We start from the raw sequence: 69,014 nt of genomic DNA, 5'->3' as shown, positions 1-69,014 counted from the left end.
CTCAAACTCTCCCTATTCTAATTCTAGCATTACAACTTTAAAGGGAACCTAAACAGAGGGATATGGATTTTTCCTTTTAAACAATACCAGTTGCCTGGCAGCCCTGCTGATCTCTTTAGCTGCAATAGCAGCTGATTCACACACCTGAAGCAAGCATGCAGCTAATCCAGTCCGACTTTAATCAGAGCACCTGACCTGCATGCTTGTTCAGGGGCTGTGGCTGAAAGTATTAGATACACAGGATCAGCAGGAGAGTCAGGCAACTGGTATTATTTTAAAAGGAAAAATCCATATGCTTCTCAGTTTAGGTTCCCTTTAAAGGACAAAAGAAGAGAGAGGGATATGGAGGCTGCCATATTTATTTCCTTTTAAGCAATACCAGTTGCCTGGCTGTCCTGCTGATCCTGTAATAATTTTAGCCATAGCCCCTGAACAAGCATGCAGCACATCAGGTGTTTCTGACATTATTGTCAGATCTGACAAGATTAGCTGCATGCTCGTTTCTGGTGTCATTAAGACACAACTGCAGCCAAATAGACCAGCTGGGCTGCCAGGCAACTGGTATTGTTTAAAAGGAAATCAATATAGCTGGGAGCCTTCATAGCCCTCTTGCTATAGATGTCCTTGAAACCTCTCCTTATTCTAATTGTGGCTTTGAATGGTCACAAATGCCACACTCCCAGAGTCCACTGATTCTAAGTTTCTATATGCCTGTACTATATTTGTGCTGGATGCCACATCCTGCGGCCGTTGTACACATGGTGGATTGACTCAGATTCTTGGCCGAGGCGGTCCTTATCATCCACCACAGCAGATTTCATACCAGCTTGTACATAGCTTAACGGTGGAGGAAGAAATAATATTTTGTAGGCTAATATATTGATCTTAGTATTGTACAGAGTAGTAACACGTCTAATTAGTTTTTTTTTTTATTATTATAACTTTAGTAGCGCCTAAAAGAGATTATGTATAACAGAATCTCTGCTGTACAGATTTAGGCTTGCATGCGAATATGCATTTTATATATAAATGAGAAGTGTTGTGCACAGCTACCCACTGAGTTCAAAGCCCATCAAACCCAGGACAGGCTGCCTTTACAAAAACAATGCAAAAAAAAGGTCAAAAGCAAAATTACCAAATCACCCACAACCCAAAAGACACACTGCTGCACAGAGCACCGCGGCAGTGGACAGCCAGAGTGGCAGGATTGAAGGGTGCCTTAACACAAAGAAAAACCTACATACTGTACATTTAAAAGTGCCTATAAAACTGGGCGCAAGATGTTGCCGACAGTAGTATAGATCACCACCTGTTCCCGATAGAAGCATATCAGTAATTTTACTGATATTGTACTATCACTTAACCTCATACCGACACCAGCCCCCTGTATATCCAACATAAACCTAGCCCCTATCACCGACAACACCTGGATTTTCGGCTAAACCGCAGCCTATCTCCAGTGCTACTGCAGCTTTCACCGCAAGGCCAAATTACCCTTCATAGTCAATATTATCGTGTCTTCCTTCTAGCACCTATGGCGTTGCCCAATTTATTAGCGGCACATTGCACCAAAATTACCTGTCACATCATGTAGTTCCTCTTAGAAGTCTACATGGGTTCGGCATAAAGAAATAACATATGCAAAGTGCTGCGGAAAATGTTGATGCTATATAAAAAAAAAAAAGATAACTTGTCAAGTGGCCAAACATGGATCAATTTTATTTTCCTGATTCTTTCAAGGCGAGTTGAATTGTGGATGTCAAGAATATTTGTATGTTCTATTGATCAAGAATATACACGTCCTTTTATTTTGTGTCTGGGATGTGTAACTCCCACGATATCCTGGCTTCCTGTATACTGGAGTGCAGCTCAGTCAAGAGCACCTGCTAGCTTCCTGCACTGCCCCCCATCCTGTAATGTAAACAGTTATCTTAGGGCCCTTTCACACCAGCTGCGTTCTGTTTTTGTTTTTGGAAATGCTTGCAATCTTCCAAATGCAAGTACAGTAAAGTCACAATTGGAATCGCAGGAATGCATTCCCAATTATCTAAAAAGGGAATTTTAGCTCTGCTGCACTCCTACGTTTTGATTGAGGCCAACATTGTGGGGGAAAAAAAAAAAAAAAATCAAAAAAAAAAAATCAAAAAAAATAAATAAATCACAAAACTTGTTTAAAATGGCGTTTTGAGTTTCACGATTTTTGGTGTGGAAGACCCTAGACAAAAACTATTTCCGGAATTGGTCTATATCGTACACCATGGCACCATTCACACTGACGCTTTCAGGCAGCGTTTAGCTCATTGCTGATCACCAGCGATCAGCAAGGTGCTGTGATACATGTAATCCTATGGGATTACTCCCAGTGCATCGATTGCGGCGTGATTGCTTACAAGCTGCATGTATCATTTTCCGAGCAATCATGATGCGATTCTGCTTCACTGAATTGAAAATCGCAAAATCGCAATCACCGGGTGATTGCGTTTTGCGGTTTCCAGTGTGAATAGGGCCTTTCTAGTTAACAGCTTCATACAAGGTACAGCAGGTGGGTCACTCACAACTGTCAGAATATGATATGGCATAGCTAGTCCAGAGGAGAGTTCTTCCACGATGTGCATAGCTGTGTTCTCACCAGGATTCCCCTGTGCTAATGATAATCCTCAAAATGCCAGGTGTGTTTGGAGTGCATCCTGCTCTATTTTACTTCTGCAGCACTGCACTCTACTTTGCATCAAGTAGGTAAATGCTCTGTAGAGAGATTATGAAAGTGGTCAAGAAAGAAATAACTCATATGACATGCCTGTCCTTGAAGCGTCAACTTAAAATCATCATTCAAGACAGGCTATAAAAGCCGTCACAAATGTAGCACAGACTTTGTAAAGATCCTTCCATTCTAATCACAACAAGCAAGGTAAATTGGTTTTTTTTTAGTGAAATTCCAACTCTTGCTAAAGTATTAGTACAGTATAAACATGTAGCAGTGCTGTGCACATATTTTGTGTTATTAAAGGATACCTAAACTTAGAGGGATATGGAGGTTGACATTTATTTCCTTTTGAACAATGCAGATTGCCTGGCTTTCCTGCAGATGCCGTCTCTATTTTAGCCATAGCCCCTGAACAAGCATGCAGATAGGATATTTCTGATTTTTTATTTCAGTCCCCTCTCCTCCTCTCTTGCCTCTGAAATCAATGGCTACTAACCTCCTTCTCCTTCTCCTGCCCAGACTGAGCTCCCATAAGCCCTTGCTACAGTGCCAAGGCACAAAAGGAGCCGTGGGCAAGGCTTGTTTAGTTTATAGGGAATTAGAGTATTAAAACAAAACAAAATTATTTGGCTTGAGGGATGCCCTATAAACTATATGAAAGGAATACAATTATGCAAGGAGCTAAAGTTTATCTCGGATCCACTTTAATGCAGAACTGAAAGGTAAAAAAAAAAAACAAAAAAAAAAAGAAAACAAAAAAAAAAAGTGTTTCACTTACCTGGGGCTTCTGCCAACCCCTTGCAGCCTTCCTGTCCTGGGCAGGTCCACAACGTTCCTCCATTCTCCCCCCCGCCAGCTACTTTCGGTTCGGTTGAAGCGGCAACTGCACCTGCATGCCCCAGGCCTTGCATAGCTTTCTTCGTGTTCCCACCCGCTATTTCGGGCTCGGGGCACGCAGGCGCAGTTGCCGTCAACTTACAAGTCGACTGTATGACCGAACCGAAAGTAGCTGGCAGTAGCCCTAGGTAAGTAAAACACTTTTTTTTTTTTTTTTTTTTACCTTTCAACTACACTTTAAGAAGCAAGAGTGTTTTGAGCTGTCAGTTTTGGCTGGAAAAGATAAATAATTATAACTTTACATTTCAAAAAAGACTTGAAGAAACGTGTATGGCAAAAAGTGGAATTTCCTTTACACAAAACAAACATCTGGCTAGACAGCTGTGATGACAGACTTCCCGTGTCCAGCAACCTGATCGTCCAACCATAATACAGCCATGGGCAAAGATTTATTATGCCACAACAATCAAAGCCAGAGCTTCTACCACACGGCCCGGGCTCCCCGTCCCATAACTAGATGTGCCAGCCTGCCATCCCCACACCTGTGTGCAGCGCCAGTCAGAGCTCCGATCACTCAGCGCACACACGTTATCGCGCGATCCCCCCGCAGCCCCCTACAGGTCTCACTGAGAACAGCGCCGCCTCAGCTCACGCGGCGGAATACAGAAGTACAGACAGCGCGTTTAGTTACCGGGCAATACGCTGCAGCTCTGCGGCCTGAACTCCCCACCGGTGCCGGCTCCCTCCTACGTTCTCCACAGTCCTCTTTCTCGATGCACAGACCCTCCTTCTCCTCACCCTTTCCGCTTCCGGGTTGCCACACCTCCTCCTCTTCCCCTCCGGCGGTGACACAATGTAAAGTGTCCGCCTCTCTACTCACTCAAGCAGCGGCCACCAGGGCGGGAGCGCGGCCCCGATTGACTCCGAACGCGAGAGCGCGCCCCTGACTCATCGCACGGATTTTGCTGCATACCATATGCTAAATATTTTTCTACATTTTGATTAACCCCATGTGGTTCTGCAAGAGTTTGGTAAAGTGAGGCACTGATACTTTTTTCTAGGGGCAGGATCAGCCTTTTACCTAGTTAACCAGTAAGGGTGTTTTTCCCCCTTATGGACCAAAACAATGTTCACCTTTCATTTGCCAATAACTTTATCACTACTTATCACAATCAAATGATCTATATTTTTTTTTCTGCCACCAATTAGACTTTCTTTGGGTGGTACATTTTGCTAACAATTATTTTAGTCTAACTGCATTTTAACTGGAATAATAAGAAAGAAATTGGAAAAAAAATCATTATTTCACAGTTTTCTGACATAGTTTTAAAGAGAATGGGCTCTATTCATAAACCGTTACCGCAAGTTTTCCGCTCAAAACAGCGCCCTTTCCCGACCATTTAGCAAAGTAAGCATTCATAAAAGCTGTTCCCGCATGAAAATCTACAATCCCCCAGCAGAGCGAGAAATTTCCGCCTTCTGCAGTGTTTTTCTAGATTTATCTAGAAAAAAGTAACAAAATGGCCATTCATAAAGATTAGAGGAAGCGGTATGTGGACGGGAAATACCGCTTCTTCGAAGCCTGAGGATTACATACAAGTGAATGGGACAGACCTCCCAGAGAGAGCAGTGCACGGAGGGACTCTGCTGGCGTAAGTGTTTCCGCATGCCTTCCGACAGCTTACCGCCAGCCTTCAGCGGGAGATCTCCGCACTTGCATCGCAGCTGCCAACATTTTTTATGAATGACCACCCAGAAGTCTAAAATACCGCTGCGGTATTTTCCCTCCAGGAGTTTTTTCGCCACAAATTTTTTATGAATAGAGCCCATTCTGTATTAAAAAAAAATATGCCCCTGGGGAGTACTCGCCTCGGGAGGGGGAAGCCTCTGGATTCTATCAAGGCTTCCCCCATCCTCCTCTGCCCCACGGTGCTCTTGCTGCGGGTCCAGGAACGGCGAGCATGTAAATTTTTACCTTTCCGGCTCCAGCGCAGGCGCAGTTGCTGCTCTGGTCTCGGAAATAGACGGAAGTAGCCAGTTCCAGTCAGGTCCACTCTACTGCGCCGGCGTAAAAAGCCTGCGCCGTAGAGCTGACCCGACTGGAATCGGCAATCTTTTGTCTATTTCCGTGTTGAGAGCCACAACAGCGCCACCCGCTGGAGCCAGGGAAGGTAAATATATCAAGCCTTGTCAGGCTTGTCGAGGGAGGCTTGCGGAAGACTTCGGGGGAGCCAGCGCTGGACTGCCTGCAGCTATAGGGATGGGGGAAGCCTCATTAGGACCCTGAGGCTTCCCCCTCCTGAGGTAAGTACCCCCCAGCTGACTTTTTTTTTTTTATACAGTCTCTTTAAAATAAAATGTACTTTTGTTTGCCCATTTGTCCCGTTATTACGTTTAAAGTGGTATAAAACTCTGACATAATATTCAATAAAAATATGTTTTGCTACATTTTATATCTCATACAGTTATCCCTGAATCATGTAGTGCAATTGCTCGTACTCCAATACACTTGGCTTTATAGTGCTTTATGTGCTGCCTCCTTGTTCTTTGTTGGGGCATTTTGCTGATCGAGTACATTGTCTTCAAGCTGCCACTAGTTTAATCCCTCTCAACTGAGTGGAGTTGAATTGAGACATTTTGCTTGGAGACATACTTGCTGGAAATTTGATCTTCAGTTGTCCATCATTGATACCCATTTGACTTTGTCCATTTTAATGTAAAGTTGCCCACCTCCACTACCCTATGATCTTTGCTTAGTCTTCAGTAGCAAATTTCTCCTAGTAAGTGAAGATGCCTTGGCGGCCAATCCCTACCTGTTGTCAGATCTGCTGTTTTTGGCCAGACCTCCCCAGCCTTGCTCTGGATCCGAATGAGGGCGCACAACTGAGCACCTCTCAGCAGCACTACAGATTTGCCATTCTTGCTTTGGAGAGGTCCTGATAGGTATTTAGGTTCTGCAGCCCAATTCACAAAGCAACAAATAAAACAGGTTAGTGCTTGCCCAATCTTCTAGGTGAGTCTTCCATTGCCAAGCTCATATCAGGGCTATGTGTCCGGAAAATAAATCCTCCAGCTCCTCAGTTTCTGACAATTCCGACTCCTTGACTTCGACTCCTCTGTAGGGATGGTCAGTGAAATGCAAATTAGTTCAAGTTCATGGAGAATTATGAAAATGTTTATGCAAATTTCTACAGCCTGAAAATGAACCAATCAAGTCCTGAAGTGGCTCCATTTGATTGGTCTATTTTCAAGCTGCATACATTTGCATAAACAATTGCATAATTTTGCATGAACTTAAACTAGTTTGCACCTAACTGACCATCCCTAATTCTCTTTATTAAAAGGACACCTGTAACTTTACTGTATTGGTCAGACAAAGAAATGAAAACAAAAAAGGTTTTATATAAAGGATACGTTAGAGTAAACCTGAGACGAAAGGAGGCAAAAGTTTTATACTGGCTCCGACTGGCTGAAGATAATGGACTGCTACCGGAGGATTCAGGAGGCTTTGGCTTTTTTTCATTACAATTAAGAGTTGGTACATTTTTTGTCTTCTCAGACTCCAGGATCCAAAAATGACTTCAGACCCGGCTACTGACAGACAGTGGGAACTGTCACTGACCATGTTCCTGGAGCAGGGGTCAGTGCTAATTCACACTACAGCCGAGTGCACACCGGAGCGGTTCTGCTGCGGTTTGCGATCCGCTTGCGGGTGCGGATCCGCTAGGGTAATGTATTTCAATGGGCTGGTGCACACCAGAGCGGGAGGCGTTTTGCAGAAACGCATACTCCCGGGTAGGGATGGTCGGAAAATTCCGCGGAATTATTAATTCCGTGATTCCGGCCGGAATTACCTAATTCCGATTCCAGTGGTCGGAACGGAATTCCTATACCTCTTAAACGGAATTTCGCGGAAATTTTATAATTCCGACAGAATTTTCCGGAATGACACCTCTCTCTCTCTCTCTCCTCCCATCCATCCATCCTCTTATCATCAAGTAGGGAATTGCAGATTTTCAAAACAGCTTATATACCATAGCTGGGATTTGAACCCAGGACACAGTGTGTAGTAGGTATCTGTCTTACCCTCTAGACCATGAACCAAACTACATGCTAAAGCTGGCCTAGCATAAACCATACTACCATTATGATCAATTCAATAGAAAAAGTAGCATGAATAAGGATAATGAACTACCCACTGCATCCTGGGTTCAAATCCCAGCTATGGTATATAAGCATGCTTTTCAAAAAGTACAAATCCTTAATCATGCTACTTTTTCTATTGAATTGATCATAATGGTAGTATGGTTTATGCTAGGCCAGCTTTAGCATGTAGTGTGGTTCATGGTCTAGAGGGTAAGACAGATACCTACTACACACTGTGTCCTGGGTTCAAATCCCAGCTATGGTATATAAGCTGTTTTGAAAATCTGCAATTCCCTACTTGATGATATAAGAGGATGGGAGGAGGAAGATTTTAAAATTTTTCCGACGGAATTCCGTATACGTCGGAATTCTGCGGAACAGCTCCGGAATACCGTCAGAATGAAACGGTGGCGGAATTTCGGTATGACGGTATGCGGAATTGTCCCGGAAACGGAAATGGGCTCTTCCGACACTGCCTGCTCCCGGGCTGCTGCAGATTTTGGAATGCGGATGCGTTTCTGCCTCAATGTTAAGTATAGGAAAAACACAAACCGCTCTGAAAAACGGCACTTCAGAGCGGTTTGCCAGGCGTTTTTTGTTACAGTAGCTGTTCAGTAACAGCTTTACTGTAACAATACATGAAATCTACTACACCAAAAACGCTTCACAAAACCGCAAAACGCTAGCTGAAACGCTACAGAAAAAGAAGAAAAAGCGTTTCAAAATCTGCTAGCATTTTGCGGATCTGCTAGCGGTTTTTGGTGTGCACCAGGCCTACAAGAGCTTTTCTAAGCATTTTGTGATTTTAAAAGCTCTTGCTAATTTTATCCTATGTGCGTGTTCACACTGGAGCGATGTGATTTTGTTAAAATCCCCCATAGCATTGCATTAGTAAGAGCTTTTTAAAATCACTTGCGCTTAGAAAGCTTTTGTATTGTGAATCAGCCCTCAGAGAGTAGAATATTCCTTACTGAGAAACCATGGAGTTGCATGGAAATACCAAAAGAATTCATTTAAATGTGTGACACTCTGGTGGGGCTATTTCTGCTACAAGTGATTCAGTTTAAAGAGGCACTTTAGCAAAAAGGGGAAAAAATAAATCAATACATTGCAAAGTAAGAATTTAAAAAAATCGAAGAGAGATCAAGACATGATTGATATTGTCCATGTAATTTATTCATCTTGTTTGATCCACAATCAGCCTGCACATCATCATCTTTACTACTGGTAGACAGGAAAAAAATAAATACAGCCCCGACTGCCATTATGTATAACCACACCCCCTAACAATGTGATAGGCTAAAAGGTTTCTTGGCAGTTGGAAAAAGCCGTTATTTCCCACAATGCAACAAGGGTCACAGATAGGAAACTGTCAGGACTCCTGTGGGAGGGGTTTCACCACAATATCAGACGTCCCTGATAATCTATTCGAGAAAAGATGAAGATTTCTCATGGGAAAGGGGGTATCAGCTACTGACCGGGATGAAGTTCAATCCTTGGTTACAGTTCCTTTTTAACAGTAAACATATTTATCTCATTAACTGGAATAATTATAAGCACAATTTATATTTTATAGTGCAGCCCATTTGTCTGTTGTCAGTTACTGAGACGTTTACAATCTAACGTCCAATTAATAAAATACCCAGAGTGTGTGGAATGTTATTTTGTTTTTAAATGCTTCTACATTCTGATATTCAGTAAATCACAGCATCTCCCAACATGATAAACCTTTAGGGCCCTTTCACACTGAATGAGTTGGTATGCGTTAGTACGCGTTGGTATGTGTTTTTTCCATAGCGGTGCATTATGAAAAAACAGACATTACTTTGAAAATCATTTTTCTTTCAATTATAACTGAGAGCAACTGATTAAGTGTAGAAAGGGCCTGACAGAAAGTAAAATCAATGAACTGTCTCCTCAGCAGGAACATAAACTAATATATTTCAAAGGTATATATTTTAAAGTGTACCTGTAGGGAAACAGAATACCCCCACCGTGTAATCACCTCAGGAGAGGAATGCTCCTCGGGAGGGGGATCCTCCAGAGGCCTTCATTGGCCCGTTCCAGCACTGGGATCGCCAGAAAACAAAAACGTGCTTTGTCGTCAGCTTGCGCATGCGCACTGGCACGGACCAGCTCAACTTTCCTAAAACAAAAACCAGCAAGAGCAGGTCCATGCTACAGCTCAGACGTAGTGCAGCCTCGCTTCAGGGGCTCAGCACTGGATTGAGCCGATGAAGGAGGACAGAGGAAGCATTACAGGATCCAGAGGCTTCCACCTCCCAAGTATCCATTTTGGGGCATTACAAACCTTGTATTTCAGCACCTTCTGCAGAGGGGTGAGGTCACACTGAACTGCCCTCAGCCAATCAGTGAGGAGCAGGAATGTTGGAGGAGAGATAACAAGCTTCCCTCTCCTCAGCAATGTACCAAATAGAGCTAGGCTGACTGAGATAAGATTTATTACAGCAGATTTATGATTATTTTGGAATGCTTGCAATGCAGGGTCAGGTTGTAAATTGCATAATAAAGAGAATAGTGGGTAAATGCAATTTGACTTTATGGCTGACAATCCAGCTTTAAAGGGGAACTGAAGAGAGAGGTATATGGAGGCTGCTATGTTTATTTCCTTTTTGAGCAATACCAGTTGCTTGGCAGCCCTGCTGATCCTCTGTCTCTAATACTATTAGCCATAGCCCCTGAACAAGCATGCAGCAGATCAGGTGTTTCAGACTTTAAAGTCAGATCTGACGAGACTAGCTGCCTGCTTGTTTCTGGTGTTATTCAGATACTACTGCAGAGAAATAGACCAGCAGGGCTGCCAGGCAACTGGTATTGATTAAAAGGAAATAAATATGGCAGCCTCCGTATACCTCTTACTTCAGTTCCCCTTTAAGATGGTGATACAGGCCCTGTACAAGCTCTCTGGTGTTTAGTTGCTGGCTATAGATACCGGACTCCACAGTTTTCAAAAAGGGCTTGTTCACACTAGGGGCGTTTTTGACATTTTTTTAAGCGCTGGCAATTTTCAAAATCGCCCTGAAAGCACTTGTGCAATGATTCTCTATGAGAAACTTCACATCTGAGCGGTTCATTTCCGATCTGCTCAGAAAAGGGGTGCATGGGCCATTTTTGAGGTGATTTCGCCTCAATGGAAGGGATAGGAAAACGCAAAACGCTCACAAAATTGCTTTGTGCAGCAATTGCGTGAGTGTTTTTAAGAATAAATACATTGGCCTTGATTCACGAAGACAAATAGCATGCCTTATCAGAGTTAACACGTCTTATCAGAGTAGCATAGCGAGCGCTACAAACTTATGCCTGCTAATTGGCAGTGACGAGAGCTCCACTCGTCCTGCCCTGAACCCCTGCGGGTTCATATGCTACTCTGATAAGGCGTCTTAACTTTGATCATGTGTTTTTACTTTAATAAGGCATGCTATTTGTCTTAGTGAATCAAGCCCATTGCATTTATTCTTTTTCGGATAGAATAGTTCATTTCCTGACTGACGTCAGGAAGTGAAATAACGCAATTGCTCTGCAAAAGTGCTTAACTACTTTGGCCTCCTGGACGTACTAGCTACGCCCAGGAGGCCATGTGCGCTGCCGTGCGCCCCCGCGGCCCATCGCGCGCGTGCACGCGCACTCCCGGCCCGCGGTTCGCTAGCCAGGCAATCAGTGAATCGGGCTATGGAGCCCGATCACTGATTGCTCTCCTCCCGAGAAAAACAGACAGCTTCGCACGGAAGCTGAGGTTTTTCTGTTCCTATTTCCCCCACGTCACTCTAAGCGTCCGTGTTATGCTTAGAGTGACGTCATTGTAAACAAACTCATGGCTGCCATCTTGTGGCCAAAAAGCTAACTGCAGGAAAATGCAAAAAAAAAAAAATTAAAAAATAGACCAATATGTCCTAAAAAAAATTGATTTGCATCCCACCCTCCCAAAAATACCCACATAAAATGTTTAATAATAAAAAAAAACAAAAAACATTACAATTAAAAAAAAACAAAAAAAACAAAAACACATAAATATTTACCTAAGGGTCTAAACTTTTTAAATATCTATGTAAACATGAAATATTTATATATATTTTATTTCCAAGTAAAATATTGTCGCCATACATTGTGATAGAGACATAATTTAAACGGTGTAATAACCGGGAGAAATGGGCACATACAATACGTGAGTTTTAATTGTGGAGGCATGTATTATTTTAAAACTATAATGGCCAAAAACTGAGAAATAATGCATTTTTTCTGTTTTTTTCCTTATTCTTCCTGTTAAAATGCATTTACAGTAAAGTGGCTCTTAGCAAAATGTACCCCCCAAAGAAAGCCCAATTGGTGGCGGAAAAAACGAGACATAGATCAGTTCATTGTGATAAGTAGTGATAAAGTTATAGGCTAATGAATGGGAGATGAACATTGCTCGGAAGCATAAAGTGAAAACGACTGAAGGCTGAAGTGGTTAAAGAGACTCTGTAACAAAATTTTCAGCCTTATTTCTGCTATCCTATAAGTTTCTATACCTGTTCTAATGTGGTCTGTCTTACTGCAACCTTTCCTAGTTGCACAGTCGCTGTAATATCTCTGTTATCTAATCTAATCTTCTTTCCTTTGTCGGCTCAGGCAATAATGTGCTGCTCTGCTTGTGATAGGGAGAAACTATACACACCCTCTCTCCACGCCCCCAGCAGGCTCTGTATGAGTCACAGACTGAGCTTATCTGAGCCTATCACAAGCTTGTTAGCAGCCGTGTCTTTTGTTTGTAAACACTGCCTAAAACTGGCAATTACAAGCCAGGGATGCAGCAGGGAGTGGCAGAAACAGCACAGAGGGGCCCAGGAGAACATAATGTATAGAATGGTATGCTTTTTATTGTAAGACTTTTAGAGTACAGATTCTGTTTAACAAAGCGTCCAACGCACAGAAATCGAAAAATAAAACTTGTCAAAAAACGGCCAGCGCGAGCGGAACGTAATGGGAACAAAGCCAAAATGAGGGAAAATGAACTATCCATATGTTGATATTTGATACATTTCTGAAGCATTGCTGTACTTTCCTCATCTCATTGCACTTTGTAGCTCTATACACAGTAAAAGTCAGTTTGTTTCTAAATTTGACTTCCTTTTTGCCACTGGTATAAATGTCATTTGTCAATGCTGGTTCCTTCTTTTCAAGCTTTACAAACACTTTTGCTTGTGCTTGGAAATTGCTGTAAGAAGCATCCCAGTGCAAATCAGAGTAACTGCAACTGTCACAATACACACCGCTGGGCTGTGCTGCGCTATCCCCACTGGCACTTGTACAACTGGGTTCTCTTTAACCTGGGAGAGACGAAGAAGAAATAATGGTCATTCAAGATATGATTCTTCTCATTGCTATGGTCATTAAAGATATCCTTCTCATCACTGAAATATACCGTAGATAGATCACCAGACAAAATATTAAAGTGTACCTGAAATGAAGGAAAAAGTTTGATACATACCTGGGGCTTCCTCCAACCCCCATCGGTCTGATCGCTCCCTCGTCGCATTTCTCTGCCGCCTGCAGCCTCCGCAATCTGGCCTGGTAAATCGTCAAGTCTGGGCCAGTCAATGCAGGCACAGTGCAGCCAAGAGCGCTCTCCTGTCTCGCTCTTGTGGGTGGGAGCTTTCTGCGCCTGCGCAAGCACAGAACTCTCCCGGCGACGGGAGCGTGATGGGGGAGCGCGCGCAGCCCAGGCCACTCGTGCGCAGTAAGCCCCCGACTCCGGAAGTTACCGGGCCAGATTGCGGAGGCTGCAGGCAGCAGAGGAGGACGGCGAGGGGCTAATCAGTACAAAAGGGGCTGGAGGAAGCCCCAGGCATGTATCAAACTTTTTTATTTGATTTTCACAGGCTTCTTTTAAATAACTATTTGTTCAGGTCTGCTTGCCTCCATTTAGATCTAGTGCGCCCACCTCCACCCCTTTTCATATGTTTCCCTGGTAGTCTAGTAGTTCCCTTGAAATACTGTAGTTAAGTATAATAAATTGAGAGTTTTAGTAAATGATAAATAAAATAAATCCTATATGAGCAACAACACCAAACTATCCCAATCAAAATGGTTTCTGACCGGTGTTGGGCGATGATCTGAGTCACTGAGGAAAAACCATGACCTTGATGGGTCTAAGTACCATAAGTTAACTAAGATGTTATAAATAAACTAGTAAAAAGGCCCGCCCATTAAAAAACGGGCGCTAGGTCACAGCCGCTACCCCCGCAATGCGCGAACATACGCGCCCCGCTTGCTCGTTCCCCACCACTGTCTGAACTATATGCACACAGGGAGCTGCTTGCTTGGCAGTTGGAAAAAGCTGTTATTTCCCACAATGCAATGAGAACCTCTGTGAACCACACACAGCAAACTGATCCGACCCTGTGCCCTAACTGCCCTGGCTGTAGGTCATGCAGATATCAGTTAAACATTGAAGATATTATTAACTCAAATCCTAAGTACTACTTCAGTACTATTCCTGGCTTAGTAAGTGGTGCAAAATGTATGCTAATATCCATGAAAAGATTAATCAAAAAAGGCCTGCACACCTGATGCACACGAATTGCATTATATAGCGTTTAAGCGTAGAAAAATTCGCATGGGTGCTGGGTCGTAATAGGACACCAGTCCTGAACTTGTAAATCAAAGTAGAGTAACCCGCACACCACGTATTGATTTGATCATAAATTTATATATTCAAAAGAGTAGAGCACAAGACAAAAATGACAGGCATACATAGCTGTGATAGCCCATAAACATCAAGGGCTACAAACACTGGATATATACAAATTACATTGGAATGCAACTGGTTCACAAAAGCATGATAAATGGTAAATGCATAAAGTGCTTAAGACCACCGCAGTATGTGCATGTGGAGCACAATAGTTCAATGAATAAACAGCATACAAATGAACCAAGCTTAAGAGTCCAAAAACATGCTTTTGTGAACCAGTTGCATTCCAATGTAATTTGTATATATCCAGTGTTTGTAGCCCTTGATGTTTATGGGCTATCACAGCTATGTATGCCTGTCATTTTTGTCTTGTGCTCTACTCTTTTGAATATATAAATTTATGATCAAATCAATACGTGGTGTGCGGGTTACTCTACTTTGATTTACAATATCCATGAAAAGCAAATCAAGAGTATAACGTCCTCAACAAGGCCTCATTTAAGGGGAAAGACTGTCCCATGTATTTAAATACTATTAGTAGTGTTTGCATAGCTGCATTTACATGGGTCCCAGCTTTTGCTATCCTGACTAGGAGTCTGACAGCATGGCCTGGACCAAGGTCTCTTCGGTGCATTCTACTATGTACAGTACTACTATTAATATAGCTGGCTGCTGTGGTGCTAGATGGAAGGGAGCAACAATTGCCCATGGAACAGGAGAAGTGAGAGCCATTCCCTCAGTAACTTCCTTCATTGATCCCAGTAATCACATAATCAGAAGCCAGTTAGCATGGTTCCTAACCAGTGTTGGGAGATGTTAGCTGAATCTCCAGCATCGGGTAAGCACAATTGCGGCAGGAACGCGCAGAACCGGTCCATACATCCAACATAATTTCAGGTTTAAACAACCATGAATGTAAGACTTACTATGTGTCGTCGTTCCCCTCCCTGGAATTGAAAATTAATGTTAAATTTTTTCCAATTTTTTGTGACAGATGCCCTTTGATTTTTCAGTACAGTATACAGTTTACAAGGCATGCCATGATCAAAATTTGACAGTAACCCCTCAGTCTCCCATCGCAGAGAGGCCGTCATGTGGCCTTACTGATTCAATGTTTAACAGTCCAGTTAACATGAATACACACCATTGTATATGGCACATCCAGCCACTGGAATTGTTTTCCATTGAAAGTCCCACAGGGAGCTTCTACTAACAGATGATTAGGACAACCACTTTGAAGAAATTCTGTAATAAGACAAATACATAACAATGAATGAAAATAATATTTCAAGGCTTAAGCCACTCCCAGCATTTAAAGCTGTAATCTGAACCTCAGGCTGGTTTCACACTGCTAACCGGTGTTCTTAAATCAGTGCAATGCAGTCTTGCTAAAAAATAGCCTTCGGGAATTACCGTGGCAATGCACGGTAATCCCCCTTCTGGCTGCAAGCCAAGCAAGCCTGTGGCCGAAATTCAAATTGTGCGTACGTTTATTGAAAAAATACGCTTCTACGCATGCGCGCCGCAACGCCAACACCAAAAAGTATAAAAGAAGCTGCGTTGCCATAGATTTATATTGCTTCTGGTTCACCGCACATGTGGCCCACCAACACGCTGTTGCTTTTGTGGCGATTCGGGGTGCTTCCAGCGGATTGCAGGTATGAAATGCCACATAGACTTTTATTGCCGTAGCGTTACCCTGCAGAAAAACAGGGTAATGCTGCCTGCCAGTGTAAAAGAGGGCTCAGTGATAAAAGGGGACCTGTGAATAAAATCTGCATGGAGAAGACCTATTCTCTTCCCCGTTGGTTCACATAATTTTATTCTTCAAATCACAGATCTCTTTTTTTCTCCTAGTGCTTCAGTAAATGTGTAGCAAGTCACCTCTAATGCCCCTTTCTATGGCCATTCCTGCTAACACATCTAGTCTGGAACTATAGGAGGTGCAAGAGGGTAGCATGGCTGTCAAACAAAGCCTCCCCTTCTTACCCTCCCACAGGACCTATAAACAGAAGGAGCTCAATGCAGAGGCCATCTTGGAAGAGGAGCCAGAGTATTGTCACTAGCATCACAGTGGCACATGGGGGAGAAGAAACGCGCTGTGTAGAGAAGGAAGCGGTTCATAGATCGTCAAGATCAGGAATCTAATAGCTAGTCTTAGGCCAAATTGTTTATTATAATGTAACATTTATTGAGCAGTCTCAAACTAAGTGGCAAAGTTATAGTGAACAATGGGAAGGAGGGGGGGGGGGGGCGGGGGGTTGAGCAGCTCCTCACCCTTACTAGTAACTAGTGTGATACATAAAGAGCTGCTGCTGTTATTATTATTATCCAGAGTTGTAACTTAGTGAGCAGTTTTGTAAAAGATTCCTCCATAAACAGCTTTGTAGGGGTTTCTTCCGCACACTGAGCCTGTGCTTCCTTCTGAATATATTGGGAGAATGTAGTTTTGTCCCACCTAGTGCTAAGTTTTGTGTTTTTACAAGGCATGCATATACTGTACATCACTGCTGGCAGTGGTCTCCATCCACAGATGTGTAATGGTGCTGCTCCTAGAATGGACTGCATGGTTCGAACGTCTATCTGAGGTCCTGGAGAGGATTGTTTAAGATATTTGTGTTATTTTGTAGTACAGAGATTAAGTGTTTATTAGGCTGCCCTAAAATAACACAGCAGATGAATGCAAAATTACTAAGTGGATCTACGATCATGCTGGAATTTGGCATGTGGTATGGCTGCTCTTCTAGCTAATTTCCAAATTTGGCAGCAACCTCATCTTCTGGATGGTCCTACGTTTTAAACCTGATGGGTGTTAAATCAGCACCAGCTATGTGATATTCCCCAAGTGCTCAGCTACAAAGAGCCCATCACAGTGAAGCAGGTTTTATTCCAAGAAAACATCATGCTGAAAGACTTTTTTCCTTTTCAGATAACCAAATGATCATGCCTAATTGTAATTTCACGAGGCACTTTCCTATTATTCAATAATATTCATTAAAATCTCCCAGCAAGTATTGGAGAGAAAGCTTGTTAAACACCTTATCCATGCTAATAAACTGTTGATAGGGGCCTAGTTGCCTCTCACACCTGACCCAAGACAAAGCAACCACAGGTAAGCACAGAGGTATGTTCATGCTGGATCCACATATACAGTATTTGTGGGTTGTCTGTTCCTCTCCTTGTTCCGCCCAGGCTCCGTAATCCCGCCTTAAAAAATTTGACTTTTGGCTAAGGTCAAATTTTCAGACAGGAAGAGGCAGACCTATTCCTCCCATTTCACTCCCCTAAGGGGAGTGAATTGGAGAGGAAGACGAGGGACTATGAGTGTGATCATCACAGCAAGCCTGTGTCTGCCTCTTCCTGTCTGAAAATTTGACTTTAGCCAAAAGTAACATTTTTCAAGGAGGTATTATGGCGACCGGGGGAAAGTGAGGAAGGGATCGGACAGCACACTGAGGTATGTGGATCAGCATGAACGTACCTCTGTGCTTACCTTAGGCAGCTTTTCCCCAGGTCAGGTATCCTTTAAATTCATGCAGTCAGCTAGCGCTTCCTTTTATAAAATCAAATCAGATCCTCCACCAAGGGAAAAGACTGCCCCAATTGAAAAAGGACTCACAGATTGGTCAGTCTACGATCACACTATGTTCTGTGCATAATTGCAGATATACTTTAAGCTTAATTATGAATGTACTGCAAGGGCCATTAATGGCGTGCACACTACTTTTCCCCGCAATCAGATTTCAGATTGTCATATAATTACAAGCGTTTGCACTGTACTGAAATGCAAATATATCATTGAGTCACCTTTGCTGCACCGAATGAGCAGCTGTGGATTTTGGAGATGGACCGACACTTGATGGGTGTGAGAAGATGGGCGGTGGTATCGGGCATGGACTGGCACAGTGGAGATATAACAGTTGCTGCAGGTGTCATCTGGTCTCATATACACCAGAGCAGTGTGCGCTGTGGAGAGGTATTCTGGGGCTTCCACATCCACTGATGTCAGCAGGACTGCCTGATAAAACAAACAGACACAGATCTATAGAATGCATTCATGTGTAACTATATCGCTGCCTTCCTCAACCAACAAACAGTTCTAAACAAACTAATCCAAGTATAAAACTGCAAATAATGCCACTTTTTTCAGTGTACCACTATAATATTTAAAGGACACCTAAACTGAGAGGGATACGGAGGATGCCATATTTATTTCCTTTTAAACAATACCAGTTGCCTAGCATCCTGCTGATCTCTTTGGCTGCACCAGTGTCTGAATCACACACCTGAAACAAGCATGCAGCTAATCTTATCAAACATCTGATCTGCATGCTTGTTCAAGGTCTATGGGTAAAAGTATTGGAGTAAGAGGAGCAAGAATCAGGAGGATAGCCAGACAATGTGCATTGTTTAATAGTAAAAGGAAATAGATATGTCAGCTTCCAAAGCCCTCTCAGTTCAGGTGTCCTTTAACGCTAATGGGATCCCATATTTAAATAAAAAAAAGCCAGATACTCACCTAAGGAGAGGGAAGGCTCGATCCAAATGAGCCTTCCCTCTCCTCTCCCAGTGCCCCCGGTGCTGCGCTGGCTCCTCCGTTCGTATCCCGCGCCGAGGGGACTTTGGAAGTCTTCGAGAGCCGAGTCCTCCCGAAGACAGGCGGCGCACACGCGAGTGCATCATAGAGGGCGCGCGCACACTTGCTGTTGTGGACCAAATGGTATGCAGTTAAAGAGAACCCAAGGTGGGTTTGTGACATCAATATTAAAACACAGAGGCACATTCTGCAGCCAGCCAGCCTCTGCGTCCTCACCGTGTGCCCCCAGGCTCCCCCCGTGCTCAGTGCTGTCCCCCCATTATAAAAACCGCCAGGCTAGTCTGCTGTATACCTTCTGGCTACCACTCACCAAGCAGCTTACAGAGGCGAGGAGGGAAGGGACACAGGCGGGGAGCCGCGCTATACAGGAGGCGGGGGAGTGGAGGTGAGTGGCAGCCAGAAGGTAAATGCTTTCACTGGAAGATCTGATTACCCCAATGACATACAGTATTAGATTTTCATAATAATTAGTATAATTCTGTATCATAATAATTAGCATTATTCTCAATTATCTCAAATGTATTTTCCCCTCAATGACATCCCTGCTGACTAATAAGGACTTTTGTACATATAGATTTGGGCAAGACATTTAATAAAAACACAATACAAATATAGCTGCAACTGGCGTGTAGCTGTTTAAACAAATAGCTGACAATCAAAGGGTTAAGGTAGCCATACATGTGAAACTTAGCTTGCTGAGAATAGACTGGCCTACTATCTCCAGATTCGCCCAAAGGCATTAACCCTTTTTCTGCCATCACACTTCGGTAGCACTTATTCCAATGCAAGAGTCAATGGAGTTCACTGCGGTGAGTTACCGTGATTACGAAGCACTTCCTCATTGCTTTGCTGAAAGAATCTATCCTGGTGGATCAGGTTTTGTCTTTCAGGGTTTGTTCATTACAAGAGCTTTTTAAACACTAGTGATTTTGAAAAGCTCTTGCTAATGCAATGCTATGGGGGATTTTTACAAAATCACATCACTCCAGTGATAGGATAACATTAGCAAGAGCTTTTAAAATCACTAGTGTTTAAAAAGCTCTTGTAATGAACAAACAAAGCGCTTAGAAAATCTCTTGTAGTGTGAACCAGCCCTCATTCTGATAATGACACAAGGGGGAAAGAGGAGCCCAAGAGAGGCATCCCTTACACAGGCTGAGATTTTCTTTGGTACTGTATTTGGCCTGAGGAAGTGGGCAAGGGCCCACAAAACGCGTTGCCTAGTGCTTAAGAAAATTTGTGAATTTTATATACGAATTTGTCGTCATTTGAGGTAAGCCACCTCAACCTTTTTTTTAGCTGTTTTTAACATAGTTTTATCACCGTTTGGGCGCCTCTTTCCCCCTTGCGTTATCCACCCTCCTTTGGGAGGGTTGTTCTACTTTGGTTAGCTGTCCCCCCACCCTTACAACCAAGTTGGAATCCTTTGCTAAGAGTGCGGCCGCATCCAGTGCTTCTGGACATCCGAGTGGAGTCGGGGTTGTTGATCTCCACCTGCATTCAGTGGTTGGTTGGCCACCTGCAACCTTCATTTGTGAGTACCGCTCAGTGGCGTAACAATAGGGGATTTAGCCCCTGCACCCGCGGGGGGCCCAGGGCCCCTCTGGGGCGTGCTCAGGGCCGTTTTGGAGGGCAGCATGGGTTGCAGCATGAGGGGAAAGCATGGTCACACATTGGCGGGGAGGGCGGACAGTCCCCCCTCCTCACCTCAGGCTCTCCCCTCAGCGCTCCCCTCCTGCATCAATCAGTGGCAGCAGGCGGCGGGAAGGAACACATACCTCCATCCACGTGCCAGAGGTTACAATCTCTAAGTGTCTGAAGCTACTTCCAGTTTGAACAGAAAGTAGTGTGAGGCACTTAGAGATTGGACCTCCGCCGCCTGCTGCCACTGATTGATGCAGGAGGAGAGCGCGCTGAGGGGAGAGCCCGAGGTGAGGGGGGGGGGGCTGTCCCTCCTCCCCACCGATGTGTGGCCATGCTTTCCCATCATGCTGCGACCCTTCCTACCCCCCAAAACGGCCCTGGTACCACTCTCTACCTAAATCAGCAGACTCTTTGTTGTGATTTACTACACCATTGGGGCTCCCTTGTTCTCTGTGCTTTTTTTTTTCTCTCTCAGGGTGTCCCTCTTTGATCACCCTACACAGCCGTATTCTGATAATGACATCTGTCTCTGCAGAGGTTGGACAGCAGTTTTAGCCACTCATCATATCATGTCTGTGAGTATCTTTAAGCCTCGTACACATGCTAGATGAAACTGTATACAGTGGACCCCGATGCCTCGGCCAGCAATCAGCCTTGCAGATTTCTTTGACCGAGTACCGATCAAAAGCATTGTCCTCCCACCACAGCATCCACCAGGTGATGTCACTTCCTCACCGCTCTGTCAGCCCTTCCCTCCCCTGCATAACAACAGAACATATCACTAGCCTCTGTACAGCCTCCGTCCTGCAATGTCACTGAGGGGATCGGGTCCCTATCGAGCAGCATGCCTCGTATGTGTGTACAATGCTTTAACTGATGCTCCAAATATAAATTAAAAGAGCTAGGTAATGGTACCCACATAAATGATACATTGGGCAGCTTAAATCAGCAAGCGCTATATAAATATTATTGTTATTGTTATTATTTCAGTCGACCAGCTGTTGTAGGAAGCAAGACAAAGGATTTTTCTTTGCTGAAAACCTTAAAACTACTTCTGCATTGGGACACCACGCACCAAAGTCTAGGCTGTTTTAGCAGTCATTGTCCTGCAGACTGGCCTGTGGATGGCAGGTTGGAGAGACATTTGATGCTCACCAGCTCAAACAATCATCTGTGATTATTTTGGCAAACAGTCTGCTGGCAGCCAGTAACAGGTCATGCACTTTTGGCTTTGCTGTACTGTATGTTCTGTCCTATAGAGACAATGCAAAGATATCAGTGGGGATTATCCAGATCTCTGTAAAAAACGTCAGTAACCAGGAGACGGCAGGCAGGTCCATGAGCAGGGCATAAATGACTGCAATTGTCACTTTACCCCAGACTTTTATCTGCATCAATTTTAACACAACCATATCAGGGATTTTACTATACGATGGATTGCCTTCTTCAAAAATAAATAAATAAATAAATAAAGATGACCGAAAAGCATACCTCTGTGAGATTCTGCTGCTGTAGAGAGGAAAGCTGATATGGATCCACAAATAGTCCAGAAGGGATGGACTCTCTGAGCACAATCCTGCAGCTGTTCACCTGCTCAGCAAAGCCCTGAATGCTCACTCTGGTTATCAAGTCCCTATTAGCAGGAACAGAAATGCAGATTGAAGTGTGCTGAACATTTGTATGCTATATGATTACAGAGGGGGATAATAAACCTTGATGTTATATCCTTAAAATTAGTTTGAGCATGAGGTTGGTAACAGACTACCGGCTGGCGTTATCGGTGCGGTCTGTCATCCGGCCAAGAAGGAAGTGATGCTCACTTCCTGTGCCCGAAGCGACCACGTGTGCGGAAGCGTATTGTGGAAAGTACACTTCCGCGCATGCGCGATGCGTAAAACCTGTGGCGGGTTTTCACATACGCGTCGCCATAGACTTACATGATTTCCGGTCTGCCGCAGAACTGCGCAGTAACATAAATCTATCCTTGCGTCGGGGATGCGGCAGAAACGTCACTTCTTTCGTATCGTACCGCACCGGGTCGGTATGAATGGCTCCATAGACTTTCATTGGGCTGCGATGGGGTGTGGTAAAATTACCACACCAGTGTGAAAGGCCCTCCATCATATACACTTAAAGGAAACATATCTACAGTCCCTGCTGTGACAACAAAGGCAAGCAAGTGCTCCCAGACAGAACTCAGAGGGAACTCTATTGTTCCCCAAAGTAATAGCAAGGGAAGGATTCCACTAATAATCACAAATCACCCTCGTATAGTGCATTTCTTTCTTGCTGTGTGCTTGCTATGTGTTTTTCTGTGAGGCTGAGAAGTCCAATTCAACTGCATTGAATGGGATAGAAATACAGATTGCAGGGAAATGCAGCATGCAGGGTGTATGCTCATCAATGAAAATCAGATTGTGCTTCTGAATGGAGAGTGTACTGGTTAAGGGCTCTGCCTGTGACTCAGGGGACCAGAGTTCAAATCTCAGCTACAAAGCCAGCACCTACTAAGTAAGGAGACCTTGGGCAAGATTCCCTAACATTGCTAATGCCTATAGAGTGCACCCTAGTGGCTGTTACTCTGGCGCTTTGAATCCACCAGGAGAAAGGCCTGGTATAAATGTTCTGTATCTGTGTGTCTTGAAACGATGTACCGGGATTTAAATTACTACGTGGGGATTCTTGTGTTCAGAAAAAAAGCTTGTGGTCGCAGGAAAGGCTTGATGCGTCTACATAGTAAACAAGCGTGGCAAGATCCAGGACTGGCCATAGATTCGTCACAACACCATCATCATGTGATGTCTTTCAAGCTGCTGATGTTTCATCAGCTATATACTGTAGCACCCCCCTCTAGATTTAAATTGCCCATATGGCTGCACAGTGGTTGTATAAGCAACAACTAAGGATTGTGAGTACACATATATAATTACAGGTAGTCCCCGGTTAACGAACGAGATAGGAACTGTAGGTTCGTTCTTAACCTGAATCTGTTCTTGAGTCGGAGTACTGTGCCATCTCTGTCCCCTGTACCTCCTCTGTGCCCCCCTGTGCCTCCAGTGTCCCCCTCTGTGTCACCTCTGCCCTATGTACATGCTTATACAAGTTTAAAAACCATTTTTCCTTTAAATTTTTTAAAATCAATTTTCTCAAAAACTACAGGTCCAATTTAAATTTTTTTTATGGCTTGTCCCCATGGAAACACTGAATCCATGCCATTTGTATTGGCGGGTCATTTATAAGTCGGGCGTTCGTAAGTCGGAAACTACCTGTATACAATAATTATATTATTTTTTTAAATAGTTGTTTTTCAAAAAACGATTGGCCTTTGGTCTTGGCTCCTCCGGTGTTCTCTGAGAGGCAGCTAGTAACATGACTATAAAGTCTGTAAAGCACAGCAGATGATGTCAAAGCTATATACCGTAAGTACATAGTATTACTGATAAGAAACTCAAAGAGGAACTGTAGTGAAAATAACATAATTAATAAAACTGCTTATTTATCATTATCAATGTTAAAATCATTTAATCAGTGTTTGTAAAATCTTTCCTCACCCCAATTTACATTCTGAAATGTATCACAGGTGGCAACATCTTTAGTTCTGCAAGGTGATCTGTACAGAATGTTTGTTTACTAAAAGTTCTAAAGCCAGTAAAAAATAGACATGATCACCCACAATGCTCCGGGAGGAGAATTTCTCATAGCTAATCATCACTGGGAAGGCGGGATTACATCCCAATATACAGCCTTATATAAATTTAGAAAGTGTTTCTGATGCTAAAACCAGGACAATTACCATAAAAATGGGTATCCAACATAACTACATTCTCCTCTAAAAGTTACTACAGTGACTCTTTAAGTTCAAGAGAGTTTGAAGCCAAATTAATTTTCTATTTTTAATGTCCACCTATGTTAAGCATTAACACCAGAGCTGATTCGTCACAACAGCGCGGCAGAATGAGGTTTTATAACCACAAAATCCCGGGGCAAAATTCCATGACATTCCAGGTCGTGGATTTTGCTGCCCAGGGGAGGCAGAGCTTTGCGCGGTAGCTCTGCCTCTACTGGAGTCAATCTCCACAGATCTCCGCCTCTCCTGAGAGTCCCTCTCAGTCTTCTTTCACTGAGAGGGGCGGAGAGAGGCGGTTATCTGTGGAGATTGACGCGACTGAAGGCAGAGCTACAGCGCAAAGCTCTGCCTCCTCTAGGAAATGAGGGGAGAATTTTGCCCCAGGGATTTCTGGGTGTTAAAACCTCGTTCTGCAGCGCTGTTGTGGCGAATCAGCTCTGGTAGGTGGACATTAAAAATAGAAAATTAATTTGGCTTCAGACTCTCTTTAAGTGATTTTAAGCAGCGTTAACCACTTCCACACCATGAAATTTTATGCTGATCTGTGCAGCGTGGGCTCTCCAGCCCACAGCACAGATCAGCTAGCAGCCAGGGCGATCAGACTTCCCCCCTTTTTTCCCCACTAGGGGGATGTCCTGCTGGGGGGGTCTGATCGCCGCCGGCTGCTTGCGCTTGCGGGGGGGGGCTCTTCAAAGCCCCCCTCCGCATCGCTTCCTGGCCTCCTTCCCCTTCCCTCCCTCTCCCTCCCCCTGTGAGCGGCGCAGGACGGAAATCCGTCCTGCGCCTGATGGGATAGGCTTTAGCCTATCAGATGCCGGTGATCCCCGGCCAATCAGAGGCCGGGGATCGCCGATCTCCTCTACGGCGCTGCTGCACAGCAGCGCCGTATATATGTAAACACCGAGAAAGATCTTCCCCGCGTGTTTACATTTACCCTGCGAGCCGCCGATCGGCTCGCAGGGTGTTCACGGAGACACCCTCCGGGAACTGACATGGAACGGCCGCTCCATGGTATACACTTCTGGATTCAGGGGCGTGTATATACGCTCCGAGAATCCGGAAGTGGTTAAATATACTGTAAGTATGGTACATTAACACTTTAAATTACATTAGACATGTATACCTGTGAAATCCATTTTTCAAAAGCTGTCTTTCAACTTTCAGCTCAGGGCACAAGTCTTCAGGACCTGAAAGTGAGTGATAATGTCAGAAGCACAGAGTACAAGCTGTCACTTGCTCTGTGCTCATGTTTCCTTTGCATTATTACTACATGTAAATTATGAACACCTTCCTCAAGAGTCAACATTTCCCCTACAACATGAGTAGCACACAGACTACAGATTTCACTTGTTGTCTGGAGCTGGACTGCAATAGGACTGGCAATATCTTATTTTCACCTCAAGCAAACATACTATTGCTTTGGGCAAAATCTGAGGCAGGTGGAACAATGTGTAAACACTTGTGACGTTCTGTTATACTAGATACTTTCATTTTAAAACAAACCTGCCCTTATTCTAAAATGTCACACTATCTTCCCCTTGAAGTATCAGGTTTCCTCTACTTCTTCCTCCTCCCAGGTGAATTCTGCTGTCTTTGTTTTGCCTCCATAGAACTCCAAATCTTGCCCTTGACATCAACACTATGGCCTGAAACACACCAGAGGAGTTTTTCTGAGCATTTTGAGTTTTTAAATCTGCTGCTAATGTTATCCTATGTGTCTGTGCACACTGGAGCAATGAGGTTTTGTAAAAAAAACCATAGCATTACATTGGGAAGAGGTTTTGAAACCTCTAAAAGCTCTTCCCAATGTAATGCTATGGGTTTTTTTTACAAAACCTCATTGCTCCAGTGTGCACAGACACATAGGATAACATTAGCAGCAGATTTAAAAACTCAAAACGCTCAGAAAAACTCCTCTGGTGTGTTTCAGGCCTATAAGCAGCAGCTTTGGAAAATCTTGCTAGTTTCCGCTGTCTGTAAAGTGAACTCACTCTGTTACCTGAAAATAATTCTTGTCACTGAGGCCTGGTGCACACCAAAAAATGCTAGCAGATCCGCAAAATGCTAGCAGATTTTGAAACGCTTTTTCTTCTTTTCCTGTAGCGTTTCACCTAGCATTTTGCGGTTTTGGGAAGCGTTTTTGGTGTAGTAGATTTCATGTATTGTTACAGTAAAGCTGTTACTGAACAGCTACTGTAACAAAAAACGCCTGGCAATCCGCTCTGAAGTGCCGTTTTTCAGAGCGGTTTGCGTTTTTCCTATACTTAACATTGAGGCAGAAACGCATCCGCAATCCATAGTATGCGTTTCTGCAAAACACCTCCCGCTCTGGTGTGCACCAGCCCATTGAAATACATTACCCTAGCGGATCCGCACCCGCAAGCGGATCGCAAACCGCAGCCGAAACGCTCTGGTGTGCACTAGGCCTGAGAAAGGATTCCTTATCAATTCTTTGTTTGTAGAGGGAAGATAGCAGTCCTATCCTTTGAGAAAAGCATTAACATCTCCCTAGCTCGGCGGATCGCTCAGAAACAGCCGTATCAGTCCGCCGACAGACTGTACACACGCCGGACTGTTTGCTGAAAACCCGCCCAGCGGGAGGTGACGACAGACCCGTCGTTGCCTGCAGTCCGGCGTGTGTACGGACCTTTAGGCTGACATCTTTATTCAGATCTAAAGAGAACCTGTACTGAAAAAAAGGGCCCACGGGGGTACTTACCTCGGGAGGTGGAAGCCTCTGGATTCGATTGAGGTTTCCCCGTCCTCCTCTGTCCCACGGTGGTCTCTCTAGGCCGCTCCGAACGGTGGCCATGTAAATACTGTATTTACCTTCTCCGGCTCCAGCGCAGGCACTGTAGCGGCTCAGATCGAGCAGAACTAGCCGATACCAGTTGGATCCGCTATACTGCGCAGGTGCAAGTCGCCTGCGCAGTACAGCGGATCCTACTGGGATTGGCTGTTTCCGCCTGATCCGAGCCGAGAGCTGCTATTGCGCCTGCACTAGATCTGGGGAAAGTAAATGTTGCAGGTGCTGCTGCGCCTGCTCCACAGCCTGACAGGGGCCTAGAGAGACCACCGCGGGACTGAGGAGGAAGGGAGAAGCCTCAATCGGAACCAGAGGCCTCCCCCTCCCTAGGTAAGTACCCCCCAGGGGCCCTTTATTCAGTACAGGTTCTCTTTAAAGTGAACATGAGACGAATTGATACAAGTATTTTGACTTACCTGGGGCATGTTCTCCCAGTCCCTTCTGCCGTGCTGCTGTCAGCCCTGTAAACTGATTAATCCTGCCTGCATGCACCACCCAATTGTGTCCCATGACTGGGAGTATTTTGTGCATGCGCAGTTAATTAATACTGCATCTGCACTTGCATATTATGTTCCCGGCATGGTGGCGATGTTGAAATCTACATCAAGCGACCACAAACAGGACATAGATTTTAACTAGCGCGGTCCAGAAATGGTTATGGTCCAGGCCCTTTTTTATTTTACACTTCCTGATCACTGTGATTGGCTCACAGTTATCAGAGGGGCAGGAGCCAATGAAAATGGCTCCTGACTGTAGTAAAGAGCTCAACCCATGTTAGCACACTCGCCTTGCAGTGCTGGTTCCTCAGTTCGAATCCCAGTTAGGACACTATCTCCCCGTGTCCGCATGGGTTTCCTTCGGGCACTCCAGTTTCCTCCCACATCCCAAACAAACCATGCAGATAAGTTAATTGGCTTCCCCCTAAAATTGGCCCTATATTGTTTAAAAGGAAATAAATATGGCAACTTCCATATCCTTCTCAGTTCAGGTGCCCTTTAAAAGGGACCCTGAGCAAAGCTAAAAAAAGGGAACTCTGGACTTACCTGGGGCTTCCTCCAGTCCCCGTAGCCCGCGAGGTCCCTGGCCATCATCTGGGTACCTTCCAAGGTCTCGCTGGTGGATCCGTTAACCCGGCAACTCTGTCCGAAGTTGCGCATGCTCGGCTCGTCAGCACACCTGGCGTTGTTGGAAAGAACTGCGTATGTGCAGGGCACTTACGGTGACAGGCGTGTCATCGCGCTGGGTGCACAGACATGCTGTGCAAGCGCGACTTCAGCAGAAGTCACCTGGTTAACGGAGTCACCAGCGGGACCACCGAGGGGACCCAGAGGATGCAGAGGAACCTTGCGGGCTACATGGGGCTAGAGGAAGCCCCAGGTAAGTCCAGATTTTCCTTCTTTTTTTAGCTCTGCTCAGGTCCCTTTAAACATGTTAGTAATGATGTCATAAAACACTCTTCACCTCAACACCCCCCCCAAACCCCAACCCCCGTGCATCCCTCTGTCCTCTTGTGCTACCTCTGTCCCCGTGCCTCCTTCTGTCTCCCGTTGTGCCTCCCTATCTCCACTATTTGTCCCCTCCTGTGCTCGTCTAGCACAGTGTGTAAATGCAAAGCATAGCGGAGCAAAAACTGTGCTCTAACCTACCCGCCGGAGTCCAGCACTGTGCGACCATCCTGTCTGTCTCCTTCTTCATCTAGTGCTGTCACTCTCATGTCGTGTGTAATCATGCGGCATGCAGTAGGAGATGCCAGGCACAAGGCCGAGCAGGGAGTGAACAAGCAGGAGCATAACACCTGACTCTGGCAGGGAGGGGAGAGCACAGCTTCTGCAGCTCTATACTCTGCATTTACACACTAAGCTGGAGTGGTGCAGTAAGGGATGAGCAACAAAATCTAACAGAGTCTGCAGGTTGTATGTCTCTAATATGCATCCACATCTTATATGGCACATTTCATAGTCCATAGTGTGCATTTTTTTTTTTTGGGGGGGGGGGTGACACAGGACTTCTTGAGGGCCTGAGCCCACTAACGCAGTTGTATCTGCTTTTCAGCAACACATCAATGTTACAGAGGCTGAAAAGCGGACAGAAGCGGACACAACTGCGCACAACTGCGTTCAGGCCCTCACTGGGAAGACAAAGAGGCTAGAAAGAGCCCTTAGGATATCTGACTGATAGGCTCAGATATCCTAAGGGCTGTCAGTTACCATAACTATTATTGCAGGTCTACACAGTATTTACTAGGGCAGTTGCTGTTTTTCTTTCTTTATTTTTGCAGTTATAAAATAAAAAGAAAAGCTATAAGTTTAGGGGATAGAACTTACCAGCGCTTGCTACTGAACTGATGGAAATGAGTATGATGGACAGCACAGCATCCAGTAACTTTGGCATGATCATCTGTACAAAACAATGTAGCAATAGAAAAGTATTAATTAAAGTCATTGGGGATCATGCAAATAAAAAAAAAAATCAGCCAGATACGTACCTAAGGAGAGGGAAGGCTCTGGGTCCTATAGACTTCTGAAGTCCCCCGCAGCAGGGGATTCAAATGGGGGAGCCAGCGGAGGGGACCAGGAGAGAAATGGGAAGGCTCTATAGGACCTAGGGCCTTCCCTCTTCTTAGGTAAGTATCTGGCTTATTTTATTTATATTGATTCCCATTCACTTTAAAAACCCGGTGTGAATAAGTATAAAGACATTTCTCCTGGAATATTATCCACACCATTTGTTTTCATCTGTGAACTGCTATAGAGAACACCTTTGCAGCTCAATCTCATGCTCTCTATAAACATTGGGATTGCGTTAGTGGTGGCTGATAGGGGTGGAGGAGTTAAGGCCTGTACCCACTACGCGATTTCTACAATGAGCAACAATCTTACAACATGGGTACAGGCGTGCGATTACGCAAACGATGCTTGGCAACACATGGCAATAACTACCGTCACTGCGGATCTATAATATCCCCAATGATTCAAGGCAAAGTGGCGCGAACACTTGACTTCCCGTTCGCACCTGTCGTGTGTACCTGCCCACAGGAAGATGGATCGGAAAACACTCGTCATCGGGGGACGCGGCTGGAATCTATCTTCCTGTGTTGTCACATATAAAGAATCGTTACTTACTCGAGGCTTCCTTCAGCTCCATAAGCACATCTGAGTCCCTTGCCGTCCTCCTGCTGTCTGTCGTTCAGCCACAATCAGCCCCGGTAACTGGCTCAGTCGGGGTCTTCTGCACATGCGTGGACCTCCCTTATGGGGCTGGAGGAAGCCCCGGGTAAGTATCGATTCTTTAGATGTTTGGATCTGTAGTTTACTTTAAGGGAAGCAGCTGCAGTGGTGAGATCGATATGACAAGATTTCTGCTGAAGTCCTGTCTAATATCTTATGATGAAAAGGTGTGCAAAGTGGTAGAACAGGTAAATGACTGATAACTGGAAGATATTGATCATTTTCCTGACCTACCACCAGTAATAGTGTAGTGACATTGCTACATGCGCTGATGTACAGGCACACACCTGAGGAGGTCAGGAGTCGCGCCAACACAACACATGGCACGTGGAGGACACATATACACAGAGCTGGGACAAGGTCCTCCAGCACCCAAGGCTGACACACCAAAGTGCGCCCCTCCATTCCTTCCACCTCAGTCATCACACATTGATTGCTGTTAGACTCAGAGGCGCCCCAGGTCCTCCAACCCCCCCCCCCCCCCCCCCCCAACACTGTAATCTCTAGTTATCTGGCTTGCAGTCACTGCCATGTATCCCCTTTTCTTATTTCTCTCCGCTTCAAACACAATAGGGGAATGATAGCTGAGTGAGCTGTGCGTCCCCTCCTACACTGCGACCTGAGGCTGGAGCCTCTCTCGCCTCTGCTTCGCCCCGGCCCTGCAATATACACATGGGTGGGGTAGCACAGGAGGATGGAAATCACTGTGTAGTGTGTGGCCAAACAATACATCCCTCTCTGATCAGAGAGGGATCTATCAAATGGTCATTCTGGTGGCAGATCGATGGGTGTATAGGCATCTATTGAGTGGATGATCTATTGCACTTCAAGCAACATTTACCAGCATATCCAGTACACTGCATTTGGGTACAAGGGGGACACACATACGCTTGAGGGGACAACGGCCAGAGGTCATTGGAAAATGAAACACCATTACCGCAGCACACCTGATCTAGCCCTTGCGACCGAGATTTTCTGCCATGCCTAATCGATCCTTCCGACTGATTCTGGCCGGAAATCGAAAGATCAATTGGGTTGCCATGTTGTGTCACCGATTCTCCTCCAATTCGGTATTGGATCAGAAGGTCGATCGCCTGCAAAATGACTTATGTATGGGCAGCTTGTAAACAAAAAATTCAGATAAAAAGACCATCGTATGTGTATATGTTGATTTGACAGTCCCGTCCAATCGATTATAGATTGACAAATCAATTGGGACTATCAAATGCCCAAAACGTTAAATGATGATCACAAATCAGCCAAGCCTTACAAAAGTAGGTCAGCCAGACAAATTACTAGATTCACCTCTTAGGGCCTATTTTCAGTAGGTGCAAATTTGTGTGGATTTGCTGCACGTGAATTTGCATGGTAACACAATTTAATCAGCTTGTTTTCATTAAAGGCAAGATTCGCATCCAGGAACAATCTGGACAGCAGTGCTACAATTTTCCCATGCGTTTTCATGTATGTCAATAGAAACAAAAAAAATGAAGAGAAATTTTTTTTTTTGTGTTTGCGCATGCGGACACATACATATGCAAAACCAGACGCATATTTGCATCCAGATAGTGGCAAATTTACATGCTTCTAGTGCTTCAGAGAGACGCAAAATAAAACACAGACAACTAAGGAGCCACTAAAGTGTACTATGTATGGGAACCTAGAAAACTTAAATGGTGTAAATGGTGGTACCCACAACCCATGGTTGCCACTGAGCTAGCCTGCAGGGAGATTTCTGTTCCCATTTGGGTCCAGAACTCTGCAGTTGGTGGTCGCACACCTGAAGCAGGTCTGATTAAAACATAAAACTACAACCTCCCAAGAGAGGGGAAAATACAAACAAGTGGTTGGGTGCACCCAGTATAAATAAACAGTTTGAAAAAAAGTTTAGGTACTTATCCGTTAGCCGGGCGCATCCGGCAGGTGGCGCTGTTGATCTTAATTCCAATAATAATTACTTCACGTCAACCTGTGAATGTAAACGCCGGATGCGCCCGGCTTAAACAGATCAAGCCGCCGGCTTGCTTCGTGTCTCGCTCGTCTCCCCCTCTTGCCCTCTCTCCTATAGAACACTGGGGAGGGGACATGCGTGTCCCCCCAGAGTCGTTCGTCGCAATGCCGCGACGAACGACTCTGGGGGGGACACGCATGTCCCCTCCCCAAGGCTCATACGAGAGAGGGCAAGAGGGGGAGGAGAGCGAGACACTCACGAAGCAAGCCGGCGGCTTGATCTGTTTAAGCCGGGCGCATCCAGCGGTTTACATTCATAGGTTGACGTGAAGTAATTATGATTGGAATTAACATCAACAGCGCCACCTGCCGGATGCGCCCGGCTAACGGATAAGTACCAAAGTTAAAAATGGTAGTAAGTGTTGGTTTACCTTTACAAGACAAATGACACCTTTCTTGGATAATTAATTTTACTAACACAATAAAAGGACAATGCATTTTGTGTTGCACAGAGGTGCTTGTACTTGACTGCCTGATCTTTTCTGACTTTCCTGAAAAAGCAGGTGAAACGTGTTGTCTCTTTACAGTGCTAATAAATTTAATTATCCAAGAAAAAGGAGCTGGACTTTTCTCACAAAAGTAACCCAACACATACATTTCGAGCTCGCAGGACAACAAAAAAACAAGAGAAGACCGGGAGCCCAATCTAGTGTATTAACACTAATATTTTGAATGAGATCGTTCAAGTGTTGAAATTATAGTCACAAAGCTGGGTTGCGGCAAGAGGCAACCACTCTATGACAGCATGTGGAGAAGTACCGTCTCCACTCGGCCTTGTGACTGTTGGGTGAAGGTCGCCGCTACTTAAAAGCGGGGTCACAGGTAGATAGCAGAGTAGTAGGAGGCGCCAGATCAATAAAGTATAGCAACATCTCTATTAAAATAAATGAATATAACTTGATCCTACCTTAGGGATTCAGTAGGCCTTGGTATAATAAAGGACATTTATTGAGCACTTAAAAAGACAACGTGTTTCACGGCATGAGCAGCTTCCTCAGGTCGATTATAGTGCCTGTAGTAGCACCGTCTCCAGTTCTGGGCAGAACTGGGGACGGTGCTACTACAGGTACGATACTCGACCTCATTTATTTTAATCGAGATATTGCTATCATTAAGACATACTTTATGTATCTGGGCACCTCCTACTACACTGCAACCAACACATATAGCCCTTTAAAACTTTTATTTACCCTGGACGCCACCAAACACAATTGGCATCTTTGATAAGCCATTTAAAGGACAACTGAAGCGAGAGGGATATGGAGGCTGCCATATTTATATCCTTTTAAGCTATCCTCCTGACCCTGTGTCGCTAATACTTTTAGCCATAGACCCTGAACAAGCATATGCAGATCAGGTGTTTCTGATATTTGTAGACAGATTAGCTGCATGCTTGTTCCTGGTATTATTCAGGCACAACTGCGGCCTAATAGATCAGCAGGGCTGCCAGGCAACAGGTATTGCTTAAAAGGAAATAAATATGGCACCCTTTATATTATTCTCACTTCAGTTGTCCTTTAAAAAGGAGTAAATTGGAAGGGAGAGAGAAAGAGGAAGGGGGGGGGGGGGGAGAGAAAGAGGAAGGGGGGGTAAGAGAGGAAGGGGGGGGGGGGGAGAAAGAGGAAGGGGGGGGGGGGGGTAAGAGAGGAAGGGGGGGGGGGGGAGGGGGGGGAAGAGAGAGGAGGGGTGGGAATGGGAGAGGAGGGGTGGGAATGGGAGAGGAGGGGTGGGAAAGGGAGAGGAGGGGTGGGAATTAGAGAGGGGGGTGGGAGAGAGAAAAATGTAAAGGTAGAGAAAGAGAGAGAGAGAGAGAGAGAGACCCTTCACCCAACATCTTTTTTTTTAAACTTTGCTGAGATCTTGTGACAGAGCTTCTTTCTTTTCATGGTGTAATGTAATAAAGGCACCTAGAAAAAAGGGTGCCGTGGATATAACTGCTAATAAAATGTTGGTAAAATTACTGATATTCTACTACTGAATTACCATAGTAAAATAAGATAATATTTACTGATATTTATGACCTAACCTAACCCTACGCTCACACAGAGCCTTGTATGCCCTTTTTACTGGCTTCGCTTTTGCGTGTTACAACTGTAATGACCTTATGATCGGTGTCCACTGGCTGCTGCAATGCCTCCTGCCCTGATAAATCCTAGTATGTGCTGAGGGCAGGAAAGGGTTACAGCAGCCAGGACCAGGAGATACCGATCATAAGGAGGACACAGCCCAGCTTACGAGGAGAAGCAGTGTGCAAATGCCGAAAACCACAGCTGCAAACCGCTCTCATCATACAGAACAGCACTAACCTCACATTCTGTCACTTCCGCGTTCCACTGGGGGTCCTCTTCAGAACAGGGAACATAGCTAGCTGCCTGCCTCCAGCACACATAAGCCGGTAGCACAGGGACAACATAACTACTTCCATAGCAATCTATAATTATTAATAAATATTTATTCAACGAAATGTACGTTTTGAAAGCTATTTCTTTTTCTGACATTGAGACTGATAGCTGCAGGCATAGTATTAGACAGCGCAATGGCAGGGCTTGGCTTTTGGTTGCCAAGGCAATACTTTTTTTTTTCTGTCTTTTACAGCTTCAGGAGGTGAGTGTCCGCTCGGGTTATATTAATTATCTCTTTTTAAAACGCGTGCATTTAGTATTCTCTTGTATTCACGGTGCAGAAGCAATGGCTCATCACGAATACACGAGTTTTTTTCATCTAAAGAAAAGGGAAACTGTATCACTTATTTTGTGTTTGCTAAAATGTAGAGAGAGTGTTGCAGAAAGATGATTGTCTTGAGGCTTTTGAGTGAAAGGACTGGATGGATTTCAAAGCAATAGATCAGGGGTCTCAAACTCGCGGCCCACGGGCCATTTGCGGCCAGTGGCGTAGCTAAGAAGCTGTGGGCCCCGATGCAAGTTTTACATTGGGGCCCCCCCAAACACTCTGTACATAACAATTGATACGGTGCACCAAAACCTGCCAATGGCAACTACAGTGTCAGAGGTGCAATAAGGGGATGGGGAGCAGTTTGTTAGTGATTACCACTATTCAAAGTATTTGTAGAAGTGATTATTATGAGCACAGGACCAATAAAGAGCTAATACTGCAGCTAAGGGAGGACCCCTCGGGGCCCCTCTAGCCCAAGGGCCCCGATGCGGTCGCAACCTCTGCACCCCCTATTGCTACGCCCCTGTTTGCGGCCCTCGATACAATATTTTGTGGCCCTCGCCGGCAAAAGCTTCCTATAGTTCGCTTCAGTGCTCCCAAGTAATCCTCCGCATCCCCGCCACTAAACGAGGGCTGCAGAGCCCCCAAATCGCCCGGGGGGCAATCCGCCGGCATTTCCTGGAAGGGGCAGAGCTTTCAGCTTCAGCTCTGCCCCTCCTGACGTCAATCGCCTCACAGATTGCCGCCTATCCCCGCCCCTCTCTGTGAAGGAAGAGTGTGAGGGGCGGGCAGAGGCGGCGATGCGCCGCGATTGTGAAATTCCCTATGCGGCCCAGCCTCATCCTGACTTTGCCTCCTGCGGCCCCCCCAGGTAAATTGAGTTTGAGACCCCTGCAATAGATGCTTGTTCTTATTTGGAGGAGACTTTAATTTATCCCATCACAACTATCCTTAAAGGGATATAAGCTGCCAGTTTAACTTACCTGGAGCTTCTTCCAGCCCCCTGCAGCCGCCCTGTGCCCTCGGCGTCATTCCTCGCTCCTCTGATAAGCGGTTGTGCCCTTCTGACAGCTGCGTGCTGATCGCGGTTCTGTGGCTGGGAGCATTCTGCACTTGGCACATAAGAAAACAGAGAAAGCTTTGGGCTCATAGTGTCATCAAGGAATACAAACGGTACTTATCCGTTAGCCGGGCGCATCCGGCAGGTGGCGCTGTTGTAGCGAATTTCGATGCGCAGTTGTATCTAATTCCATTCATAGTTACTATGGTAACAGGTGGCCGCAGGTGGCGCTAATTACATTGTTGATACGCAACGTAACGATACAGTGTGTTAATGGCAACGAATATACATTGTATTTGAAGTGGCCGGAATTAAAATGAAGCCGCCGCCTTCGTCTGTTCTTCTTCTCCCACTTTGCCCTCTCGCTTCTATACAACACTGCCAGCTGGGGGGGGGGGGGACACGCGTGTCCCCCCACAGTCGTTCGTCGCAAGGAAACAAGCAGGCTTCCCTGCCGCGACGAACGACTCTGGGGGGACACGCATGTCCCCGCAGGCTGGCAGCATTGTATACAAGCGAGAGGGCAAAGGGGGAAGAAGAAGAACAGACGAAGGCGGCGGCTTCATGTGTTACATTGCCGCCGCCTTCATTTTAATTCCGGCCACTTCAAATACAATGTATATTCGTTGACATTAACACACTGTATCGTTACGTATCAACAATGAAATTAGCGCCACCTGCGGCGCTTCCATTCACACAGTACTACGTTCAGTAACTATGAATGGAATTAGATACAACAGCGCATCGAAATTCGCTACAACAGCGCCACCTGCCGGATGCGCCCGGCTAACGGATAAGTACCATACAAACTTTATTAACCTCCTTAGCGGTAACCCCGTGTGTGACACGGGGTAAGCCGCCGGAGGGTGCCGCTCAGGCCCTGCTGGGCCGATTTACTTAATTTTTTTTTTTGCTGGACGCAGCTAGCACTTTGCTAGCTGCGCCAGCACCCCGATCGCCGCCGCCGCGCGCCCGATCGCCGCTATCCGGTGCGGCGCGCGGCCCCCCCCCCCCCCCAGACCCCGAGCGCTGCCTGGCCAATCAGTGCCAGGCAGCGCCGAGGGGTGGATCGGGTCTCCCAATGACGTCATTCCGCCCCGTCGCCATGGCGACTGGGGAAGCCCTCCAGGAAATCCCGTTCTTTGAACGGGATTTCCTGATCGCCTATCGCCGGAGGCGATCGGCGGGGCTGGGGGGATGCCGCTGAGCAGCAGCTATCATGTAGCGAGCCCTCGGCTCGCTACATGATTTAAAAAAAAAAATAATTAAAAAAAAACTGCTGCGCTGCCCCCTGGCGGTATTTTTCATACCGCCAAGGGGGTTAATAACAGCACTGATATATTTCTCCAAGAACTATGTAGGCAACTCAATTGTTATCTACAACACAACCAGTTAAAAATAAGAGCTCAGCAGATAAATTCATAAATCAGCTTGTCCGCATTTGCATGCGCTCCCAGACATATAGCGTGTATGGCATAACCAATCACATGCAATCATCATACGCCCGCGCATTCACCTCTAAATGCACCGTGCCCAAAAAGGTAAAAATTGTTGGGGGGCCCCCTTTGAAAAGCTCCGCAATAAGGGTAAGGCTTAATCCACTTTGATTCTATAATGGTGGCAGTCACATCCTATTTGTATACCCGACTTGCGCACGATATTGAGCAACAACATGGGGGGATCTCACCAACATCAGCCGAAATACTCCTTTCGAATCCACAGTGCCGCCTCACATGGACCTAGCTGATCCTACGGGTCCTATCACTCCTGCTCAGTCGCAGCAGGGGATCTTCTTGTGATGATTCACCACCAAGGGGATGGAGCACGCCGGGCTCGGAGCAATGGCGGGCACACGCTGCTGTGGAGCGATCAGCTGATCGAAGCCCCGCCCACCGACGCATAGTATTAGACAGCGCAATGGCAGGGCTTGGCTTTTGGTTGCCAAGGCAATACTTTTTTTTTTCTGTCTTTTACAGCTTCAGGTGAGTGTCCGCTCGGGTTATATTAATTATCGGTACTTATCCGTTAGCCGGGCGCATCCGGCAGGTGGCGCTAATTACTATTCCCCCTCCAGGCCGACATGGATAGTAGGGAAAGATGTAACTCTGGTGGAGTTTTGTCGCCACCTAGAGGATGCGCCCGGCTAACGGATAAGTACCTAATTATCTCTTTTTAAAACGCGTGCATTTAGTATTCTCTTGTATTCACGGTGCAGAAGCAATGGCTCATCACGAATGCACGAGTTTTTTTCATCTAAAGAAAAGGGAAACTGTATCACTTATTTTGTGTTTGCTAAAATGTAGAGAGAGTGTTGCAGAAAGATGATTGTCTTGAGGCTTTTGAGTGAAAGGACTGGATAGATTTCAAAGCAATAGATCAGGGGTCTCAAACTCGCGGCCAATCCGCCGGCATTTCCTGGAAGGGGCAGAGCTTTCAGCTTCAGCTCTGCCCCTCCTGACGTCAATCGCCTCACAGATCGCCGCCTATCCCCGCCCCTCTCTGTGAAGGAAGAGTGTGAGGGGTGGGCAGAGGCGGCGATGCGCCGCGATTGTGAAATTCCCTATGCGGCCCAGCCTCATCCTGACTTTGCCTCCTGCGGCCCCCCCAGGTAAATTGAGTTTGAGACCCCTGCAATAGATGCTTGTTCTTATTTGGAGGAGACTTTAATTTATCCCATCACAACTATCCTTAAAGAGAATCTGTATTGTTAAAATCGCTCAAAAGTAAACATACCAGTGCGTTAGGGGACATCTCCTATTACCCTCTGTCACAATTTCGCCGCTCCTCGCCGCATTAAAAGTGGTTAAAAACAGTTTTAACCACTTCCACACCATGACATTTTATGCTGATCTGTGCAGCGTGGGCTCTCCAGCCCACAGCACAGATCAGCTAGCAGCCAGGGCGATCAGACTTCCCCCCTTTTTTCCCCACTAGGGGGATGTCCTGCTGGGGGGGTCTGATCGCTGCCGGCTGCTTGCGCTTGCGGGGGGGGGGGCTCTTCAAAGCCCCCCTCCGCAGCGCTTCCTGGCCTCCTTCCCCTTCCCTCCCTCTCCCTCCCCCTGTGAGCGGCACAGGACGGAAATCCGTCCTGCGCCTGATGGGATAGGCTTTAGCCTATCAGATGCCGGTGATCCCCGGCCAATCAGAGGCCGGGGATCGCCGATCTCCTCTACGGCGCTGCTGCGCAGCAGCGCCGTAAACATGTAAACACCGGGGAAGATCTTCCCCGTGTGTTTACATTTACCCTGCGAGCCGCCGATCGGCTCGCAGGGTGTTCACGGAGACACCCTCCGTGAGCTGACATGGAACGGCCGCTCGTATGGTATACACTTCTGGATTCAGGGGCGTGTATATACGCTCCGAGAATCCGGAAGTGGTTAAAAAGTTTGTTTGTAAACAAACAAAATGGCCACCAAAACAGGAAGTAGGTTGATGTACAGTATGTCCACACATAGAAAATACATCCATACATAAGCAGGCTGTATACAGCATTCCTTTTGAATCTCAAGAGATCATTTGTGTGTTTCTTTCCCCCATGCACTGAAGTTTCCGGCTGCTCTTTTCTTCTTGCAAACAGCTTTGCCCTTGTTTGTAATTCCTCAGTATGTGAAAGCCCAGCCAGCTCAGAGGACGATTTATCCAGCTGATTAGAGCAGCTTTTCTCTTCTCTCTTATCTAAATAATACACAGGCAGTGTGCATAGAGGGGCCAGAAAGGGTGAGTTCATAGCAGAACCACAACACTGAAGAACTTGGCAGCCTTCCAGACACAGGCCGACAAGTCTGACAGGGGAAAGATACATTGATTTATTACAGAGACTGTCATAGTAGAAAGTGCTGCAGTTAGCAAGAACACATTAGAATAGCTTTTGGAACATGTAGGATGATAAAAAACAGGATGCAATTTTTGTTACGGAGTCTCTTTAAAGAGACTCTGTAACAAAAATGTCATTGTGTTTTCTACCATCCTCCAGGTTCCTAAACCTATTATAATGTGCTCTGGCTTACTGCAGCACTTTATACTATCACCATCTCTGTAATAAATCAGCTTATCTTTCCCCTGTCGGACTTGTCGTCCTGTGTCTGGAAGGCTGCCAACTCTTCAGTGTGATCTGCTATGCATGCCCCCTCTATGCACACTCCCCTGTGTGTGTGTGTTATTTACATTAGCCACCTTTTCTCTGCTCTCTTATCTTTTACAAGCTGGATAAATCCTCTGTTCACATACTGATGAGTCACATACTGCAGAATTACAGACAACTGGGCAGAAACAATCAGCTTGTAACTCTTCAGTGAGCAGCAGGGGGAACACACAAATGATCTCTTGAGATTCAAAAGGAAGGCTGTATACAGCCTGCTTGTGTATGGATGTATTTTCTATGTGTGGACATGCTGTACATCAACCTACTTCCTGTTTTGGTGGCCATTTTGTTTGTTTACAAACAAACTTTTTAAAACTGTTTTTGACTACTTTTAATGCGGCGGGGAGCGGCGAAATTGTGACAGAGGGGAATAGGAGATGTCCCCTAACACACTGGTATGTTTACTTTTGTGCGATTTTAACAATACAGATTCTCTTTAAAGGGATATAAGCTGCCAGTTTAACTTACCTGGAGCTTCTTCCAGCCCCCTGCAGCCGCCCTGTGCCCTCGGCGTCATTCCTCGCTCCTCTGATAAGCGGTTGTGCCCTTCTGACAGCTGCGTGCTGATCGCTGTTCTGTGGCTGGGAGCATTCTGCACTTGGGTAATTTGGGAGTGCGATTGAGGAGGTGCGGGGCCGCGCATGTGCTGTAGTCTGCGACTGGCTGAGTCAGCCAGCTTTCAGGAAGTCATTGCCATAGCTCCCAACTGTCCCTTTTTCGCCGAGGGCACAGGGCGGCTGCAGGGGGCTTGAATCTCAGCCTATTTAAAGCATTAAGCTGCTTCCGATTCACATACGGGGAAAAAAAGAAGTGCTAGCTTGTATCGCAGTTTGCGCACATCATTGCCAGAAACATACAAACTGCGGCAAGTCTTAGAAAAAGATGGTGCGTCCCAAACAGATGGGAGGACCAGTAGAGCAGCATCTTGTAGGTAAGTAATGATGTTCCCCCAACTCCTGCCCCTCGAACAGCACACTCAGTTAACCTCCGTGGTATTATGATTATTTCCAGATCTAGGGTCTAAAAGCCGTGCAATTTTTTCACAAGCTTTTAGACCAGAGGTCAGGAACCTTTTTCGCTGAGAGAGCCACAAACGCCACATATTTTAAAATGCATGAGAGCCATAAAATATGTTTCAAACTGGGACAGTAGGGCTCACGCCCCTGTTGCCATGGTGATGTGTAAACAGTTGATCCGCCAGGCAACGGCAGTGTCACACATGTCTTCAGCTTCTCTTGGGATTCAGCAACATCAGCAATTTCCCCGAGAGCCAGACAGGAGAAATACCAACTAACAGCTTGTACAATTAGCTAGCTGACTTGGGGGTTGATTCATTTTGTAGGACGCACTCAAGTGACAGGCAGCCTATTGGGCCCATCGAAGTGCGGGGATCTCGTCCTACAAAGTCACTGGACCTGACAGGATCCAGAGTGGGACAATGAATGAATGAAGCTAGTTTACTTGACACTCATTCACATTCTTCATATGTAACTATTAGAATCTGATAGAAACTCAACAGGCATACCTTTACTTCTAGTTTCCTCCATTTTGTTTTTAAAGTGAACCTGTACTGAAAAAAGGGCCCCTGGGGGTTACTTACCTTGGCAGGGGGAAGCCTCTGGATCCTATTGAGGCTTCCTCCGTCCTCCTCAGTCCCACGGTGGTCTCTCTAGGCACCTCCGAAGCCACAGCTGACAAATTGTCAGGCTGTGGCGCAGGCACAAGTTGGGTCTGCTCTACTGTGCAGGCGACTTGCGCAGTATTACAGACCCGACTGGGATCGGCTAGTTCCGCCTGATCCAAGCCGAGAGCCACTACTGCACATGCGCTGGAGCTGGGGAAGGTAAATATTTACATGGTCCCCGTTCAGAGCAGCCTAGAGAGTCCTCTGAATCCGATTGAGGCTTCCCCCTCCCGAGGTAAGTCCCTCCCAGGGGCCCTTTTTATCATTACAGGTTTTCTTTAAATAATACCTCTGTTAAAACAATACTGAAGCAAGCTGTAAAAAAAAATGAGTTAGATACTCACTGAGCCTTTCCAGTCCTCTCTCTGTCCCCTCGTTCCACCTCGGCCCCGGTGATGTCCTTCCATCAGCTTGGTTGAATTTAGTTGAACTTCGTGTCCTCGAGTACTTCTGAAGTTGAGCAGATCCATAGTAAGCACACACAAATCTGAGCTCAGGGACACGCCTGTCTTCAAAAGCACTCAAGGACGTGAATATTTCCGAAGCTTGCCAAGGAGTCCTGTAGGTGTGGAATTCAACTGGGTACAGCAGTGGAACGAGGGCATGGAGAGAGGCCCAAGAAGACTCTATGGGATTCAGAGCCTTCCCTCTCCATAGGTGCTTCAGTATTGCATGAATAGCCACATTAATTAGTGCTTTAACTGAATTACTTGACGGTGTGAAATATTTACAATCTTTTGTTTACGAAGGAGGAGCCCATGGCTACCATGAGGTATAAGGCCATGAAATGCGGTATACGGTTTGAGTCGCCAGCTATCATCCTGCTGTATGAGAATTCCGAAGGAAAGACTCGGCGACGCATCATGCCCATCAGGAATTTCTCCAAGTTTTCAGGTACTGGATATTTTTAAAGATTAGGCCAACAACACACACTGTGCCTGATTTATGAAGGTTAAGGTTTACAATGTGCTATTTCTTATCCTTCTGTGGCATGATCGCCATGCTGGATGCGACAGCACCCCGCCCACCAGAGGGTGTCCACAATGTGCAGGAACTATGGATCACTGTGGCCTTCTGCACACCAGGAACCATTCAAATAATTCGGAGAAAAAGTGGACACCGCTAGGCACTATGCTTTTTGGTCAGCAGGCTGGTTGCATCATTTATCAAATAAATATGTTGCAGTGCAAAGCCTGGAAATCCCTAGCACTGTGCACACTAGCATGTACAGTCTGAAAAATTAACCTAACCAATACCAGCTCACTCATCTTTTAATATTGGAGTACCTTGTAAAGGGAGTGGAAAATTATACCCATCTTACAAAGTACCATTGTTGTGGTCTTAAAGTGGGATAAAGCTCTATATTAACTGAAAAAAATCAAATAAATCACCCAATAGGAAATTATTTATTTAGTGTAACGAATGTGGAATTATTCCTGTGGTCAGCGCACAGGACGCGCGCCGACACTGCGGAAATCCTCCACAAACGTGTAATTTGAGAGAACCCAGCTATGGTGCTATGCACCTGTAGAGGGAGATTCCCACCGGCAGATGGAGCTGTGGAGTGCAGACGAGCACAGCCTCTGCACGGCCACAGATTGCAGATGGGAATTGTACGAGTTGAAGCAATGCAGGGCAAGATAGCCCTTAAAGAGAGAGAACACAGAGACAGAATGTATGTGTGTCCACCAATCTAGTCGCCACCCTGCGACGGTGAACACACAACAACAGAACCGAAGTGGGAACGCAATCGCAAGAGTGGCGATTGCCAAAAGTGACACAAGACCGAATAGACAGAGCACAAGTGTAGAGAAAGAGCACAGAGGCAGCAGTATGTGTGTCCACCAATCTAGTCGCCACCCAGCGACGGTGAACACACAACAACGGAAACGAAGTGGGAACGCAATCGCCAGACCGGCGATTGCCAACAGTGACACAAGACCGAGCAGGACAGAGCACGAGAGTAGCAAGAAAGGCACGGCAAGCAGCAACAATCAGAACATCAAGGAAAATAAACGCTAGCTAAACACGAACACCGCACTCATTTTCGTTTACAACACGATCACCGCGCGTTAGGCGCCCAGTGATAAGCGTGTCACCCTAACTAACCAATGAAACACAAACACGAAATAGAGAACGCGAACGCTTGCTAAACGGTTACCTCACCGAGATTTTTGTGTGGCAGACGATTTTGGATGAGTTACACACACACCAACCAATTGATTCCAATAAAGAGACACCGTTATCTGATTGTTCCTGCCTTTCTGGGGTAAAGCAAGTGAGTTTAGACACTGTGCGACCTGGAATGTTCATTCCAGGTCGCACAGTGTCTAAACTCACTTGCTTTACCCCAGAAAGGCAGGAACAATCAGATAACGGTGTCTCTTTATTGGAATCAATTGGTTGGTGTGTGTGTAACTCATCCAAAATCGTCTGCCACACACAAATCACCGGACCCACAAAACACTTATCACACTCATCAGAGTCAAAGTGTACACAAAATTAACACAAGCATTAAGAATATCTTCGCTTTTTGCGATGTAAAAATCGCAAAACGCCTTCCAATCGATCGCAAACTCCTCAATCAAAGCCCCAATCTCCCACGGAGCAAATGGAGGCTCAAACAACCCTGTATCAAGGTAACAATCATACGGGTTGGGATCCGGAACATGCATAGATTTTTTTTACTCCCTTTTCATGAATGGTTTTGCATGAAAGGGATAAAACAGCTGACTGATTAGCAGATACATACTAATCAAGCATGGGTGGTAAACAAGGCAGTTTAAATCAGTGGGAAAAAATCAATGTAAGAAACTGATAAAGATTATCCTCCCAGGAATTGCTTTTCAAAATACCATAAGGCCACACAAATGGATCTCCTTGCAATAGCGTATAAGCTAATCGGAGAGCCGACGTGGACGGATCAATCAATTGGAAGGTAGGATTCAGCAAAAATCTTACACATTCAGCAAGGAAGTCTTCCTTGGTTTCAGAGTCTAGTCTTTTGAAGCTCTTAAAGGTATAAGAACCAAATTCGCCAAAAACGTACAAATCGGAAATCCCCTCTACACTGGGAATTTCGGTTTGGCTGGTCATACTGTAACGAATGTGGAATTATTCCCGTGGTCAGCGCACAGGACGCGCGCCGACACTGCGGAAATCCTCCACAAACGTGTAATTTGAGAGAACCCAGCTATGGTGCTGTGCACCTGTAGAGGGAGATTCCCACCGGCAGATGGAGCTGTGGAGTGCAGACAAGCACAGCCTCTGCACGGCGACAGATGCCAAATGGGAATTGTACGAGTTGAAGCAATGCAGGGCAAGATAGCCCTTAAAGAGAGAGAACACAGAGACAGAATGTATGTGTGTCCACCAATCTAGTCGCCACCCAGCGACGGTGAACACACAACAACGGAAACGAAGTGGGAACGCAATCGCCAGACTGGCGATTGCCAACAGTGACACAAGACCGAGCCAGACAGAGCATGAGAGTAGCAAGAAAGGCACAGCAAGCAACAACAATCAGAACATCAAGGAAAATAACAAACGCTAGCTAAACACGTACACCGCACTCTAAGATAATCTTAGCAAACAATAGCAAGGCTGACACTCCAGGAGAATTTAGCAGGAACAAACCATCATGACCAGCAAGGGATTCTAGGAGCAAAAGGTATTTATACTGCAAGCCATCAAAGGAGGCAGCTAGGCAATTTTCATGACAAGTGTATGCAAATTCCTCAGCAGAGCAACTCTGAAACTTGCAAAGCGAAGACAGGTCTCTTTTCCAGAGACCTGTAGCATTCAGACCTAAAGAATGGTCAAACAGCTGTCTGCCCGGGCAGACAGCTGAGCAGATCATTACATTTAGCTTACCTATCATGTTATTTTTAGTGTCCACTGTCAGAAATAAGAGAAATGTGATATGAAAAAGAAAATAATATTTCTGTTGGTTTTCATCTTTAGTTTTTCTCTTTGATGCCAAAAGTGACATTACATCATATCAGTTACATCACTGTGTAACCTCTTCAAAGGGAGGGGGGATTAAATTACCTCCTGGTCTCAGTGTCCTTGTCTTATCTGAAATAGGAAGTTTCTGGTATTTGCATTTTGAGATAAGCTTGTTACTGTAGCTAAAAAGAAAAAAAAATACTTCCGACAATCCTGTTGGCACTGCACAGTGCGGTCATCAAAAGCACACACAAAAAAAAAAAATAGGGGATGTATAGGGAGCTATTGGTGATGGCCAAAAAACAGACACCTTGGGAGAGGGAGGAGAATCCAGAGGCTTCCCTTGTCCTTAACTGGGCCGTTCCAGCACTGGGACCCCCAAAGCTCACGGATGTACAGGGTGGGCCATTTTGTATGGATACACCTTAATAAAATGGGAATGGTTGGTGATATTAACTTCCTGTTTGTGGCACATTAGTATATGTGAGGGGGGAAACTTTTCAAGATGGGTGGTGACCATGGTGGCCATTTTGAAGTTGGCCATTTTGAATCCAACTTCTGTTTTTTCAATAGGAAGAGGGTCATGTGACACATCAAACGTATTAGGAATTTCACAAGAATAACAACGGTGTGCTTGGTTTTAATGTAACTTTATTCTTTCATGAGTTATTTACAAGTTTCTGGTCACTTATAAAATGTGTATAATGTGCTGCCCATTGTTTTGGATTGTCAATGCAACCCTCTTCTCCCACTCTTCACACACTGATAGCAACACTGCAGGAGAAATGCTAGCACAGGCTTCCAGTATCTGTAGTTTCAGGTGCTGCACATCTCGTATCTTCACAGCATAGACAATTGCCTTCAGATGACCCCAAAGATAAAAGTCTGAGGGGGTCAGATTGGGAGACCTTGGGGGCCATTCAACTGGCCCACGATGACCAATCCACTTTCCAGGAAACTGTTCATCTAGGAATGCTCGGACCTGACACCCATAATGTGGTGGTGCACCATCTTGCTGGAAAAACTCAGGGAACGTGCCAGCTTCAGTACATAAAGAGGGGAACACATCATCATGTAGCAATTTCACATATCCAGTGGCCTTGAGGTTTCCATTGATGAAGAATGACCCCACTATCTTTGTACCCCATATACCACACTATACCATCAATTTTTTTGTTCCAACAGTCTTGGAGGGATCTATCCAATGTGGGTTAGTGTCAGACCAATAGTGGTTTTGTTTGTTAACTTCACCATTCACATAAAAGTTTGCCTCATCACTGAACAAAATCTTCTGCGTAAACTGAGGGTCCTGTTCCAATTTTTGTTTTGCCCATTCTGCAAATTCAGTGCGCCGATCTGGGTCATCCTCGTTGAGATGCTGCAGTAGCTGGAGTTAATAAGAGTATAAGAGTGCCATTTGTGAGTAGGTAATATCCGCCGAAGGGATATCCGACTAATGCCACTCTCCAGTGACATGCGGCGAGTGCTACGCTGTGGGCTCTTGTTGAATGAAGCTAGGAGAGCCACTGATGTTTCTTCATTAGTGACAGATTTTAAGCATCCACATTTTGGCAAATCCAACACTGAACCAGTTTCATGAAACTTAGCAAGTAGTTTGCTACCTGTTGCATGGGAGATGGGTGGTCTCGTAGGGTGTCTTGCATTGAAATCTGCTGCAATGACCTGGTTACTGAGTTCACCAGACATCAACACAATTTCAATCCGCTCCTCACGTGTTAACCTCGGCGACATGTCAATGGCTGTAAATAAAGATAAACTTGTAAATAACTCATGAAAGAATAAAGTTACATTAAAACCAAGCACACCATTGTTTTTCTTGTGAAATTCCCAATAAGTTTGATGTGTCACATGACCCTCTTCCTATTGAAAAAACAAAAGTTGGTTTCAAAATGGCCGACTTCAAAATGGCCACCATGGTCACCACCCATCTTGAAAAGTTTTCCCCCTCACATATACTAATGTGCCACAAACAGGAAGTTAATATCACCAACCATTCCCATTTTATCAAGGTGTATCCATATAAATGTACCACCCTGTATTGTGCACTGCGGTAGCACGGTCACACTCGGGCTGCGGCGGAAAAGGCTGAGCCTGATCAGGTCTATGCTGCTCCACAGGCTGGACCCTTCGGAGGAACTGTGAGGAGGAGTGTGATGGAGGAAGCCTCTGGATTACCCAGAGGCTTCCCTTTGCCTAGGTAAGTACCTACATTGGGCACTTTTTGTACTACAGGTTTACTTTATGTTAAAGTATTTTCATTGTCGTTCCACATTTCGCATCCTTCAGGATGCCAGAATTAATACTTGCGCCATGTGGTTTCTGAGAACATAAGGGGAAATCTCCCCAAAGGAGAGCCACAAGTGAGAACAGTACCTGTATATACAAGGATGGGAATTCTTTTAGTACAAATTTTTTTTGCTGTACTTGTATTGTAGGTATTATTTTTCATTCTTATTGAGGATTTATCCCGTTTGTAGATTGTAGCCGAGCAGCAGAGCAGCTGAAGAACAATCCACGCCACAAGCAGTACTTGGAACAGGTATCGCTGAAGCAGCTGGAAAAGCTTTATAAGATACTCAGGGGACATCTAAAGGGAGATAGCTTACAGGTCACCTTAAATGGAATTAAAAAGGAGGAAACGATTGATCCAGATGAAGATCTTAACAAACTGGATGACAAGGAACTGGCCAAAAGAAAAAGCATCATGGATGACATTTTTGAGAAAAATCGCAAGAAGAAAGATGACCCGGACTTCGAGTACAACGTGGAGGTAAACTTCACCCAGGATAAGGTGGTGGAGACCTGCGGATGGGATGAGGACTCTGAAGGAGGCTTCTGACTACAGGGATAAAGAGGTGCAATAATACTACACATTGATCAGTTTGACAATTCTGCAAGGTGTGGGAACTGGGAAGTATTTATATAATTTATATATCGCAAACTGTGCTCCATTTTGGATTATGCCACAGCTATGACGTGATTTCCACTGACTCCAGAATTTCTGACCAGAAGAACCTATTCTTAAAATGTATACTTTGTCTTTATTTCCATCATTTTTATAATTTTTTGTCAACATTATTTAAAGAACAAACATCATCCTAATTCAAAAAAATAAATAACATCAGATGCTGGGTAAGAGACTATATTAAATCTCATATGTTATTTGGGTTGAAAAAAGACATGCAGTACGTCCATCATGTCCAACCAGTTTGTCTAGAATTGGATCCTGCGGCATCAGTTCAAACATAAGAGTCAGCCCCCTCTGGGGAAGAGTAAGGTATTTCTTACTCTATTGGGACATGCTGAATTTTCTGGATATTTCATTTGGTTCTGTTCTTCCGGGAAATTCACACAGACACTTGCATGTCATTTAAGTGCTGCCTATTCAAATGAACTACTGGTACCATTGTTTACTGCCATTTATTATTTATTGTATTCATTAGGTGCCAACATATTATGCAGCGCTGGACAATAAATAAATACAATGACAGACGAACAAGGTTATACAACATAGGACAAGGATATACAAGGCAAACGGAACAAAATACTTGATCACATGATTTTGGGCTGGTTAGATAGGCCTAGTAATACAAGTACAAAGTGGTCATAGGAAAGGAGCACACAATCATATAATACACTAGGAAGGGAAGACCCTTTCTAATCTAAGAGGAGGGGAGTTGGGCACACTAGGTAGGCTGTAAAGTAAGTATTCAGTAGAGAGTTACTCTGTGGTGGGTTGGGTAGGCCATCTGAAAGAGGTGGGGTTTCAGGGCTTGCTTGAATGTGTTGAAGGAGGAAGTCTGAAGGGTGGCGGCGGCTCTTGAGAAATCCTGCAAATGTGCATGGGAGTACTGTCCTTTGCACAAAGCCACGTTTTGATACCTATTTTTCCCATCGTCTGAGGCAACCCTGGGAGTTACAGGGTGCTTCCAAGGTTGTTTTATGCCACACTACTCCCGTGTCTCCCTGCGGAGGATTAAAACGACATTCGCTGGGCAGCGCCCCCCGAACACGGGTAAAATTCCTTCTCTGCACGCGTGCAAAAAAGTATTTGAACAATACGTCAGCCGGCTGGTTTAGATGCCATCTGAACTGGCCCTAAGGCCTGGAACCCACTAGCAGCGCTTTTCTAGGGCTTTTGTAAGCACTTGTGATTTGAAAAGCTCTTGCTAATGTAATGCTATGGGTGTGATCTCACTTGAGCGATGTGATATTATAAAAATCCCCAATACATTACAAATCACTAGCGTTTAGAAAAGTGCTGCCAGTGGGTCGCAGGCCTAAAGCATACCTGAAGTCATAGGTTTGAGGAAACTGTAAATACTAACTTCCTTTTAAAGAAATGCTACTTGGCCGGCTTTAAAGGATACCCGAGGTGACACGTGACATGATGAGATAGACATGGGTATGTACAGTGCCTAGCACACAAATAACTATGCTGTGTTCCTTTTTTTCTTTCTCTGCCTGAAAGAGTTAAATATCAGGTATATAAGTGGCTGACTCAGTCCTGACTCAGACAGGAAGTGACTACAGTGTGACCCTCACGGATAATAAATTCCAACTATAAAACACTTTTCTAGCAGAAAATGGCTTTTGAGAGCAGGAAAGATAAAAAGGGGGAATTTCTTATCAGTGAGGGTCACACTGTAGTCACTTCCTGTCTGAGTCAGGACTGAGTCAGCCACTTACATACCTGATATTTTACTCTTTCAGGCAGAGGAAGAAAAAAAGGAATACAGCATAGTTATTTGTGTGCTAGGCACTGTACATACACATGTCTATCTCATTATGTCACATGTCACTTTGGGTATCCTTTAAGCTGATTCTCTGCCACAAGTATTCATGGAATCATTGAATCAGAAAAAGTATGCAGACCAGAAGTCATGACTTCACTTGAAGTCATTGGCTGTGTTATTTGCATCATGCATGTTTAAGATTTCTGAAACACCCCCCCACCCCCAACACAAAAGTGTGTGCATATATATATATATATATATATATATATATATATATATATATATTTATTTATTTTCTCAACTAGCCAACTAGCAAGGTTGTTGCATGCCTAGACCTCATCTGCTAGATTTTCCAGGGTTTTTTAACCACTTCCCGACCTTGCCAGGGTGTAGATTTCAATTACTACAACGCACGGACTCGCCGCTGCAAAAATCATATTGGCTCCCAGTGATCCCAGGGTCAGGAGCCAATGAAATCGGCTCCTGACTGTCTCACAATGCTCTGCTGTCATAGCGTCATCAGAGCGAGTGAGCTTCAATGATGGGAGAGCAGCGCAAACGGCGAGAGCGACGGGTCCATGTGGCGTTACGTCGGTGAGCCCTGTTTTTTTTTATACCAGCAGTCTCCGGTCCTTAAAGTGGACTTGAGCTCTTACAAAGAACAGACTGAAAAGTGTTCAATCGACATAGAAATGCTGTAGAAATAAGCTGCACCAAGCTGTGTTTGTTTATTTAGTTACAGTTGAGTGTAACAAGTGTGTAATCAGTGGGCATGACTAGCTGTACAGGAAAGACAGATGCTTTAACCCTTCCTTTGCTCCCTGAAAGTTTATCCAGTACATTTTCATGGCTTTTTTTGGGCGGATTTCTGTGCATTGTAACAAATAAATTGTTTTGCCTGATTGTTTTTACACTGTCACTAATCTTTTAGAGCAGAGAGGACGTTCTGAGCTCAGATCAACTTTAACCTATTTTGGTTCCTGGACGTAGTTTCTACGTCCAGGAACCATGCGTGCTACCGCGCGCTCTCCCGCGGCCGATCGCGCGCGTGCACGCGCACTCCCGGCCGCGGATTCGGTAGCCACGGAATCAATGTATCGGGCTATGGTGCCCGATCACTGATTCCTCTCCCCCGCTGAAAAAGTGACAGCTTCTCTCGGAAGCTGTGCTTTTTCTGGCTGTTCCCTCCCCGATGTGTCACTCTAAGCGTGTGCTACGCTTAGAGTGACGTCATGTAAACAAACTCATGGCCGCCATCTTGTGGCCAAAAAGTAATACTACACCTGAAAGAAAAAAAAAATAAAAATGAACACACATTTACATTATAAATCTTACCTCCCACCCTCCCAAAACTACCCAAATAAAATATTTACTATAAAAAAAAAAAAATTACAATAAAAAAAAACAAAAAAAAACATGTTAATATTTACCTAAGGGTCTAAACTTTTTAAATATCAATGTAAAGATGAAATATTTCTATATTTTTTTTATTTTAAACTTGTGAATAGTGATAGATGCAAAATGGAAAAAATGCACCTTTATTTCCAAATAAAATATTGTCGCCATACATTGTGATAGGGACATAATTTTAACGGTGTAATAACCGGGACATATGGGCAAATACAATACGTGAGTTTTAATTATGGAGGCATGTATTATTTTAAAACTATAATGGCTGAAAACTGAGAAATAATGAATTTTTCCATTTTTTTTCTTATTCTTCCTGTTAAAATGCATTTACAGTAAAGTGGCTCTTAGCAAAATGTACCCCCAAAGAAAGCCTAATTGGTGGCGGAAAAAACAAGATATAGATCAGTGCATTGTGATAAGTAGTGATAAAGTTATAGGCTAATGAATGGGAGGTGAACATTTCTCACGTGAAAACGACGGAACGCGAATGGGTTAAGTGGCCAGAGACTGCTGGTACTCAAGTGGGTAATGAGGGTCTCTGAGCTCTGACCTTCATACTTTATTACAGAAAGCTACCCCCTCTTTTCTCTGTCTTCTGTTTACTTTTGTATCTCATGCTAGAATGTTGAAGTGTTTTATGTAAGGAGTTTTTATATGCAAGTCCAGCACAGGAGTTCTAACCAGTGTTTAGGATGGACTGTGAAATGGAGTCATGTGTTCTACTTGATGTACCACACCTTTCCTGATTCAGTTCCGTCAATTAATTTGAGTTGTGCCATAAATGTGTGATGGCATTCCTGGCCATGCCCCATTTATATTTGTGTTTTACATGTGTTATGATTCTTTGTGAAAGATGCATCTGCATTGTATCACAATTGCAGGAAACAAGATCCATATAACTAAACAGAGAGTTGTAATACATGGCATGGACACACTGTGGCCAGTTGACAGTTAAACTGCACAGTTAGCAAGCATCAAATGCTCATTCACAGCCAATCTGTCAAGAATCCTTTATACTGAAGCTGGCCACTAACGGTCCAATTTCTAGCGAAAAATCGTTCGAGCGATCAGAAATTCTGATCGGATTGGTTGTAAATAATCTCCATTGGTGGACACAATCGATTATGAACTAGTGAAAAAAATGTCGCCCGAATGAATTTTCGTCGAACGAAAATTTGGATTTTCTTGGTGGTCGTTATAGATAGGAAGCAAAGATTGGTTAGTTGATGGTGTAGTGAACGATTTTTCGTCCGATCAGAATTTCTGATCGCTCGAACGATTTTTCGCTAGAAATTGGACCATTAGTGGCCAGCTTAAGCGAAGGTTACACCTTGGGCAGGGACTTAAGGTGCGTACACACGCACTACGGCCACCAACGACTAGTCCGGCAGACCCTCCCGCTGGGCGGACTTTCAGGCGACAGTAGCGCGTGCGTGCGCGCTGTCGGCAGACTGATTAGGCTGTTTCTGAACGATCCGCTGAGCATTTTTTTAATTCAAAATATTTAGTTGCACCACTCTGACACATACAAAGATAAATAAACACTCCTTCAAGCCTATGAGCATTTCAGTGCATGCTTTTCACCCTTCTCTTTGCATAACTAGAGTTATACAGGTGGCAGCCATTAGCAATTCCTCCTTTGCTGGACACCATCTACTCCACCAGTTTGCCAGATTATTTGCCAACAATATGAAAGGAAGGAGGGGGGGGGGGGGGGGGTTCTCTAATAAATGTAAAATATTTTATATTTGTCATCATGCAGCTGAAAAAAGGCTGCTATTTATTATTATAATTTAGAAAATAGATTTTATTTCTGAAATCTTGTATTTTTAGTTTGGGTCCAAATCCATCCCTGATAACGTGCCAAAATGCACCGATGGAAATAACTAACACAGTGTAAGCTTGCAGCATGTTCTCGCCTGTATTTGGGTTGTTCAGTTATTTTGCCTACACAGTGCAAATCCACTTAAAATGGAAAGTTAAAATTGTCCCCTAGACAGTACAAGTTTAGCTTGTGTTAAAGGAACTTGCCCAAGTCCAGTAATGCCAAATGTTATTCTCTAGCCTATTGGCCTGCCACATACAGTAGCATTACTGTCAGAGCTTCAATATGTACTGCCCTCTCCTCCTTTTCATTTTTTATGAGCTAAATTAAGACCATCTGGGTGGAGTTTTTAACTATCAATTTTCCACTTTGAGTGGAGAGTCTTTTTTTTTTATGTTCTACAAATTTGCAGCAAAGGTAAAGGCTGCTGTTATACTGTATATAAATGAGTTGTCAAATGTATTTAATGTTATGTGTGCAATCATAATAATAAAGTGCCAAGTATTTGTATGTTGTGTTTATCTGTATTAATACTACCTAAATTATTTTAGTAAATTGTAACTACGGTAACTCTATCCATTAATTACATAAAAAAGTAGCTGTAAACACAAAGGCCTCAATTCATAACTACATGCATATATCGTAAATAAGCTCTTGCAATATTAATGCTATTAAAGGAGAACTGAAGTAAGAGGTATACAGAGGCACCCATATTTATTTCCTTTTAATCAATACCAGTTGCCTGGCAGCCCTGCTGCTGTAGTATCTGAATAACACCAGAAACATGCATGCAGCTAGTCAGATCTGACTTTAAAGTTTGAAACACCTGATCTGCTGCATGCTTGTTCAGGGGCTATGGCTATTAGTATTAGAGGCAGAGGATCAGCAGGGCTTCCAGGCAACTGGTATTGCTTAAAAGGAAATAAACATGGCAGCCTCCATATACCTCTCTCTTCAGTCCCCCTTTAAATGCCATGAGTTGGTGGCTGCAAAGTAAGTTGTTGCTTGCTAGGGGAGGCAGCCCATCATTGTTTGTGAGTTTCTTTGGTAAAGACTGGGCGGCTTCCAGACTCTGCACCCTAAGTAAGCCCATATATCGTGCTGATTCCAGCCATAACAGCAACCCTCTCCCCTAGCTACTTTGAGACAGGAAATTACATCACCATTGTTGCCTGTAGATGGGAAATTACATCACCAATAAGGGCAGCCTTAGGCATGTGCCATCTGTGCACATGCATGGGGCCACCATTCTCAGGGGGCCACCACATGCGTCCACTGAGGGCTGACCTGGTCACTATGGCTGCACTTGTCACTGCCAGTGCCTCACGTCACTGCAGCGCATCAGATCACAGTGACTCCGTGTGCTGGGTCCCTAGTAAAGGCACTGTCTGCAGCCTAGTTGCCGGGAGGTTCTCCCCTTCAGCCCTGCCCCAGCAGCACGGAGAGAGGACGCCACACGCTGAGACAGTGGGGGTGGAGGCAAAATGCAGTAGGCAAGTTAAAGAGAGCCCGAGGTGGGGATCTTAGAGTTAAATCTATACACAGAGGCTGGGCCTGGCTATAGTGCCCAGCCTCTGTTGCTAGTTGAATCTTCCCTAAATCCCCCCTGCGCTCTGCACGGGCCCATAAATTACAGCCGCGCAGGCGACACTGAGCGTGTCGCAGCGGGCTCTGTTTACCATTCTAGTGCCACTCATGCCGCTCCCCCGCCTCCTGCAGAGCGCCGATCCACGTCCCTTCCCTCGCCGCTGATTAGAGGGAAGGGACGCGGGCGGGGACCAGCGCTCTGCAGGAGGCGGGGGAGCGGCGTGAGTGGCACTAGAAAGGTAAACAGAGCCCGACAGCCCGGCTGTAATTTATGGGCTCGTGCAGAGCGCAGGGGGGATTTAGGGAAGATTCAACTAGCAACAGAGGCTGGGCACTATAGCCAGACCCAGCCTCTGTGTATAGATTTAACTCTTAAGATCCCCACCTCGGGTTCTCTTTAAACATTTGTGTCATGAGCACAAGGCAGCTATGCAGTGGACCTTGGCCTTTTATCGTGCATAAGATAGCATATTGACATTGGCGGGTGAAGGGGCCACTAATACTTTCTCTGCCCAATCAGGGCCACCACGAGCCTAGAGCCACCCCTATCACCAGTGTAGATTGGAGGTGAACTAGTCTGCAGTGTCCAGATCGCTGTAGGTACACACCATACAATTTTCTGTTAGATTTACCTGCCAGATAGATAAATTCCAACATGTTGGAAATTATCTATCTAACCATCTATCTGCCTAGCAATTAGGCATTGTTCTACTCAGCAGGAGATAACCAGAAGACAATGCACCAGAGATAATGACCAGTCTCTACTGTACTTTACAGAAAATAATCTAACAGAAAATCTCACAGAAAAATGTAACAGAAAATTGTATGGTGTGTACTAGGCATTACTCAAAATGTGTGAATCTTAAAGGGATACTGTAGGGGGGTCAGGGGAAAATGAGTTGAACTTACCCGGGGCTTCTAACGGTCCCCCGCAGACATCCTGTGTTGGCGCAGCCACTCACCGATGCTCCGGCCCCGCCTCCGGTTCACTTCTGGAATTTCAGACTTTAAAGTCTGAAAACCACTGCGCCTGCGTTGCCGTGTCCTCGATCCCGCTGATGTCATCAAGAGCGCACAGCGCAGGCCCAGTATGGTCTGTGTCTGCGCAGTACACTCCTGGTGAAATCAGCAGGAGCGAGGACACGGGCGTGCAGGCACAGTGGTTTTCTGACTTTAAAGTCAGAAATTCCAGAAGTGAACTGGAGGCGGGGCCGGAGCATCGGTGAGTGGCTGCGCCAACACAGGATGACTGCGGGGGACCATTAGAAGCCCCGGGTAAGTTCAGCTCATTTTCCCCCGACCCCACTACAGTATTCTTTAATACTGTATTGTACTTTAGCAATGTTTTAGCATTCTGCTGCCACCTAGTGGCTGTATGACAGTAATGCTTCTTGGCTAAATATAGTTAACCCTGCTATATATAAATACTGTTATGGAAATAAATCAACAGTGAAACAGTTGTTCCACATTGTAAAATACATTATGATATTTATTAATTGCTTAAGCAAATGGAAGCTACCACAGAGTGACACATGGCTGTGACACTCTTAGGTGAGATCAGTAACTTCTGATTTTCCAAGACAAATGATGAGGTTTATATACTGTTTAAGCCAACATTATACCAATGGTACAGAAACAGGAAATCTCGAAAAACAAGTATATGGCTTGGGAACCTTGAAGAGGCAATACCAGTTTACATGGATTTAACAAAAGAGGTTTCACTTCACATCGTAAAATAATGTATACATCAATGGTGAGTTTCTGTCATGTTCTTCCCAACTGGAATAGCGATACTTGAGATAATTGCAGTGGGAGCTGTGTACGTGTGTTCTCCAAGGAGGGTCCCAGGCTGTCCTCCTGCATTCCAGTGACTTTGCAGTTACACATGGAATTAAGTTTCCATCCACATTATATAAAAATATAGAAATCATAGGACATGATGCTAACCTCGTATTGCAACATGGTCTTATAACAGTATAATTCTTCAACATTCTCACCCTCTTGATAATACATTATGTTGGGCACCTATATTACTCAGCAGTTGCTTGGTTTCTCAAATGTGCACACCAATCTATTCTGCTTGTGTTGGATCCTTAGAAGTTTTTTTGTCTTGCAGTGCTTCTGGGTTTGAAGAAAACCGAATTGTATTCATGTTGGTGTTGCTAATGGGTGGCATGGTGGCATAGCAGTGCTGGGTTCCAGGTATGAATCCCAGCCAGGGCACTATCTGCACAGTTTGCATGTATGCATTGGTTTCCTCTGCTCACTCCGGTTTCCTCCCACATCCCCAAAACATACAGATAAGTAAATCCCTCCCCCCCCCCCCCTAAATTGACCTTAGACAGCAGACCCAGTTGCAGTGTTGACCCAACAGCACCATCAAGTTCCACACTGAAATGATGAAGCTGGATATGGGTAGGTGTACTTCTATGGTCTCCAGAATAACTAGGAGAGAGAAGACTGCCTAATGGAGCTCTGCAACTCATATTCTGACAGCTACCTTCTAAGATTAAAATCCCAAAGCAATATTGTAAAAATGCTTTTAGCTGTTCCTATTACCTCAGTATATTTTTACAGTAAAAAAGTAATAGGCTAAGAGGCAACAGTTACCATAAAGATAAGCAACTGATGATCCCTCTGACCAGCATTTGGCTTCGTTCTATCTGTTGCCCATTGAGGGTGTTCTTGAAATCCGGACTCCGCTATGCTAAACTGAAGCACCAAGGACAGAACAATGGCACATATGCCATTCATTTCTTTCTCCTATGAGATAATTTTTCATCTTCTGTTTAAAATAATCTTTCAGCATTTTGCAATTGAAAAACAGACAAAAAATTGCTGAAAAAGTACTATCAAAATTATTTTGAGTATTTACTTGCTTGCTATGGGTTTAAAAGGCATTTTTTTTACAAGGAGTGAAAATATCACCTAAGAAGAAACTTAGGAGAATATCGGCCAATTTCTCTTAACCCTTTCCAATCTTGTGTCGGTCTATGTCTGACTTTGGCACTTTCCATTATAGGCCCAATGTCAAACATAATACGACACAGGAAAAATGGCTGCTGCTAGGTGATGCTGTTGCCGGGTAAAATTTGGCACAACATCAGTCTCTTTAGATAAGAATGTCAGACTATAGATGGTCACTAACTATATCTGTTTCATCCAATTTTACCAATTCTATGTAGTATAAGGGTAAACTGAGTGAATGTATTGAATGGATAATTTAGGCAGTTACCTTATATTACATAGAAATGCTAAGATTGGATGAAAAAGCTTAGATCGTTAGTGGCCAACTTTGATCGCTGAAGGCCCTATCCATCACCGGTGTGCCACGTAAATATTACATGGGTGCATTTTGGCTGTATGTACCACTGCCAGATCTAATCTGGCACGCAGTGGCGTAGCTAAGGACCTATGCGCCCCAGTTCAAATTTCCAACCCCCCCCCCCCCCTCCCCGAGCACTCTATACATAACAATTGGTACGGCACACCGAAACCAGCCAAGGACAACCACAGAATTGGAGGTGCAAGATGGATATGGGGAGCAATTTGTTAATGATTACTACTATTCAAAGGATCTATAGAAGTTATCATTACCAGCACAGGACCAATAGAGAGCTAATACTGTGGTTGAGGTAAGGCCCCTCTGGCCCAAGGGCCCTGGTGTGGTCGCAACCTCTGCACCCCCTATTGCTACACCACTACAGGCACGGCGCCGGGCTATGTGGATCAAAGTTTCTGACAAATTTTGACACTTCCATCCCCTTTGTTGCCACACTGTACTGTATATGATGCTGGGGCTGTGCGAGGTGGATGTAGCTACAGCGCATGAGTAGAGCTACAGCCCCCAACCCCCCCCCCCCCCCCTTCATCCCCACTGATGCTGGGCCACCTCCTTTTGTAGTGCGAGGAGAAGGTAGACGCCTGGCACAACACTCCCATGATGAGTGGAAAAATCATTGAAGTGGAGAGGGTTAGTGCTTGTTAATTTACCAACGGAAACATCCTGACTGTGTGTCCACAAATTATATTTTAAAATTATGAAAAAAAAAAACAAAAATGCAGGTTAAACATTTTTGAATTTACATAATCCCAAAAATCTAGACAGCAGAGCAACAAATTCCTTCCAAATCATAAGGAGATTGTTGATGTACTGGCCCACACAAGAGCTTCAAATCTCCCACCATACTCTCCTAAAGTGAGATAATAAGGGATTATTTCTCAATCACCAAGCTAGAGGAAATATCACACAATGTAGTTTCTATCTTGACCAGAAGAGGTCTCTGTATTCTTCTAAATATTGATGCAAGAAGCAGCAGCGTGCACCATCTGTCCAGATAAACATGATTTATTACCACTGGTGAACACATTCATTAAAGAAAATCTGTAAACTCAAAAAGTTCCCCTGGGGGAAACTCACCTGGGGAGGGGGAAGCCTCAGGGTCCCAATGAGGCTTCCCACGCCGTCCTCCATCCCTTGGGGGTCTCTCTGCAGCCCTCCGTACAGCGGCGATGTAAATATTTACCTTCCCGGCTCCTGTGCAGGCGGTGTGGCGGCTTTCGGCTCCGAAATAGGCGGAAATACCCGATCGCCGTCGGGTCTGCTCTACTGCGCAGGCGCAAGTCTCCAGGGCCTGTGCAGTAGAGCGGACCCGACTGAGATTGGGTATTTCTGTCTACTTCGGAGCCAAAAGCCGCAACAGCACCCCTGCTGGAGCCTGGAAAGGTAAATATTGAACTAACAGTCGGGTCTGTCGGGCGGCAGTTCGGAGGGCTGCAGCGAGACCCCCGTGGGACAGAGGACGGCGTGGGAAGCCTTATTAGGATCCTGGGGCTTCCCCCATCCGAGGTGAGTACCCCTCAGGGGAGGTTTTTGAGTTTACAGTGTCTCTTTAAAGCAGGAGTACATTAACAATAGTATACCTCATACATGTAGTGCTTCCGTGGTGGGGGTGGAGCTGGGCGCTTCAGGCTCAGATTGGAGCGGCTCCTTTCTTCATTAATACTTTGCGGAGCACACGTCTGGCAAATACCGGTGAAGGGAAGGAGTATGCTGAAGTGGTGGATGGTTGTTCACCTGAAATTCTCACCTGCGCTGCCCGGGCCTCATGCTGAGGAGTGCCACACTGAACTGCTCCTTGTAAATCACATCTCTTTATTCTTCATAGATTGTTAAAATATTGGACAAACAGAGAGTAAGGGCCATAAGCAATTCACTATTTCATCTGTCTTCTACTAAGTGATATTTTCACAACTTGAAAATAAAATGCCTTTTAAACCCCTATCAAGCAAACAAATAGTCAAAATAATTTTGTCAGTACCTTTTCACCTACTTCTTGGAACTTTTTCCATTTCGAAGTGCTAAAAAGTGTTTTTAAATCGAACATGAAAAACGATCTCGTAGGAGATAACTGAGGAGAAAAAGTGAATTGCATATGGGCCCTAAATATCTAACCTGGCAACACAATGGAACTGAAACACAAGTTCAGAAAACCAGTTTCAGCATATGGCATGTAAACAGTGTGGCCACTTCTGCTTAGAATTACCCTAAAGTGGCAATTATAGAATGGCGTTGTAGAATATAAGTCATCAACAAGCCTTGTCCAACTCTCTGATTACCCCTTTCTCATACTGTCAATGCTCTTAGATTATATACTGTATACAGTGTGCCTGGGTCTTATGCTGGGAATACACAATGAGATTTTATAGCATTGGGCCTGTCAGAAATTATCTATTGAACCATCTATCTGCCCAAAAAATCTCATGGTGTATTCCTAGCATTACCCGCCATGTCTCAGGCCATTCACAAACACTCTACTACAGGAAACAAACAAAGGCAACATGCAAATTCGCCGTGCCTACATTAAGAACACCTGAGACTGTAGATACGATTATCAATAAAATTTAAAAGCTTAATCCTAATGATAAAACTACATTAGGATCTTTGTCTTGTTTTGTTTTCTTTTGTTTGTTTTGACAGGGGGTGGTATGGGTGTCTCCCGGGGTGTGGTGGGGCGGTGTGCGGGAGGCACTGTTGAGCAGGGAGAGTATTTCTCGGCTTTTGTCTGCATTTGAGTGGAGAGTGTCCGGTCCGGGATTGTTTGCACCCTTCTCAATGGTCAATGGAGAGGCCTTTATTGGCTATGGTAGCGGCCAGACGCTTACTATGATAGCAGACCAGCTTTTTGCATGTGGGACAGGTATGTCTGCCCTTTTATCCCTGGTAATGAGCTTGAAATCTTCCAGGTTGGAGGGTCTTGCTGTTTGTTTTTGATTAATATGATGTTGAAATGTCCACTGGTGCCCGGGGCGGGGTTGCTCTGTAGATTGCCTGGTGGTTTCGTTGAGAGTCCCCATGTTTTGCTCTTTTTTCAGGCTGCCATTTGCTGGGGTTGGGTTCCCTGGTCCATTAGCTGAAGAGTAGCCTCGGGGCATTAGGTTTCCGCCACCATGTTTGACAGTGGGGATGGTGTTTTGGCGGCATCCCTCCTGGCGCTAGCAATTTTTTTCGATCCAAACCCCATGCTCACCGTAGAGCATTTCAAAGTAATGAATGCGAATAGCCACGTTCGTGAAAGCGTTGATACATGCTGCGTGCTTCTTTTATGAAATCCTCATCCCTGCCGCAATTCCTCCTAAGGCGGAGGAACTGCCCATATGGGATTCCCTTCTTCAAAGACGGCGGATGGTGGCTGGTTGCATGCAAAACAGTGTTGCCAGCTGTCGGTTTGCGATAGGATGATGCTTTCGCGAACGTGGCTATTTGCATTCATTACTTCGAAATGCTCTACGGCGAGCATGGGGTTTGGATCGAAAAAAATTGCTAGCGCCAGGAGGGATGCCACCAAAATCTGAGGAGGAGAGACATATGCGCCTTGTGACTGGGTTTGGAGCCCATTGGAATAATTTACGTGAACTACTGAACAAATTCTGGCCAATACTTACTTCAGATAAAGAAGTTACCAAAATAGTGGGTCCTAGACCATTACTAACAGCCAGACGAGCACCCAACCTAAAGGACCGATTAGTGCATAGTGAACTAATAAAAAGCCCTTCAACATGGCTTGACAGTAGGAAACCTATGGGGATGTTTAAGTGCTCCAAGTGTAAGATGTGCCCACATGTTGATCGTGCCGATGTGTTTGAAGATAGCAATGGTGACAAGGAATATTCCATTAAATCCTTTATTAATTGTGACACCACTAAGGTGGTGTATATGATACAATGTCCCTGCGGGCTGAAATACATCGGCAAGACAAAAAGGGCCCTAAAGGAGGAAGTACTAGAACACTTTGCAAAGATAACCAAAGGTAAATCAATTGGGGTTATCTACGACCACTATAAAGAACACCATCAGAACAGTTTGAGGGGAACCACAGTGAAAGGGATCTATAGATTAAAAATATCAAACAGATGAGGTGATTTTGATGAGATACTTTATTGCAAGGAGGCAATGTGGATCTTTAAATTTCATACTGTGGTACCCAGTGGTCTAAATGCCGAATTGGATCTTTCCCCCTTCCTGAGAGCCAATAGATACATGTGATGGACAGATGTGTAGATCTCCCACATTGTCCTTCAATGATACTATGAAAAATAGGGCTTATGCACTATCATGAATCGTATGGAAACAAACCTTTCAATATGAATATGTCTTTTTTCCCCGTCTTCATTTTTGAGTGATGTATGCGGATGGGTAAAGCATGGCGTATAAATGGATCCGCAGTGAATGGTGATGATGCCTTCAAGGACATTATGTGCCTGCTGCTAACACCCCCACATTTATATATGTGTACACATATGTATATAAATGGAATACGATAGGATGAGGAATAACAGGACCAAAGCTCATTGGGTTGCTATTTGAACTTATGCTATAAAAAGAACTGCTCGCAGTGATGAAATATATAACAATGATGAGCTCATCATTGTTATGGATGAGCTCATCATTGTTATGAACATTATGGACATGAATCCTTTCCATCCTTTTCCATCCATAATGAGTATCTATGGCATTACTGGACTGTAACCTGTGCAAGTCAAGTGAAATGATGAACAGTTCTGAACAAACAAAGTCGATAAGGGCGCTGATGTGTGTACAGCGCCCACCTTCAATCTATGATCAAACAGCCAGAATGCAGAGCGCAACATAAGTAGTCCGCATTACGTGTATCTTGCCGTGTTATGAACACAAATGGTCGACATGGCGACACGATGCGGAAGGCGGAGTCTGTAGTACTACATAAGAGGTGACGTCTGGTTGTAAGACCACACCCTGATGAAACGTCCAATGCGGATGTGAAACGCGTCGGTGGGTGGAGCTGACGCGGCTGCGTGTCCTGCAGCACCCATTCACACACGTGGATCACGGAACTCCAGCTTGGCGTCCTCCGCGGTGGAGTGGCCGGTTCAGATGGAACTGACAGTGCTATACCTTTGAGCTATCCAAGCGGTATGGGCCACACTGCATGTTAGCAGCGGAATTCCGATGATTGGATGTCCATGTTGAAGTTGGGTGAGAGCTAATCCTTCACTTTTTGAAATAGACAGCCGACATTACAAGTCCTTTGTCATCTTCTATGTGGACTGAACTGTTGGAGAATTGATCCTTAAAGGGGGCCCCCGTAATTTACAAACATGGCACATGTGTGTGGGAATGAGTGCGCGGACGGAAGTTGAGTGTGGCTGAATTATACTATCTGGCCAGATATGGTTCGCCTTCACATCTACTCAATCAAAATATGTTGTTTGATAACGCAGCTTGCGTCAATTATGCAATCCGATCATTGGTTTTAAATGTGTGTTTTTCTACTGTGATCAATTGTTTTGTGGTATTTACATCTATGTGAGGCCTTGTGTCTCTTATGAATTTTGATACAATAAATGGAACTTGGTATACTTTGTGAGGCTGTGTGACCATTGGATGTCTAATTGGTATATACATTACCTGAAGCTGGCTCCAGGCTCCCGGCTGGCATCTTCTCTGCATCACCTTCCACATCACGGCATCCGTGTATAACTTCCTGTGTCACTGCAGTGACAGCGGAAGTACAAATAGAGGGTGCTCTATTTGAACTTCCGCTGTCACTGGAGTGACAGAAAGTTATACAAAGGATGCCGTGATGCGGAGAAGATGCCCAGGACCAGGCTTCAGGTAATGTATTGGGAGGGGGGGGGGACAGGCGGCAGCTCAGCAGATGGTGAATCGGTTTCATGCTGAAATCTATTCACAATCTGTTTGCAGTAAAGGTAGCCATACGATCCCTCTCTGATCAGATTCGATCAGGGAGGGATCTATCTGTTGGTCGAATCTGATGGCAAATCGACCAGTGTATGGCTACCTTAAATCTTCCGGACGACACTAGTTGAAATTTACGTCCTGTTTGGGACCTGTTATCCCTGCCAGGGCATAGATTTCAATTTCCCTTCCACTACCGCTAATTGTGCTGCTCTCCCATTGCTAAAACCCACTCGACATGCTGTGAGTATGATAAGCAGAACTCCGTGAGCTGGTCAGGAGCCAATTTCATTGGCTCCTGACCACGTGATCACTGTGACCCAATCTCATTAGCTCACAATGATCACAGGGTCAGGAGCCAAATTAAATCGTCTCCTGACTGGCTCACAGAGCTCTGCTGTCATAGCAACAGCAGAGCTTTTGGGCCCTTTTCCACTAGCAATCTCTAGTGTTCGAGCTGAACGCTAGCAATTGCGATTCAGCAAAGTTAACAAATTTCCCCGGCGTTTGCGATTGCGATTTTACTATGCTATGCACTGCATAGCAAAATCACGGCAATAATCGCGGCGCGATCGCGATTAAGTAAAAATCGCGGTAGTAGAAATGACCTACCGCGATTCCTATGTTAAAAAGCAAACTGTAGCGATTTGAAAATCACTAGCGTTTGCAATTTTGCAATTCAGCATCGCAATCGCCGCTTTTGGAAAAGTGCCCTTAGCGACGGGTGAACAGCGACAGCGGTAATTCCATGCGGCAGACATCAGTAAGCCATGTTTTTGGTACCTCAACGGGCCAAAGACTGCTGGTATGCAAGTGGTTAAGGTACCCTTTAACTGGCCAGATCAATATCCTAAATGTTTTATTGACTTGATGCCATAATCTGATTAAAAAGTGTGCCTTCCATTTTATTACCGTATATTTTCTTTTTGAGCAGATATAATCTGTTAATGTCAAGCACTCTTCCCCCTAAATTTTGTTGAGCAACAAAACAAGAACATGACACATGTTTTGCCTGTGAGAAAGCAGAAGTTTTGAACAGGAAGCTGTCGTTGTGAAGCCCTGCTCCCTTCCTATCCCTGAGCTAGCGATTTCCTCCAGAGAAATGTGTACTGCTTGCAGAGCTGCACAAAAGAGGAACTGGGTCCGCATAAAAGCTCCCCCAATACTCCAACACAGTGCCAGTAAAAGAAGCAGCATAGCGTTGCTGGCTATTGGAAACATCATTATATTACATTACTAAATGTAGTTTTGCCTTCTGAAAAGAAGGTATTTTCGATAATCCAGCTATAATGAAGACACAATCTTAAAACCTTGTGTTTTAAACAGGCAAATTTATATTTAGCTTTGCTTTTTAATACAGGCCTTTTTTGGTCTCTGTAAGCACGGGGCCCACAAAATCCCCACCATACTTCACCCCAACATGCAATCTCTTAATGTGAATTTGTATTTGCTAGCTTTCTGCAGTTTAACCCCTTTGGGACCAAGTATATTACAGTTACGTCCTCTGTGTGGCTGCCTGCTTCTGATAAGACGTAACTGTAACGTCCTTGAAGTCCTACCGCTCCTGACGCGATCGCATGCACACGAACAGGGAGATTCAGCTCTCATATGGCAGCTTACATCGCCCCTCACTGATCAGGAGCCATGGCGATCGGCTCCTAATCATGTGATCAGTACAATCTCCGCTGATCATAGTGAGCACTAGACAGCAGCAGAAGGAAGGAAGAAGAGGACCCAATCACCTCTCCTGACGTTCCTCTGCTAATCGATGCTCTGCCCGGCATCCAGGCCCGTACTGCCTCTAGTATGGGGTCCTTCCCGGCTTGATAACTTCATCAAGCTGGGACCTGGAACTTAGCAGCAGTGTGAGGCTGGATGGCAGGTAGAGGAGGGAGAACTAGGAGGAGGCGGGGAGAACTCCTCTTCTCTGGATGTGTGGAGGTGAGTAATTCCTGCTACCTATACTAGGGACACCTATCTATACTGGGGATACCAATGCCTGGTTATCTATACTGGTAAAACCTATGCCTGACTATCTATAATGGCCACCCCTCAAATGCTATGGAATGATATGCCAGTCCTCAAGGGGTTAAAGGAAACTTGAGACTAATGGGAAAAAAAATACATACCTGGGGCTACCTCCAGCCCCATTCAAGCTCATCGGTCCCTCGCAGTCCTCCCTGGCTGCCTGGATCATCTGCTAGGTACAATAACATTTCTATACAATACAATAACATTTCTATAGCGCTTTTCTCCCATAGGACTCAAAGCGCTTAGGCTCTCTCAGATTCAGTAATTAGTAGGATGAAGTATTCACACAACAAAAGTTATATTTCTGCAAATGCCAAACTGAACAGGTGGGTTTTCAGTCTGGATTTAAACACGTCCAGGGATGGAGCTGTCCTGATCTGTTGAGGTAAGGAGTTCCAAAACGTAGGGGCAGCATGACAGAAGGCTCTGGGACCAAAAGTTTCCAAGTGGACTCTGGGTATGACTAGATTATTAGAACCTGTTGATCTGAGAATGCGGGGATTGCTACGCAGCTGCAACATATCTTTCATGTATCCAGGGCCTAAATTATTCAGGGATTTAAATGTCAGTAGGCCGATCTTGAATAGGACCCTCCATTCTATAGGTAGCCAGTGAAGGGAGTGCAGGACTGGCATTATGTGGCAGTGACGGGGTTGGTTGGTTAGCAGTCTGGCAGCAGTATTCTGTATCAGCTGTAGTCGGTACAAGACCTTTTTTGGAAGGCCAGTGTAGAGAGCATTGCAGTAGTCCAGTCGGGATGTGATGAAGGCGTGGACTAAGGTTGGCAGATCTTCTGGGGGTATGAGGTGCTTGATTTTTGCAATGTTCTTCAGGTGAAAATAGGATGATTTCACCACAGCAGAGATTTGAGTTCTGAAGTTTAAATCCCAATCAATTAGAACTCCCAGGCTACGCACATGATCAGAGCTGCGCAGATCCGTGCCTCCTATTCCCAGTGGTGAAGACTGCAAGTTAAGTTGTTTTGTTATCATGCTCTGCCCTCCTATCAGAAGGACTTCAGTTTTGTCTGCATTTAGTTTCAGCCAGTTGTCATTCATCCATTGCTGTAGTTCACATAAGCAGGCGTTTATAGTTAGAGTTGGGTCTGTCACACCAGGCTTGAAGGAAAGATATAGTTGAGTGTCGTCTGCATAGCAGTGGTATGTCAGGCCATGTTTTTGGATTAGTTTTCCCAGCGGTAACATGTAAATCGTGAAAAGCAGGGGAGAGAGGATTGAGCCCTGGGGCACCCCATACCTAAGTGATACAGGGGTGGACAGGAAGGGCCCCATAGACACTTTGTGGGTTCTGCCACTCAAGAAGGATTGGAACCACTGAAGAACTATGCCATCAATGCCGCAGTATTCCTGTAGCCTGTTTATCAAGATGTCATGGTCAACTGTATCAAAGGCTGCAGAAAGGTCTAGCAGTATGAGGATGGAGCACTCTCCTCTGTCTCTTGCCATGAGCAGGTGGTTGCATATTTGGATGAGGGCCGTTTCAGTGCTGTGGTGTTTCCTGAAGCCAGACTGGAATGGGTCATAACTGTTGTTTTGTAGGATTTTGGCTTCTAGCTGGAGGTAAACAGCTTTTTCAATTAGCTTGCCCAGAAAGGGAAGGTTAGAGACAGGTCTGTAGCTGGTCATTGCATCTGGGTCCAGGGAGGGTTTTTTGAGGAGAGGCCTGATGATTGCTTCCTTCAGTAAAGCAGGAAATATCCCTGATTTTAAGGAACAGTTAACAATTTTTAGGAATACCGGTACGAACAGGTCGGGGCAGTTCAACATGAACTGTGTTGGGCCAGGATCTAGGTCACAGGTAGTTAGGCGGACGTGAAGGAGGATGCTTGATGTGACTTCTTCATCAATTTCTTTGAAGTTTGACCAAGGTGTTACATTGTCTCTGCTAATGGTCTTCGGCGCTATATTAGGCTCAGATGCTGTAAGTTGGATGGCGGACCTTATAGCGGAGACTTTGTCTGTGAAGAAATGGGCAAATTGGTCACAGAGGTCCTTTGAAGACTCGATGTTAAGTTTTTGACATGCCGGGTTGCAGAGTTTTTCCACTGTGCGGAACAGTTGGGCTGGTTTGTTAACTGCATTTGCAATCTCTTGCAATCTCTTGCAAATGCATTTGCAATCTCTTGCAAAG

The 69,014-nt window shown here is 45.0% G+C and overlaps 3 protein-coding genes across 6 annotated transcripts in view; 1 reads left to right on the top strand and 2 right to left on the bottom strand.

Moving 5' to 3' along the window:
* The window catches only part of PAK2 (p21 (RAC1) activated kinase 2), a 108,788-nt gene extending 104,405 nt beyond the window's left edge, over positions 1 to 4,383 (bottom strand). The window contains exon 1 of the mRNA XM_068280454.1: positions 4,233 to 4,383. The gene's annotated coding sequence lies outside the window, so the exon portion shown is untranslated. The remainder of the gene's footprint in view (positions 1 to 4,232) is intronic.
* An 8,161-nt stretch (positions 4,384 to 12,544) lies between these two features.
* Positions 12,545 to 34,842, bottom strand: PIGX (phosphatidylinositol glycan anchor biosynthesis class X). Of its 3 annotated transcripts, none has more exons than XM_068279157.1 (8): positions 34,816 to 34,842; positions 31,447 to 31,593; positions 29,597 to 29,669; positions 25,590 to 25,653; positions 22,111 to 22,252; positions 18,186 to 18,396; positions 15,523 to 15,623; positions 12,545 to 13,014 (listed from the first exon to the last, which is right to left on the bottom strand). In XM_068279157.1, the coding sequence occupies exons 3-8, from the start codon at positions 29,667 to 29,669 to the stop codon at positions 12,871 to 12,873; spliced, it is 735 nt and encodes a 244-aa protein (XP_068135258.1). In that variant the 5' UTR covers positions 31,447 to 31,593; positions 34,816 to 34,842; the 3' UTR covers positions 12,545 to 12,870. The 3 variants fall into 3 exon arrangements, with proteins under 3 accessions (XP_068135258.1, XP_068135259.1, XP_068135257.1); XM_068279158.1 differs by lacking the exon at positions 34,816 to 34,842 and adding an exon at positions 34,745 to 34,765; XM_068279156.1 differs by lacking the exon at positions 31,447 to 31,593.
* A 246-nt stretch (positions 34,843 to 35,088) lies between these two features.
* On the top strand, positions 35,089 to 49,186 carry CEP19 (centrosomal protein 19). 2 transcript variants are annotated; one of them, XM_068279155.1, is made up of 3 exons: positions 35,089 to 35,113; positions 42,817 to 42,961; positions 48,514 to 49,186. In XM_068279155.1, exons 2-3 carry the CDS (start codon positions 42,826 to 42,828, stop codon positions 48,873 to 48,875), a joined length of 498 nt encoding a protein of 165 aa, XP_068135256.1. In that variant the 5' UTR covers positions 35,089 to 35,113; positions 42,817 to 42,825; the 3' UTR covers positions 48,876 to 49,186. The 2 variants fall into 2 exon arrangements, with proteins under 2 accessions (XP_068135256.1, XP_068135255.1); XM_068279154.1 differs by lacking the exon at positions 35,089 to 35,113 and adding an exon at positions 38,184 to 38,224.
* The last annotated feature ends 19,828 nt before the right edge of the window (positions 49,187 to 69,014 follow it).

The sequence above is a fragment of the Hyperolius riggenbachi genome, chromosome 4 (assembly GCF_040937935.1).
Source record: "Hyperolius riggenbachi isolate aHypRig1 chromosome 4, aHypRig1.pri, whole genome shotgun sequence".
Taxonomy (NCBI): Eukaryota; Metazoa; Chordata; class Amphibia; order Anura; family Hyperoliidae; genus Hyperolius; species Hyperolius riggenbachi.
This window is presented reverse-complemented; position numbering and strand designations above follow the sequence as displayed.

Bases quoted from the DNA above. Each gene is read 5' to 3' on its own strand.
- PIGX (XM_068279157.1), bottom strand. From the start codon at position 29,669: ATGATCATGCCAAAGTTACTGGATGCTGTGCTGTCCATCATACTCATT. The intron at 25,654-29,596 runs GTAAGTTCTATC...ACTCACTTTCAG, and splicing joins CAGTTCAGTAGCAAGCGCTG to GTCCTGAAGACTTGTGCCCT. The intron at 22,253-25,589 runs GTATACATGTCT...TCCTGCTAATAG, and splicing joins TTGAAAAATGGATTTCACAG to GGACTTGATAACCAGAGTGA.
- CEP19 (XM_068279155.1), top strand. From the start codon at position 42,826: ATGGCTACCATGAGGTATAAGGCCATGAAATGCGGTATACGGTTTGAG. The intron at 42,962-48,513 runs GTACTGGATATT...TCCCGTTTGTAG, and splicing joins GAATTTCTCCAAGTTTTCAG to ATTGTAGCCGAGCAGCAGAG.